The sequence below is a fragment of the Lytechinus pictus genome, chromosome 9, assembly GCF_037042905.1.
Source record: "Lytechinus pictus isolate F3 Inbred chromosome 9, Lp3.0, whole genome shotgun sequence".
Taxonomy (NCBI): domain Eukaryota; kingdom Metazoa; phylum Echinodermata; class Echinoidea; order Temnopleuroida; family Toxopneustidae; genus Lytechinus; species Lytechinus pictus.
The window spans coordinates 6,428,650-6,500,738 of NC_087253.1; the positions used below are offsets into that span (position 1 = coordinate 6,428,650).

At 36.6% G+C, this 72,089-nt stretch overlaps 1 protein-coding gene across 3 annotated transcripts; it reads right to left on the reverse strand.

Moving 5' to 3' along the window:
- Positions 1–11,213: 11,213 nt before the first annotated feature.
- On the reverse strand, positions 11,214–52,064 carry LOC129267854 (uncharacterized). Of its 3 annotated transcripts, XM_064104567.1 has the most exons (10): positions 51,733–52,064; positions 33,265–33,643; positions 32,477–32,910; positions 31,423–31,697; positions 24,536–24,562; positions 21,483–23,092; positions 20,078–20,227; positions 19,434–19,822; positions 16,596–16,689; positions 11,214–12,103 (listed from the first exon to the last, which is right to left on the reverse strand). In XM_064104567.1, the coding sequence occupies exons 2-10, from the start codon at positions 33,598–33,600 to the stop codon at positions 11,861–11,863; spliced, it is 3,558 nt and encodes a 1,185-aa protein (XP_063960637.1). In that variant the 5' UTR covers positions 33,601–33,643; positions 51,733–52,064; the 3' UTR covers positions 11,214–11,860. The 3 variants fall into 3 exon arrangements, with proteins under 3 accessions (XP_063960637.1, XP_063960638.1, XP_063960639.1); XM_064104568.1 differs by lacking the exon at positions 51,733–52,064 and having other exon boundaries at positions 33,265–33,646; XM_064104569.1 differs by lacking the exon at positions 16,596–16,689 and having other exon boundaries at positions 11,975–12,103.
- Positions 52,065–72,089: the final 20,025 nt, after the last annotated feature.

The following is a 72,089-nucleotide window of genomic DNA, read 5'->3' on the forward strand; positions in this document are numbered from 1 at the left end:
TAACCTGAGATGAAGAAGCACGTTCAGCAATCTCTCTGTAGAAACCATCATGAAAGGAACAGTCGGAGATCGTCAGCTCTGTAAGACGAGTGAGTAGAGAGAGAAACCTCCCAAGACAACATGATCCTGATTGCTGATTCTCAACGTCCAAACGTGTACAGTGTACAGTGTGGATCTATTGAAATAAAAATGTATAATAGGTTTGTTGAATCATTGGTCAATGGTCTAGATCCCATTTACATTAGTGGAAGGTTTCCCAATGCTAGACCATATAAAAGATCAAATTCACAGAGGATGTAATACCCGCTTAATATCCCCCTTTGAGTGCTTATGGCATAAATCTGAGCAATAATCAATTACATCCATATACTCTAATTTGAAAATGGTATTCTTTTTTTCCAATTGTTAAGTGATCAACATCCCTCTCATGTTTCATTATCATAATTACACAATCGTGATATTTCATTTTTTTATTCAAATATATTGACACCGTTATTATAAAAAATCATAATAGCATCAACCGATTAATCTTGGTTAGCCAACCAACCACCATTGATATTTATGATCTTGAATATTTACATGTATTGCATGTGTATTCCCATTCGTCTGGCTAAAAAATAATTTTATTTCGCTCATCCACTATTGCTATTCTCTCTTAAATATATTGCCCGAAAAGTAATATCGGCCCAAGTTTTTAGACGAGGGCAATATGGCTATTTTAAGGGAAATATAATTGATGTTCCCCGAAATAAGAGACAGACAACATTCTTTTTATCATCCAAGTCAGATATCTAGAAAAAAAAGTCATGAAAATGGAGATATTTCTTTCAGTGGCGTAACACGGGGGGGGGGGGCAAGTTGCCCCTGTTGCACCCACAAATGTAATAAGATTTTACCCACAAATGTAATAATTTTTGATCGCCCACAAATGTAATAATGACTTTACCCACAAATGTAATAAATTTGAAGGGATTTTTGGCGAATCCGTTCTAAACTAAAATCCTATAGTAATGCGTTCATATAGCACAAAAGTGCAAAGTATTTTTTCCAGACCCGATTAATTCAAAAATTATAATATAATTTAAAGTTTTTTTTCCAGACCCAGTTATTTCAAAAATTATAATATAAGTCCAAAGTCTTTTTTTTCCAGACACGGTTATTGAAAAAAAATATTAAATAAATCCAAACTAAGATACGATAATGATATTCCAGTGGAATGAAAATGAGAATCGAGCTTAGTCTTTTATCCAGACCCAGTTAATTAAAACTGATGGAATTAATGTCTTTGTTGTTGTTTGAACTTACACGGTGCGTATTGTGAATATATGCGCTAAGAGTAAATTGAGAATCAAGCGTAGTCTTTCTTCACACCCGGGTACTTAAAACTAAAAACTAAATCCTTATAGTAATGCGTTCATATAGCAAAAAAATGCAAAGTCTTTTTTCTAGGCCTGGTTAATTAAATATTTATGACATAAGTCTAAATTTAGTTTTTTTCAAGACCCGGTTGTGTCAAAAATTATAATATAAGTCTTAAGTCTTTTTCCAGACTGGTTGTTTCAAACATTACAACATAAGTCCAAAGTCTTTTTTCCAGACCCAGTTATTTCAAAAATTATAATACAAGTCCAAACTAAGATACCATAATGATATTCTAGTGGAACAAAAATAAAAATCGAGCTTAGTCTTTTCTCCAAACCCTGTTATCCTTTCTCCAGACTTGGTTATTATTTGAAAAAAAAAAGATAGTTTTTACAAATATTCTGAAACGAATACCCAATTATCTAATTATTGTGGAATAACATAAAGATCGATTGTAGACTTTCCTCCAGACACAGTTATTTCAAAAATAAAAAAGCAATAAAACCCAACCCCAACAACGAATCTAAGAACCAACAATCCTCCAAATTAAGACCATGTAGAAAAGCACATGTTTAAAGCGTTGTCTTTATTCCAGACCCAGTAATTTAAAAATGATTTTAACAATCTTAAAAACACAAGACTTTGTCAAATTCTTATTCCTGTGGAATAACACGAGAATTATGCTTAGTCTTTCGTCTAGACCCGGTTATTTAAAAAATAAAGAAATATTGAAAAAAAAAAAATAAGACCAAATTTAAAAATTAAGCCCAGTTAAAGTGTTTGGGTTTAGAGTGTTGCCTGTACCCCACACCCAGTTCTCTGAAAAATACAAATTAAGCGAAACTTTAAGCTTTGAACTTACAGTATAATTTTTGAAATAACCGGGTCTGGAAAAAAGACATTGGACTTATAATAATTTTTTAGTTAACCGGGTCTGGAAAAAAAGACTTTGCATAATTGTGCTATACGAACACATTACTATAGGGTTTTAGTTTTTAGTTACTGGGTCTGGAGAAAAGACTATGCTTGATTTTCAATTTACTCTTAGCGCATATATTCACAATATGCGCCGTATTAGTAAAAACAACAACAAAGACATTAATTCCACCAGTTTTAATTAACTGGGTCTGGAAAAAGACTAAGCTTGATTCTCATTATTATTCCACTGGAATATCATTATCATATCTTAGTTTGGACTTATATTATAATTTTTGAAATAACCGGGTCTGGAAAAAAGACTTTGGACTTATATTATAACTTTTTTTAAACAACCGGGTCTTGAAAAAGACTTTGGACTTATATTATAATTTTTTAAACAACCGGGTCTGGAAAAAAAAAGACTTTATAATTTTTTAAACAACCAGGTCTGGAAAAAAGACTTTGAACTTGTATTATAATTTTTGAAACAACCAGGTCTGGAAAAAAAAGACTTTGCACTTTTGTGCTATATGAACATATTACTATAGGATTTCTGTTTAGAACGGATTCGCCAAAAATCCCTTCAAATTTATTACATTTGTGGGTAAAGTCATTATTACATTTGTGGGCAGTCAAAAATATTACATTTGTGGGTAAAGTGTTATTACATTTTTTTGTGGGCGTTATTACATTTGTGGGTAAAGTGTTATTACATTTGTGGGCGTTATTACATTTGTGGGCGATTATTACATTTGTGGGTGTAACAGCCCCCCTGGCGGATTTTACCGGGAAAATAAAACAAAAACGGGAACAAGAAAAAAAAAGGAAAGAGAAATAAAGGGGAAGGAAAGGGGAAAGGAAAGGATGAAAAGAAAAGGAAAAGGGAAAAGTGAAAAGAAAACATTTTTTTACTGGAAGAGGAAGGAAAGCGGGAAAATGTACAAAAGAAAAACATTTGAGAAAGAACAAATCATTCTAAAATAAAGATTATTCGAATAAGCGAATAAGATAGTTTGCGAGAGAAGACAGGTCTTCTCATAAAATTATTGGCAAGCCATACACGGCCCGCGAAAACAAAGCGCGCCCCTGCAATTCCGCGGGAATTCTCCAAGAACACACCCACAGCAACAGGTCTGTGATAGGCTGGGCATGTCATGGGCGGCGCCGTCACACAGCGCACTTGGTGACAGCCAGGCAACGGGGGCACAGCCTCTACGCAAAAAAAAGAACCAATGAAATGCAGTGAAAGAATTCAGGGACGGACCAACAGACTTGCATTGGTTTGTTTGGTGATATTTATTATCATAGGGATCCATGCTCTACAAGCAGGGCTTTTAGCGGATCCCCTCATTTCCAAACAAGTTCTTGTTAATACAATTACACAAATTTTCACAATTTGTCTGCAGTTGATTTGCAATTACAATTGATGTGCACTTGTGTTTATGCATTTGATGCATACTTGATTTGTACCGTATTTTTTAAAATGTTTATGATGTACATGACGGAAGTTCAAAATGAACTTGTTTTATTCGGTTGGATGGGCTGCGCTGGTTGGATGGATGGGCTTGTTATGATTGGTTGGTTGGTGATTATGATCATAAGGATTTACGCTCTCCAAGTAGTTATCTTAGTGGATCCCCTCCTTTCCAACCAAGCTATTAATACTTTTGTACAAATTTTAAAATTTTGTCTGTAGTGGACTGGCAATTACAATTGATATGTATTTGCAATTGATTATGCGCACTAGGGTGCATATTTAATTTGTTTTTGTATTTGGTAAGGATGTACAAGATGAACTTAAACTTGTTTTGTTAGAAGGGCTTCATTTGGTCGGTTGGCTGGGCTTGTTCTGGTTGACTACAATTGCACAAATTTTCATAATTGGCATTTGATTGTAATTATAATTGATGTGTATTGGTGTTAATGCATTTGATGCATATTGATTCGTACCGTCATTTTTGTCTCACCTGCATAGCAGAGTGAGACTATAGGCGCCGCTTTTCCGACGGCGGCGGCGACGGCGACGGCGGCGGCGGCGGCGACGGCGGCGGCGGCGGCGGCGTCAACACCAAATCTTAACCTGAGGTTAAGTTTTTGAAATGACAGCATAACTTAATATGTATATGGACCTAGTTCATGAAACTTGGCCATAAGGTTAATCAAGTATTACTGAACATCCTGCATGAGTTTCACGTCACATGACCAAGGTCAATGGTCATTTAGGGTCAATGAACTTAGACCATGTTGGGGGAATCAACATCAAAATCTTAACCTAAGGTTAAGTTTTTGAAATGTCATCATAACTTAGAAAATATATGGACCTAGTTCATGAAACTTATACATAAGGTTAATCAAGTATCACTGAACATCCTGCATGAGTTTCACGTCACATGACCAAGGTCAATGGTCATTTAGGGTCAATGAACTTTGGCCGAATTGGGGGTATCTGTAGATTTACCATCATAACTTTTAAAGTTTATGGATCTGATTCATGAAACTTGGACATAATAGTAATCAAGTATTACTGAACATCCTGTGCAAGTTTCAGGTCACATGATCAAGGTCAAAGGTCATTTAGGGTCAATGAACTTTGGTCAAATTGGGGTATTTGTTGAATTACCGCCATAACTTTGAAAGTGTGTTGGTCTAGTTCATAAAACTTGGACATAAGAGTAATCAAGTATCACTGAACATCCTTTGCGAGTTTCAGGTCACATGATCAAGGTCAAAGGTCATGTAAGGTCAATGAACTTTGGCCACGTTGGGGGTATTTGTTGAATTACCATCATATCTCTATAAGTGTATGGGTCTAGTTCATAAAACGTAGAAATAAGAGTAACCAAGTATCACTGAACATCTTGTGCGAGTTATAGTAGTTTTCAAAATCAGCACTGCTGCTATATTGAATCGCGTGATGCAGGTGAGACGGCCAGAGGCATTCATCTTGTTTATGATGTACATGACGGAAGTTCAAAATGAAGTTGTTTTGTTTGGTTGGATGGGCTTGCATTGGTTGGATGTTTGGGCTTGTTATGATTGGTTGATTGGTTATGATCATAGGGATCCACACTCTATAAGCAGATCCTTTAGAAAGATCCCCTTATTTTCAACCAAGCTGATAATACTATTGTACAAATATTTAAATTATGTCCGTAGTTGACTTGTAATTACAATTGATATGTATTGTCATTGTTTATGCATCATATGATGTATATTTGATTTATGTTTGTATGTGGTAATGATGTACGAGGTGAACTAGTTAGATAAGCTTTACATGGTTGGTTGGCTGGGCTTGTTCTGGTTGACTAGTTGGGCTTGTTTGGTTGATTGGTTGGGTTGATACGGTTGATTGGTTGGTTGGATGGGCTTGTTAGGGTTGGTTGGTCGGGCTTGTTATGGTTGGTTGGTCGGGCTTGATATGGTTGGTTGGATGGGCTTGTTTTGGCTGGTAGGATGGGCTTGTTTGGTGTTTGGCCTGATTACTGTGTATTTTTTCTGATATCGGTCAAAGTTCAACACCAGGGGGAGGCACTGTATACTAATTATGTCAAGAAAATCGGGACAGGGGAACCCAACTTTCCAAAGTCTCCTGGTTTGGAAGTCCGGCTGGATGTCTTCCGGCAGGTTCCCCTTCCAAGAATTCACGTTCTGGTCTTGAAGCCTCTCCCCCAATTTTATTTCACACATGAGATAATCTTGTATTGAATAGATGATCAATGTAAAGAGGGGAATCCGCACCCCAGGAAATACCTGTCCTGGGTTCCTGTTGGATCTCTTCCTTCTGGGAGGTCACGTGACCCGGTTTCCCCCTTAAAATCTGGTTGATTGTGGCTTGATAAATATTGTTTAGAAACTGTGTACTTGCTAACAAATTGTAAATGTCGTTTTAATGATTCTGGGAAAATCCCCCAGAGGCAATAAAAGTTGAGAAGCGGCAATTTCATGTTCGATCTGTATTTATTCTCGCAATAGGCCTATGTAATGCAATAGCACGGTGGGAAATAAATTAAAAGATGACAAAATGGCAAACAATAGCGGGAAACGAAAGTAGAATATAATTAGTCAAAAGCTAAATTGTAAAACAAAGAAAAGGGACAAGAAAAAAAATAATAACAGTACCGGGCTGCCGATGATTGAAATTAAAGAGCGGGAAGAAAGATGGACTGACTGCATACAACATTGTGCTATAAGCTTGCTAAATGTTATGCGAATAAGCTACCGGGGCTTTGCCCAAGACCCCATGCAGTAGAGGCTCTTCATTTATAACCTTCAAATGGCTCTATAACGCCCCCGTTCAATCACTGGCAAACAGGCGCGTGAGGGGGGGGGGTCTTGGTTCCACACCCATAAGGAAATAAAGGAAATCATAGGAGACATTCTATAAAGAAATGAATTGAAACACTGAAATGTGTTATTTGCTGAATATAATGGAAAAATCTATTACATAATTAGAATTTAATTTCGATAGGCATTTTTTTTCCAGCCCGCTTTGCACGCTGGCAACTTTTTACACTTTTTTACACTTTTTACTTTTTATGTTTTGCCCCCTCAAAATATTTGGTTCATCACGCAACTGGGTTGAAGAAATTTGTTGTGTAAAATCTATATTCTCTGCAGTGCGTATAAAAAAACGGGACAGATTTGAAAAGTCTATAATTTTTTTGTTTCAAATCATGATGTCTATATTTTGGTGACAATAAGTGCTCTAGTGTCTTATCTTTCAAATACCATTAACAAAATTTAGTTTCGTTCATACTTGAGCGAACACGGAATGTTTTTGTCTGGGATGAAAAAGGAGGCTTGCGTCAAAATGGCATATAATGATAAAAATGATGATCGGATTTCCTTCTAATCAGCAGACTTTCTCTTAACCTTTTCATTATCTTTGCCATAATTTTCGAATTATGCGGTCAAAATTCATCTTTAAATCTAATTATTTGCTTGAATTTTTCTGTTGTTCCTTTTTAATATGTTCTCTTTTAGCTTTGAATATTCCTTCTTCAAGCAAAAACTTTTTTTTTCAACCGAAGTATGGGAGAGCGTGTATTTTTTTTCAAATCCTTTCATTGTGTGCTACAAACGTTTTGGTGCCTTTTGAACAGTGCCATACAGATGAGCGGGGGCTCGGGAATGATACCCCCCCCCCCCCTCAATTAAAACAAATCATGACCAATAAAAAAAGTGAAAATGAAATAAAAGGAGAGATAGAAAGTAAAATAGGATATTATTTTCTGAATATCATGTCAAAATCTACCACAAAATTTGATATTGTAATAAAAAAGTGGGAATATTTGCGTGTTCGCTTCGCTCACTCATGACTTTTTAATATATTTTACCCGATCTGCCATATCTAGCTCCTTCAAAACTGACCCAATACACCATTGCCATTGAAAGACATTAATTCCTTCCTGTTTGTCCTGTGGAGCATATAATTAATCTTGGTCAAGGAATCAATAACCCCTTGAAAAATGGATTTCATGTCTTTTAAAGGTACAATAACATAATTTGTTTCAATAATAAAAGGATTTGAATAATTACAAGTTTTCCCAATTAATAATGCAAATCTCCTTTCTTGGGTTGACAAAAAGTCTTCTTTTCTTACTCATTAAGGAAAATTAAAAGGCAAAATAAGTTTAAATGAAACAAAAATAATTCAAGTAAATAAATAAATATGTAAATAAAATTTGACAACATAATTCCAAATTTATGGCACAGATAATGAAAAGGTTAAGATAAAGTCTGCTGATTAGCAAAAAGTCTGATCATCATTTGTATCATTATACGCCATTTTGGCGCAAGCCTCCTTTTTAATCCAAGACAAAAACATTCCGTGTTCGCCCAAGCATGAACAAAACTAAATTTTGTTAATGGCATTTGAACGATAAGACCCTAAAGCACCTATTAACACCAAAATATAGACATCATAATTTTAAACAAAAATTTTATAGACTTTTCAAATAATATGTCCCGTTTTTTTTATACGCACTGTATATGCCCGCGATTTGATTAAAATAGTGGCAATCTGCGAGGTTTAAATGGCTTTGATATCAAGAAGTTCCGGGGGCTCCGCCCCAGATCCCAACCGCACAGCACTGCGTATGGAAGGGTTGGGCCATGGCCCCAACCAGTTCTACTAACAAGAACAAAAAATAGGAGGAAAAAAAAGCAAAGCAAAAGTGTAGGATATGATTTTATTTTCTGAATATAATGTAAAAAAATAGCTCAAAAATAGATTCTCATGAAAAGATGATTTTTGTCTTTCGCTTCGCTCGCACGGGACTAATATACAGCAGCTTTTTAGCACATGTGCTATACTGCGCCCCTCGTTTTTTGTTTGTTTGTTTTACTCTTCACGCTACTGCCGCAAATAATCATGTTTACAGTGGCGGACAGACCACAAAAAAAAATCTAAAGAGAGGAGGGTGAAATACATTATTCTCTGGATATCATATCAAAATCCATCACAAAATTGAATTTTTCTATTAAAAAGGTTAAAAATTTTGCTCGCTCGCTCGCAATTTTTTTTTTAAAGATAAATTCTGCCCGATACGCGATATCTGGCCTTCTCAAAATAGTCGCCTCATTACACCATTACGCCTGTTCATACCATGATATGACCGGGAAATTGTTGGATCTTATTGTTGGAAATATATGGATTTCATGGTATATAACACACGTTAATTCAAGATATTTTAAGGTCATAAAAGGTCGAATTGGGTCACAAATGTAAGTTTTGTACACTATGAAAATTATCGTGTTAGAATACAAAACAAGTCGAACATTATATGCATTTTCTAATGAAAGTTGTAGTTAAGGATGTGTATATTAAGAATCTGATGACTGTTACCTTGTCATCCTGTGTCATTTTTTTTTTACTTACTTTATGAACCCATCCACTTTTCACACAGGTATATCGTTTGAACAGAAAATAATCTGTCTACATGTAATATAGAATAAACAGATCATGTTTGGTATCAAAATTCAATCTAATGAAAGTTTGAATGCAAACATATGGATCATCAGATATTGAAAACATGTACAGGTTATTTGAGGTCTTAAAAGATCAAATTAGCGCCAAAATATAACAACATATAGATCAGAACACGATTGAATCTCTTGTTTTAAATACAGACATTGGTGGTTATCTCTTCTCTTGTATAGAGATGGTTCAGTGTAGGTACCATGTAAAGAGAAACAAATCATCTTAATTCAGCTTATTGGACATCATTAGCAAAATGTTGACGTGGAAACTGTTTCCTATCTTGTAAAGATGTCAACGTAGGAGCACTTGTAAATTCTCACTGTCGACACATGCCTTTATGTTGTTCTGCTTGAATTCTTTTAGGAACTTATATGAACTTTGTACATATTGAAGGGGGTGAATAATTGACATTAAAGACATGAACGAAAGCTAGGAAATGTGTTGGCTGCGCACAGCGAATGCCCTATCGATCAGGTTGTGATACCGTATACTTTGTCCATTCGGCAAGGGAAATATTTTCACATTGTACTTGCTGTTCAGATAAAATAAATCTTTGGAACCTAATGCAGCAGAAGTGAACTGGACAAAAGTATGAATTATATCCTCTCTCATTCATGTACCATGGAAAATAACATGATATCTTACATTGCTTAGCATTTCTTCATATTAGTTAGCACGAAGAAAGATGGCCCAACGATAACAGTTTTCCTCTCAGTCAGCAAAGGAGCATGTCAAAGGGGCTAGTCTTCTGGAGATTTAACTTGAGAACAGCTGATCAGATTTACTCCCCTGCAAGGCTGCAACCACCCTTTCCATGTTTGAATGGAAAGTTCGGGATGTTCCTGTACTTCTTTATTACATGTTGGTTACTCCCAAAGAAGTGATATAACGTGTTCCCTGTAGGAAGTAGGTCATTGTCACCATGTTCTAGGGCTGAATATATTTGGCGATGTGAAAGAGGGGCGTGGCTTAGATGCCATTAAAAAATCCCTTAGGGTGCCAAGGTGGTACCTGTCAGATTCTTAATATACACACCTTCAACTATAAGTTTCATCAATTAATGCATATTATTATTTCTCTTTGAAAAAAAACTGTTCAAATGTTCAGAATTGTATAGTGTGTTATTTAAGACCTTTAAAGACATTAATTGACCTAAAAATTACCTACACATGTATCAAATGTTTGATGATCCGTATATATGCATATGAATTTTCATTCGCTTTAATTTTGATACCAAACATGATATATTTATTCCATATTACATGTAGATAGGTCATTTTCTGTCCAAATGACATGCCCATGTGAAAAGTGGATGGGGTTCATAAAGTAAGAAAATATGAGAAATTGCCCATGGATGACAGAGTAGCACCCATCACATTCTTATTCACCCTCAACTACAACTTTCATGAAAAAATATGCATATAATTCTTGATTCGTTTGCATTTAAAACACGAAATGTTCTGCAATTCGACCTTTGGTGACTTAAATGATCTTTAACTAACCTGGACGAGTCCTATATGCTATGAGATCAGTATAATTACTTTTGAACTTTCTTTCGATTTAATTTGATACCAGATATCATAATTATGCTTATTCTGTAAAATAGAAAAGTCACAATTAGAGGAGTAAGAAAAAATGGGTGTGGCTTATGATGTCGATATAAAACAATTGCCTTTAGAGTGCCAACGAGAATGTGCAGAAGCGGATTCCAAAAGTCTCGGACGCCCTACCCCTCTGAAGATTGATCAAGTTGCCATTCTACGTTGGGATTAGGGGTAAGCTTTGTCGAGGCTTAAGGATATATCCACGAAGTCTTTTACTTTTTTGTTGGCTTCATTGTGATTCTCAGTCCAAATTTGTCAAACATTTGGTAAATTCTCTGTTTGAAAACCCATTCAGCTCAATATAATTATATTTATCATCCCCACTGCTCGGACAGCAAATACGTCACTGATAAGAAAGCTATTGTGTGATTAAATACAGAATACTTGACATATAAGGTTTAGCAATTATTGAGGAAAAATGATGATTGAAAGTTTGGAGATAGAAAACATATATATTTCCCGCGACGTACATACATGAAAGTCTTTATGAGTACCTCGTCCCCGACCCCTTCCCTCTTGAAAGGTCATTGTAATGTAAAATTCATTCAACTACATAGGCCACGGGTAATGAGTCAACCCCTGTAAACCCCTAACCCCAACGTAGAATTGAAACTTGATCAAACTTCAGAGGGGGAGGGGATCCGAGACTTTTAAAGCCCGCTTTTGCACATTCTAAAAAAGAAAAAATAACCACAAAATTATTAGTTTTGGATATAGGGTGAAATAATTCTAAAATGATATCTAAAGAGACGTTCGATGAAACGCAGAGCTAGGTCCTATGTGAACAAAAAGTTATTCAACTTGTATGCAAATTATAAACAAAAGACCAAAAATATCCTATAGTATGAATATATATCAGAGTTCTCTGTAGGCACTTTAATCATAACGTAATCATTTAGTCAGTCTGAAGTTTTCTTATAAGCCCCCCCCCCCCCCCGAAAAAGGGGAAATCATCCTCAGCAATAGGGGTACATGGAGTTTGGGTAAACGACTCCTAGTATAATGTTATATTATTATAAATTATAGATCGATTGCTCCACCTATTTTCCATAGGCGCTCTTAACCTTGGCAATTGCCTTTCATGTATATTGAGGGGCAGTTCACTCACCTTTGAGTCTACCTCTTTGCAATCAAGGTCTCCCCCCGGTCCCATCAGAGCCAACTTACAAACACTCGTTCGGTGACAAAGTGCATCTAGCAAGTCTGTCGATGGCTCAACTTCCAATGTGCTCTGTTCCTGTTGAAATAAACGGAATAATTACATAATATTGACTGGTCTTGAAGTAGAGCAACAACATAACCGTCATGTTGGGTATGACCGCATTTATTTTGCTGGAAGTTGTAGTATAGGGTGTCTACTTCAAGAATCCGACGGGTGCCACCAGGGCATCCTTAGGCATTTTTTTTATTTGGCGTCATATGCCACGCCCACTTTTTCACTTACCTCTTAAATATAATGTTCATATTTTACGAAATTTCTGTGTCATGTTTAGTATTAGATTAAAGGTGATGAAAAATCAAATGCAAATATATGGATAACTGTGCATTTATATTACGCAAAGGTTAGTTAATTTTCATTTAAGGTCATCAATGTATTAAATACAACAAGTTTGTATAATATATATGTAAAATATGCATTTTTTCCCAAAGGTTAAGTTTGAGAGTGTGCATATTAAGAATCCGATGGATGCTACCTTGGCATCTTGAGGAATTTAATTTTTCTGACGTCATTAACCACACCAACGTTCAGTTACATTAAATATGACCCTTCTATTTAGTGAAATAAACATATCATGTTTGAAATCACATTAATCAAAACGCATAATCACATTAATCAAAATGCATAATAACATCCACATAATTATGAATCACTACGCATTTAAAACGTGTCCAGGGCTATTAAAGGTCATTTGAGGTCATACAAGGTCAAACTGGGTCACAAATGTAAGTAATGCAACATATAATGATGAATATATCATGTTTGGAAAACAAACAAGTTGGGCATTATGAATAAAGGTCTATTTGGGGCTGAAAGTTAGGTGAAGGATGTGCAGATTAAGAATATGAAGAAGGCCATTTTGGCAACCTTAAGCAACGTCCTTTTCTGACATTATAAACCACACCATTCTTTTTCACATACATGTAGGTCAATCTCTTAATTATGACTTATCTAGTGTACAAAATAAACATATCATGTTTGGTATTAGATTAAAGCTTATGGAAAATTGAATGTAGATTTAAATGTTAGAAAAAATGAAGAACTTGTGAGGTGACGTTTAGACCATTAACACGCTTGAAGGGTTGATGATCGCGCTAGTTATACAGTCACAAAATGTTTAATATATAATTTTGTATCCAAAAACATCATGTGACTGCAAATAATCTACACCAATTTAACATTTTCCACAATGCCCTGTTATATTCCTCTCACAACTGCCCTCTGTACCATAGCTCTTCGACCAGATGCTCATAGGATTCCCCTTCACCAACAATCTCAACTACATGCCTCTGCCAGAGCTGTCTCACGTCGATTCACACTTGCATTATGAACTATGAAATATATGATTCGTCGGCCGACCAGCAACTGCATTAATCCTTAAAAGTTATAGAACAATGTGACGCTGACTTGTATCGACAAGGAAAGTCTTTTAATTCCTTGGGAATAACCACTCTGTCGTGAATAAGTACGAGTAGGCAAAATGTCCTGTTCAATGTACTATCAGCTATCTTCTGAAGATGTAATGGCAGTAGAAGCACATATAATTTTTCCCTGACACTGACATTTCTGCTCAACCAGTGTTCTCATTTTGGGTTTACACGTCTTTTGCACATTGAAGAAAACGTAATTGACAATAAAGGTATAAGGTATTGACGTTTGGAGGAAAATGCCAGCTTCGCACAGAAAATTCCCTATCAGGCTGTGATACCATCTTGTGTCAATTTTCCACTCTAAACTTGATGCTCGAATAAGATCTTAATCTATAGAGTCTGATGCAGAAGAAGTAGATCAATTTAGGTGTAATAATGATTTATACTTTTCATCTTTCTTAAATAATATAACAAATGTAATGGTCTTTCTAAAATCACTGAGCACTACTTCACACTATTTAGCAAGAAGACAGATGCTTCAACTGGCAAGTCAGCAAAAGAGCATGATTATCAAAGGTGCTCTTCCTCGGGAGCTTGATCAGAATGACTCCCCTGCAACTTGCCTCCCATGTATGGATGGGAAGTATAAGTTAGGAAGACACTCATGTACCTGTTCATAGCACATCAGTTACTCCCAAGGAAATATCAAAACTTGTTTCAAATGGATTTAAATCGGGGCCATCATGCTCTAGGGTAAGCATTTGCCACTTATCGTGTATCATATGTAAATAACATTGTGTCATTCTAAATACAAGGAAAACTGAACATGCAGTTGAAACCAAAGAGGGGAAAATCAGTCTGGAAGATGAATGAGAACACAAAATGTACTGGAGTTAAGATGATGTAAAAAGTCGGATTTGTCTAACTGGATTCTGTTCTTAAAGTGAGTTTGTGTTGTAGAAGTCATTTTCTTGTGTGGCTTCATTATGATTGATCTTAAACCGGAAATTGTGTGTAATGCATCATTTACTGTGTATGACTCTCTCCTTGATTATAGTTGATATATTTTTACAGAAAACTAAAAATAAAAACACTGTGCACTCTTATTTCATGTAGGAAAATGGGTGATATGATAAAAAAAACTTATGTTACATGTTTTGATTAAAGTCTTGTTACATAGCCTGAAATCATTTGAATCTAACCATAGGTTTATTCTATAAAGTATCACATTTTTTTCATAATTACTTATAGGCCTATGTGAAAAGTGAACGTGGTTCGTGACGTCAAAAAAATACAAATTTACAAAGGGTAAGGGGGTAGAATCTGTCACATCCTTAATATACACACCCTAAACCAAACATGAGATAAACCACATTATATGTTGCATTCATTACATTTATGGCCCCGTTTGACCTTTAAATTGGCCTGGAAAATTTTCAAATGCTTTGTGATTCATATATGTTGATTTTATTTTGAATTTGATTTAATTCTTTATCAAACATGATATGTTTATTTCGCTAAATATCTAAGAGTAATGTAAGAAAGCTGTTGTGGTCTATGACGTCATTAAAAATAATCTCCAAGATGCCAAAGTAGCAACGGTCTCAGCTTAACCTTTGCCAATAAATTCACATAAATATCTAACTTGTTTTTATTTAAATCATGATATGCTTCACATTATATTTTTGGCTTGTTACGATCGTCTGCGTTCGCGGAGAACTGAAGCAGAATTCACTAAAAACGAGGTGAGGTACATTTTATACTCGCCCAACTCCTCCAAATACAAAAAAAGTATACAAGAAGTACGTTGCTTTCATATATGTGATTCGGTTCACCTTCTACAACGATTACTTTATCGTTGTGTGGGTGTGACAGAAATAATATTTAAAGGTCAAGTTCAACTCAGAAAGTTTTTGATTTGAATAAATAAAGAAAAAATAAACTTTCATAAAATAAAATTTCAGAAAAATCGGATGTAAAATAAGAACGTTATGACATTTTAAAGTTTCCCTTATTTTTCATCAAAACAGTGATATCCACAACTCAGGGACATAAAAATGAGACAGTCGATGATGTTCCTCCTTCACTCAAAAATCTTTTTTTTTTTTTTTTTTTTGGAATTATACAATATTTCATTTTTTTACAGATTTGGCAATACGGACTAACTTGACTAAACCATATAGTATCAAGCAATGCTAATTCATCATGTTCAGGGAGGAATTAATAGTTGTTTCACTGAACAATCAGGAGAAAATGAGAATATTTCACATTTCATATAATAAAATGCAAAATAAATAGTGATTGGATGACGTCATCAGTCTCCTTATTTGCATACCAACGAGTATGTGCATTTCACTGTTTTGTGAAATTAAGCGAAACTTTAAAATATCATAACTTTCTCTTTTTAAATCCGATTTTGATGAAATTTTCAATGTTTATGCTTGTTAATTTTTTTTCTTTTTGTTGGGGTGGACTTGTCTTTTAAACAAAATAGAACATTTTGATTGCAAATTGCTTGAAATATTCGCACATTTCCGTTTTGCTGATAATACCCGGGAGGCGGTGTACAATAGTCAATAATACAAACATTAGAAATGTTATAAAACGCCATTTGAATTTTGAAATCAAAGCATAATAAAATACTATATTAACCTCAACCAGAGTGAAACACACTCTCTCGAGCCATTTTGTGTTTCTTTTATCCAAGGAGCTGCCGCTCTAATGTTTTCAATTTGATTGAGATGGAATTTCAAATAACATTCCGACTGTAGTTACTTAAGTGTTCTCTTTCACATTGTACAGGTCCATCACACGATTTCTCTTAACGTGCCACAGACACAATGTTGTGTGCATTTGTAATTATTATCTCTACAATCGTAGCATTTCGTTTTCTTTTTAATGCTAGCAGTACAGGCTTTGCAAAAGGACAATACACATTGCACTGTTTTGTAAATGTGTTTTTTAGTCATTCACACGAAGAAAGGCTTTTGCACATGACCATAACATTTTAAAAGAAAATGCACCGTTTTGAAATACAAATCAATGTGGCATGTTAAGAGCCCCTCGTCATTTCGGAACCATCTGCTCATTCTAGATTTCCTTTTGCATCTATCATTGATTAATTTTTATAATGCATTTACCTCGTCATGGTGAAGCGTCACTTTGATCCTGTTCTCGGCATTTATTTGTTCTGCCAGTGGATCTAGTTCGTTATCCGTAAAACAAGCGAAGATACTAGAACGAAATATACATCACATGGGTATACTTTAACATTAATTAACATATCCCTAACAGATTGTAGTCCATCTACATGTATGTTGTTTTTCTTTCAATCATCAAAACTGTAGTTGAGTGAGAAAATTTCCGATAATATGACGGTTTATCACAGGGATTTGAAGACCCCCCCCCCCCGGTCATTTTAGAACTACTTAGTATATGTAAAATTGTTAGCTGCACCCCCTTTCCTATTTCTCGGAGACCCCAGCCCCCACCCAAGATTCCTATTACAGATCCACTACTGATATTTACATCTCCATTTCAAATTGATGAATTTATTTATTTATTTGGTATTATTTATACAGGGTAACCCCATCAGTAGTCAAATAATGTTGTACTTGGGGGCCCTGTATAACATGAAACAAGAACAAAATACAAGCATAATATACAATACGAATGAAAAATACAAATCCTGAACATAAACAGATTGAAATTTTATGTATAAATCTAATAACAGAAAATTGTGTGTGAAATTGAGAACAATAAATCAATCCAGAGCTATAAGTAGAAAGTAATAGGGGAAAGAAACATAGAAGGTAGGGATGAGTTGAGGTAAAAAAAGAACACAGCAGATGAAGAACACAACAAATGCCAAACATCATCTTTTTTTTCTTCATTTTCAGGTCCTGGTATTCTTCCTGCTCAAGCATGAAATAATAAGCAACCAAGAACCTACACTTTCAACGAAATTTACCTGCAATTTTCGTTATACATCCACTTATTTCGGTGATTTCGGTGATTTTGAAAATAGTATATTTTCCCTTTTAACATGTGTTCATTCATGGCATTTTGCCCACAATTCTGTCCATATGTTAATAAACACCACTGACCGGGTCTGACCCAATGTATTTTTTAGAAGAAACGTTTGCTATACAGTGTTAGATAACTGGCTAGTTACCTTCAAAGGTGTTCTTCAATATTTTGCAGAATATCAATGAGACGGGAAATAATAAAAAGAATAACCAAAGATAACTGAACATTTTCATGCATAGGCGACTTTTGATAATTTCGTGACACACCTCCTGAACCCTTGTTACATACAATGTAATTTACACTTGCTCCCTATTAGACAACGGATTATTTTTAAGTTACTTCTTTTTTATACGAATCACTCTATAACCTTGCCCCAAAATATGTGTCTGATTGTTATAAATTTATGTCCCTCTCACAATAAGACAATCCTCAAGAATTGAGTCATTTATGAGGTCCCTTAAACTTTTTTTTTTGTTTTAGGCAACTACCTTCATTTAATATGTCATTCTGATTTTTTGTTTGCATAAATAAGTGAACTGAAATTGTGAGCGCTTTTGGCCATGTGGGAAAAGCACGTTATAAAGATTGAGTATTATTAATAATAATAAACAGTTCTTGTATAGCGCATATCACGATTATGAATAATGTCTCTATGCGCTTCCAAAGGACTTGGATATTATTATCGTTATTATAATTATTATTAATTCTTCTGATGTAAGTTTGGGCCAAACGTATTGATATTTTCTCTCATTTGCATTATTTCAGAATTTTGTGTGATCGCTAACATGGGGATTTTATAAAAATTGACAACAAAAGGGAATCTATGATCGATATAATAAATCAAATGAATTTCAGCCAAAAAAAAAAACACCTAAAACTATAATAAATGATAAGCTTTTCTAAATCCACGTGCTAAAAAAAAAAACATGAACGTGTAATCAAAAGTCATTGACTCATTAAAACATGCTAATTTGTCATAATCATATCAAAATATGTTGATACGATTATAGTTCGTGCACCTGGATATTAGTCCGTTTCTGTTTTGAAGAGTTTAGTTGCAAAAGGGGTTAGGTTCACTTTTGACCATTCCGAGAAAACCACGTTTTTTATTTTCACTTTTTGCAATATTCTCATGCGGAACTAAATTGTCATGATGTACTACCCTATCATGTGAACATAAAATAGCGTACAATAAAATCTACCTGTCTTCATTTTTTTTCTTCTATATATTAAAAAAAATATATATCATTTTAGACCTAACCCCTTTTGCAAGCCAACTGAAATGAATCCAATCTCTTTGGATTCAAAAATTTATTTTTCTTTGCCACCTTCAATCACGTTTTCATTTGAATTCATTTTTTTTTTACATCATCAGAGTGACTAAAATTTTTAGAGGTTTAGAGACAGAAAACAATTAAATTTATGAAAAATGGACCTAACCCCTTCTGACAATAAGTTTTTCAGACGGGTTTGATTGCAAAAGGGGTAAGGTCCACTCCGAGAAAATCTTTTTTTTTTTCAATTCTCCCATATTGCAATATTATCATGCAAAACTGAATTTTCCTGATACCCTACCATGAGAACACACAATTGGGTACGAAAGAAATATACCTGTTTTTCATATTTTTTTTAGATATTCTTTTTCCCCCAAAAAATATATGTGGACGTAACCCCTTTTGGAGCTAAACTGAAATGAATCTTACCCCCCCCCCTCCTTTTAAGTGATTTTTTACAATTTTTGTTCACCTTTTAATAGGAATTTCAATTTTTCTTTGGTATCATCTTATAGAGCTACTAAAAATCTAATCTACTATCCTTATATTGAGACATAAGCATCAAATTTGATGAAAATGGACCTAACCCCTTATGCAAGTGAGCTTTTTATTTGTTTTATATAAATTTCACTTAATATGATGTTTGAATGGAATCAAATAAGATACTTCAATTACCTAATTGTTTTCAAATGCTGGTGCTTCTTTAGACTCTGCAGTATTGATGTAGTGCGTATGTTTCCGATCATGAGCTCTCTGAAGACCAGAGAGGTGAGTTGTGGGAATGAATCTGAGAAAAGCTGTCCTAGTGAAACATGTTCTCCAATTAGAGGAACTGGTCGACGGCTTTGCTCTCTCGGATCAGGTGTGCGCTCGATAAACAACTCCTCTAGACTGGTTTGTGCCAATCGTTTAACTATCACCGGAGAGACAGTGTGAAGAGTCAAAATTCTCAGCCGTTTCAGGTTGGGGAATATGGTTTTGATGGTTGTGTCAGATTTGTGTAGGCCGCCAAGGAACCGATCGTCAATATGGAGTTCCTGAACTACGTTGATCAACCCCCCTCTCTGATGTAAAGCAAACAAAAAATAGTTATGCAAGCTATTTAAAAAATGCAGACGATAGAAGGAATAACGGGGACCAAATAAACCGTATGATTCTTGACACCTTAAATCTGACAATGATAAAAGAATATCCTCAATCGTATTCGGATTTACTTATTTAAACAATATGTTGGTTATTTTGCATACTGTTCTAAAATGTATTTATCAAAATATTATGTCTTATAGCTTGAACTCAAATAATGTTGGAAAAACGAGTACCTTTGAAACATATAATGACACAGAATAGAACTCGTCATCGAGATCCGTTTCCAAAAGCTTCAATGTTGTCAAAGAAGTTGGTGAAGAAAGCAGGTCGGCTATGTCCCGAGATACAGTCGGTCCGCACTTTCTTCTTAACTCCAGCGTTTCCTGACGATCGTAACAAATAAAGTGTACTATTAAAGGGGTGATACAAGAATACATTGAAGGACAGCGTTTTAGGCTATGCTATTAATTATCGCGGATTTCAAAATTCGTGAGATTCTTTTAAAACGTTTAAAAAAATGAAGAACAAATGTTTGAAAGTTTAAATGTTTATTGGAAACTCCATTCAATTTAATTTCAGTTTAATAAAAGATATATACTTATTACTGACCCATTGTCATACAAAAAAAGACGCAGCTGGAAATGTCCCGTTACTAGTGTGTTGTCACAATAACTGGTCCATTGTAATTGCTTTACAAAGCCCATCTAGTTGTTAAGTTAAGTGAAATGCAGACAGGACAATATATGAAAATGTAATTCTATGAGGTCGTTTTAGATATTTATTTTCTCTTCTTCAAGTTCAGTGCTTTGAAATAGTAAAATTTTACTACAGTGATACCTTTCATTTTTTTTTTGGATTACTATTTTTTATCATTATTATACATGCAGATCTTCAGAACACTTTCGGAATCATGTACTTGCGCGTGTATTTCATCTCCGAATCATGAATAAGGCAAATCATTTCAAGTAAGTCAATTGTTTGAAAGTTTGATATTTCAAACATCAGTTTTTCTCTACATATTCGTCCCATTATTGGTTTCCACTATAATTTCTGGTTAAACGTATTATCTTCACGAAATATTGTTTTACGTTTGATGAGGTCATCTTGTAGATCCTTTATTTCTCAGAGACACGAGAACTTTCATGCCTAAAAAACGAAAATACACATAATAATAGATATTCTAGAAGTCTAATTACAAGCCTGTGAGAAAGTAAAAAAACACGGGTTTGATAGATAACTTTTTTTTCAAACTTTACTTATATCTGCACGAATCTTTCTTTCCATGTAACATGTCTGGGGGGTAATTAAAAAAAAATTAATAATTTCACTTCCGCAAAAAAAAAAACAGATCGTAAAACAATCCAAGGTATATATAAATCGCAAGCGAAAAAAAGTTTTTATTTGAAGTAAACCCTCTCTTCATTGGGGGTGTTGGTTTATTAATGACTTGAAATTTCAAGATAAACATTATATAGTTAATTCTCCTAGTAATAATAAATAAACAAAGTATTTCACCCCTCGATTTTGGTACAGAAAAAAACAAATTTCTTGATTTAATTTGTATTCACCATAAGGAGCAGACAATGCAATTTTTTTAATTATATTTTAAAATTCATTTCAATGTATTGTAGGACAAACCACTTTATGCTGTTCCATGATGAACATGTAACCAGACACCGTGTGAGCAGACATGTTTCTATCGATTACAAGCGTTCGTTTCTCTGCAAATATCCGTTGGCAAACTGCCTTCGCTGTATCTTTGTCATAAGCTTCAAAGGTAACATCTACAAGAAAAGTATCATTTATTCCGGCGATGTCCTGCATGAGGGCCGGATCGATTCGATTGCTCCCTTGTAACATCTCAACTATTTCGAGACCAATCTCTTTCACCTGGGCAGCAGTGAAATACAATAGATAGCGGAATTCTTGGACATTAGTTTCCATTACTTTGCCCAATGACCGCCTATACTCATCGCAATCATTCTCATAAAGAGAAGCAAGATGTAGAGCTGCTACATATTCTTGGAATAGTTTGTGAGGAAAGAAAACGTTTGTTTTTGTAGCTTGTAAAGCACTCATAGATCTTTTCTGCCTCGGAACAAGTTTTTGTTCCTTGCTTAAGACTCCGATTCTGCAACAGATTGCCATGGCGTGAGTACACGAGCTGAAGTCATCTACCTGAAAAACCATTTTCCGTTGAAGGAGCCTATCAAAGGCCATTGATCCTATCTGACCAAGAAAAATCTTGATACGTTGCCTCTCATTTTCTTCATCTGAAGCGTCTGCGGCCTTCGATTTTGAAACATAATGGTCAATTAAGAAAATTATCATTTGCTCAAATAATTGAGAAAATGTCTTCAGTTTGCGAATCGTTTCTCGTTTCTCACTGTCTACATTTTCCCACAGGATGCAAAGCATAGCTACGTAAATTGGGAAGGGCGCCATGTTCTCTTTGATTACATCATTCACTGCAATAAAACGAATCAGGTCATTCCCCGCGTATACATCCTTTACAAAGTACTTGCTAATGTAGGTCGAGATATTTTCAGCACTGAACCCTTCAACTGCAATGAAAGCATAAGACCCACCAAATTTTTTATTGCATTTGATCTCGTGTGCCCTCCACGGTCTTGTGGTCACCAGTATCGTGCACTCCTTAAATTTGTCTAATCGCAGAACCTGAGAAATATCTGGCCCGTCATCGGTAGATAGGTCTCCATCATACTCATCGAGTCCATCAAGTACAATCAAAACCTTTGAAGGCTGGCATATAATGTAATTTTCGATCTGTTTTGGGCTTACAATGTTATTTTCTTTAAGATAGTTTTTCATGCAATCTCCAATTGTCTGACCCTTGATGGCGTTACGAAGTGGTAAAACCACAACCCAGTTGAATTGATTGTACTCCTCATACCCTTCGGCCCAGTCCCATGCAATCTTCGAACACAAAGTCGTCTTACCAACACCACCTTCACCTTCAACCAGAAGCCTTTTAGGGAGCACTCCGTCCACCTTTGTGGTAAAGAGGTTCTTGTAATCGAGAGATGATGTGTCTCTTGTTAATCCCCTGTCGTGCCTGAGCAGTACTAGGTTGGTGTAAAGTTTTTCGAATTCGACGATTAGATTGAAATCAAGCGGGTCTGGTTTTATCTTGCACATTCGTTCAAGATAGAAAGACTTGAGGTCTTCCGCGCACTGTGAAACCTGTTCCTCAGTCATGGCCTCTTGAGGGTTACCTTTGCTCGGTACTGAACACCAATAGGAGAGAAAAAAAATAGATATCTAAAATATTGTATTTCATCAAAATAACCTTAAGATACTCCGGTATGTTTGCATGCAACTTGTCCAGGATAGGTGGACCTATTTTAAGTTTAAATCTTATCCAACCTTCAGTAAACCTGATCTCCGAAACCCATTACTGTAAGTTAAATAAGAACACACAGTGCATATGTAACACATGTTTTAACTTATCAAAACTAAAATAGACATGGGTAAGGGATGTTATAATATTAATAGTGCATCATTTTTTAATAATTCATCTTAATTTTTTAAAGATATTCCGAAGTCAGATTTTGCACTTACTATTATACTTTTGGCGTCAAAATTACTAATTTAAAAATTACCTTGGTAAACGATTTTGAACTGACCTTTTTGTATGCTGTGCTTTCTTTATAGCCTACGCAGGGGGGGGGGGCATTTTTATTTCTTCTAAAATACATTTTTTGGCTTGTCAATTTTTTGGTACGAAATAATTACCTAATGACCTTAACTTTTTCGGTGAAGACCTTTTTTTTTTGCTTGTCAACATTTTATCTAGCTCGAAAAACGCCCCTCTTTCCAAAAAACTTGCGTACGCTACTGCTTTACATTATTTTCTGTCCTTACTTACATCGTTTATTCTTTCATACGTTCATAAAATTAGTATTTGTGTTACTGGGCCTATAGTGACGATAGAATATCAATAACTGCTGGTGCGGCACCCTACTGAAAAAAAAGACTAATGAACGAATAGACAATATAGAAAATATCCACGTAATATCTAAGCTTTGACGAAAATAATAATTTCTTACTGAATGTCATGATAAAGTCAAACAAAGAACTAATACATGAATAAATAAGAGGAATTACATTGACATTTCCACCACATACAACAGAACATGTGACGTTGAAACCAATGTTTTATTTCTCGAAATTTGTCTGCCGTGCATATGGGGTCGATATATATATATACCTGCACGTTTATTCATAATGAAAAGCTCTAAAGAAGCCTTATGGAATATTAAAATGAATGGATTAAGTTTATTGAGCTAAAAATGGCATTTAATAAATGAATCTAAATTTCAAGTTATTTTTAGAATGAACACTTCCTACTAATTGTTTCTTCTTTGTTTTTTGTTTTTACCGTAGCTCATACGGCGTGTCTCAATCAGCAGTTAATATTTTCGCCAAAAATCTTATTAACTAAATGACCTTTTTATCATTATTATTATTTTTATTGGGGGGTGGGGGCTCGCTAGTTTCGCACGAGTGCCCCCCCCCCCCAAAAAAAAAAAATACAATTGGAAATGAAAAAGACCTGTCAAAACCATACCATGATACCACTTCACTGCACTATATTGAGTCGATCTTTTTTAAAAGAATGAGGAATGCAGATAATTATATTCTTATTGAAAATAATAAGTTGCACTCACCATTCCTATCAGATTCAAGATATCCTCCTGAAAGAGAACAAACATTTCAAATTGTTTCTTGACATAATTATTTTCATTTATCCACTCCTTTACTACTGCATTGATTTTACTTAATTCTTCTGCGTATGTTTGGGGTCGATCAAATAAAGTCAGTAAGGTTATGGTGCATCTTTATTGTTGGCCTTAAAAGGATGGTCCAGGTTAGAAATATTCGTATCTCGATAAATAGAGTAAAATTCACAGAGCAAAATGCTGAGAATGCGATGAAAATCGGATAACAAATAACTAATGAATATTCATTAGATGGGCCGATTATGTCATATTCCCACTTTTGTATTTTATTATGTGAAATTAGGTCTATTCAAAAGTTGTCTACCAAGAACTAAAAAATTGGATTGACAACTGATTATCTGCATTAGATATTTATTGCCGCAACTTATTTCATCATAATGGAGACACATCATTTACACATGTATGAAAAAATAAAACAATTATTCTTTTATGTGATAACATAAAAAAAGTAAAGTGGGATATGACATCATCGGCCCATTTAATGAATATGCATGACGATGTGCATATAACTGTTTAAAAAAAAAAGATATTGATGAAATTTAAAATTCAATAACTTCGTTATTCGTTATCCGATTTTGATAAATTTTCGGCATTTTACTCTATTTATTTAGATAATTATAAATATTTTCAGCCCTAACCATCCCTATAATGAAATTTACACTTACAATGCAAATACGGATCGAACCCTTGTAATCCAGGAACAAATGAGGTTTGATCCCAAACAAATCGCAATGAAAAGACAATATTCAATAACCTTTTGCATTCTAACCATATTCATTATGATTTAATGATGCAAATTATCAGTTTTTTTATATTCTGAGGTCGGTGATCCTTAAGGTCATTGACATTTAGAGGTCTGCAGAGGTCAAATCTAATTTAAATTCTATTTTAAAATGAAGCTAATTGTCAAATATAGCAGTGGTGAAATTATTCTTGAAAATTCCATTGTCAGATCGTTGTAACAATGATCTTTAAAATTCTCATTATGGTAGCCATTTTTGAATAATGCAAATTGGACGTTTTACCAGCACTTTGATTTTTCTGGAATTTTGGTATATCATTTCGGGGACTTCATAGAAAAACATTGCGGTGAAAAAAAAATATATTGCAATTACGTTGAGGTTAACCCAAAATCTGTTATTTTTCCTGGACTATTGGAAAACAAAACGCTAGGAAATATACCCTTTAAAAAGAGAAACCCACTCCCACCACCCCTTTAAACAAACATCCACAATTTCTGAACTAGGAGTTTTAAACATCTTTTAACATGAGCATTTAGGTAATAGTTTAGAGCTACCCTCTGATTGATTGTTACTGTGATATTTTATGTCATGCTTCAGTGGCTCGATGTGAGAATGGCAGAGACAAGAATGGCAGAGGTAAAATTGGCTACAGGTAAACATAGCAGAGGTAAAAGTGGCAAAGATAAAAATGGTTAAAGGTAAAAATGGCAGAGGTAAAATGGCAGAGGTAAAAATGGCAAAGGTAAAATGGCAGAGGTAAAAATGGAAAATGTATACATTGCAAAGGTGAAACTGGCAGAGGTATAAATGGCAGCACTAGAAAAAGCAGAGGTAAAAATGGCAAAGGTTAAAATGGCAGAGGTATAAATGGCCAGTCTTAAACCCCCATACCCCCAAAAAATCCAAAAGCCCCTCGATGTACAGTAGATTATAGAAGAAAGGTTCTGAGAAGAAAATAAGAATTATGATGTTGGACTAATGGAAAACGTAACCTTTTTAAATCATACTCTTCTGCAAATCGCTCTTCTAATATTCAAATTTGAAGCACACTTTGGATCCCAAGTATTGTACCTAATTCATTAAAGGGGAAATTCACCCTGAAATAAAGTTTATTGTAAAAATAACAGAAAGTTACTAAGATGATATTGGTGAGGGTTTTAGGGAATCCATCGAAGATTTAGAAAGCTATCAGATTTTATTTTTTAATGGTGACGTAATTTGCGAGCACCTTTTCCCGTATATGGTGTAATAAGAAATATTAATGACATGTCATTTCTGAAAAAAAAAGATTTTTTTTTTTTTTTAGTGTACCTCAATTACTGTATATCAGCATACAAATCATTTCACATCCGCTCCTGAAAGATCTTTTTTAGCAATCACGAACAACTTATTAAAAAATTAAAAAGTACACATTTTGGTGCATTAAATACGGGGCAGATGCTCGTACATGTATATGCCGTCACAGATCAAAAACTCAAACTTCTAATAACTTTCTCAATCTTTGACGGGGTTTCCGCAAACCTTCAGTTTTTTCTGCTATCTTTACAGTAAACAACTTGTCAGGGTGAACTTCACATTCAAAACAGGTCGATAGAATGGTACCTAAGAAACACCTATAAATTCATATCTCTGATTCGCTACACTTTTCGAAATTCATGCGGTAACCGTTACCATTGAAACTAGTTCGGGAACCCGACATCCCTTGGACTAGCTGCAGTAATTTGCTCTGAAAAGCTGAACATTAATTGTTATTATTATATCATATACATTAAACTATATACGTATCCTATCAATATCTATTCGGATCCATTATGTTGTTGATATTTAAAAAGACATCCCGAACTTATCTATTTCAGTGTGTTAATGGTAGCGCACATTGGTGTTTACATTAAAATTCGTTTGGTATGTATGCAATGTTGTACTATATGAACTAACCAAGAAAAATCCTTTTATCGCTCACTAATTGAAGAAAATATTGGCGTGAAAATAAAGTATAGACCTAAACTGGTGGAAAAAAAATCAAAATAATATGTAATCAGATTATAATGCTCATTTCGTCGAGTTTGTTCAAGGTCAATATTTATGACTGATATTAACTGGAAAGGCTCGTCTTCTTCTTGTGGATGTAGCATATCATGATCTTTACCTCTGTCATTATTACCTCTGCTATCTTTACCTCTGCCCTTTTTACCTCTGATATTTTTACCTCTGCCATTTTTACCCCTGCAATTTTTACTCCTGTTATTTTTACCTCCGCCATTTTTACCTTTGCCATTATTACTGCTGTCATTTTTACCTTGCTCCGCTTCAGTGATCACCACCAGACGGCAAAATTATCACTTTTCAAAAGTCACAAGCGTAATTTGATGACATTTCTTTTTGGGATGAATAGCTACAACAATATTAATAACAACATGGTTCAATGGACATCTAATGAAAATAAAAACTGTCATGTTCATATTTCCTTGGCAATATTTTTTTTAATTAGTACTCAAATTAACTAATTAACATTTTCTTTTCGGTATGTTCATGCCCAGTGTATATGCTTCAAAACTTCAAATTTGTTTCATTAAACATTCAAGCTTAAATGAACATGTGGAATGTGAAATTTCGTGTTGGAAAACTAAATGCGGTTGCTGACTACGTATATCTGTCAAAATCTTTGTTTACAGTTCATTTGATTTGATTTTTATGAAAATCCCAATGAGTAATTGTTTAGTGAGTACACAATATTTGAAAATTATACAAATGAGAAGAAGCCATGTGCGAAGTTTCATGAAAAAAAATTGGTAGAAGTAAAAAAATAACTATATATATTTTGCTCTGCCATGAGGGGGGGGGGGCTGGATCTGCCTATGCATAAAACAACGGTTCATTGCACTGCTGTTAACATTTCATTTCCTCTCTAATAGACATTGTGTACAATATGAGTGCATATGTTTCAGTGTAAAGCCCCTTTCACAATTGACGTACGACCACTTGCGACCTTTTGGTTGTGTGACAGGCTGCAACAGGCATCAATCGCCAGTCATCTCATAATATCGCACAGAGGCTTTTACAGTTGCAACAGCTGTCGTACAACAAAATCAACCAGTAAAACCCGTTGCACGAGTAAGTCGCTTATGATCCTATTGTGCTCGTGCGATCACATGCGAGTGTTGCACGAGGGATTGCGAGGGGAACGGTCGCACACAACGGTAGTGCAATGTTGTAAGCCGTTGCGATCGGTCTTGCAACAGTCTTATGGCCCATCATATTATCGCACCCAGTCGCAAGATAGGTCTCTGTACATGTAGGTCGCTAGCACATGTGCAAGTGTTGTACGACCTCCAGTCGAGTAAATGCGACTACTTAGTTGTGCCACCTATCGCACCAAGTCGTGCAACGTTGAACAACACTCCCACGATGATCGCCCGACCGATGGTACGACCCCGGATACGAGCTGATGCGAGTGAATCGGTCTTATTTGATCGCGTTCGGATTTTAAACATGTTCAAAGTTCAGATGTGACCAGTCACGACCACCTCGAGTTCGTGCGACCGTCTACAACGACTGCGAGTGCTCGCAAGTCACCAAGAGATCGATCGTGCAACAGCAGGAAAAAACTGTTGCAGGCGGTCGTAAACTGGTCGGATGTCAATTGTGAAAGGGGCTGTACGGTCGCATACATGCGAATGCAACGGTAGTGGAATGTTGTAAGCCGTAATTTCGATCGGTCTTGCAACAGTCTTATATTATCGCAACCAGTCGCAAGACTGGTCTCTGTAGGGATCTAGCGCATGTGCAAGTGTTGTACGACCTCCAGTCGACTAAATGCGACTATACGTAGTTGTGTCACCTCTCGCACCAAGTCGTACAACGTTGAACAACACTCACACGATGATCGCCCGACCGATGGTACGACCTGATGCGAGTAAATCAATCGTATTTGATCGCGTTTGGATTTTGAACATGTTCAAATTCAGATGCGACCAGTCACGACCACCTCCGACTACCTCAAATTCGTGCGTTCGTCTACAACCGCTGCGAGTGCTTGCAATACACCAAGAGATCGATCGTGCAACAACAAGAAAAAACTGTTGCAGGCGGTCGTAAACAGGTCGTACGTCAATTGTGAAAGGGGCTTAAGTAACCCACTAATCAATATGTTGGAACTCAAGCAGTACAGCAGTAATGTTTATCAACCTATGCGCTGAATTCTGAGCAAAAATTAATTTATTTGTTCATTTATGACTGAGTGAGCGCACAGTACAGACATGTCATGGTAGAACGAGCACTCTTGAAAACCTGAGAATGAATACTGTTCATACTCATATATGGATCCTTTAGTAACAATTTCACAGGATCAATTGAATTCATGTACATATTAGTGGTGGATCAATAATGTGAAATGGGGAAGAGGTCCGAAAATGGGAAGCGGGTGATATCAACATTTTCCCCCTTCATGCCCTTCTTTATCACGTTTACGTAGCCCCAAAAATGTGTTCATTCAACCGCGAAGCATCGGGATCAAAATTCTGTGTGGAGTGGTAAAAAAGGGATGTTAAATCAACACAACCACCAAAAAAAGTCACCAGAAATGGATTTCGCCAAACTTTTTTTATTCATATCCGAAAATGACTCTTGTTGTTTTTTAAACATGGTCATTTTGACTTAAATCTTTGATAACCTATGTATGCCTCAAGCCTATAAATCTCTCTTTTTTCACTGAAGTTGCTCAATGAGTGTAAAAAATAATTTGCGAAATTCTATATCTCAAAATTATTCCATTCAAAAGTTATTTTATTTTGATTTAAGGACGTTCCACAGTTAAAGTGAAATCCATGTCATTTTCACCAAACTTTGCACATAGATACTTTAGAACCTTAATATTCGAAATATGCAAAAATTAACATAGGTCCATGTGCTTGATTTTTTGCTATAGAGCTTCAAAGTTCACCTAAATTGATGTTCTTAAGAATTGAGCATTCAAAAGAATTTGGCATTTTTAGACCGCCCAAGATTACTACAATGAGTTTAAACCTCTATTACTCAGTCAAAATACATGAAAAAGTCATCAAACTTCGCAAGAGAGTTAATAATTGTATCGTTGGAATGGAGAACCTATTTGTAGTGCTATTTGTTTGCAATTTTAAGTTTAACAGCACTGTTAGTTCTTAAAAATGGCGTAAAAGATAACAAAATCCCAATCTACAAAATGTAAAATTTCAGTAACAAACTACAAACGTACAATAAATGCTGCACTTTATTCAAAATCCATGTCATTTTCACCAAAATTTGCAGAGCTGTAGAGGAAGGTATACCTAAGAGGTACAAACATTTAAAAAAAAGGGGTTCATGTGCTTGTTTTTAAACTATCAGCATTTTTATTAGAGCAAATGTGCTTTTTAAAACACCAAAAATGCGCCGAATGCTTAGTATCTATGTGAAGAAAAAATCAAAACCACTCTACCATTTATTCAAACTCGGGGTAATATTCGGGATTCTTGGCAGCACTGCAGAGTAAAGTATTTTGAAATTGTAGAGAATATTTTTTTGAATGGTCCATGGAATAATTCAATTTTAGCTTCATGGAATAACGCATCGGATCTGTAGTTAAGGTGCAGAAGATGAGAAAAATCAGCTCATACCCGCAGCTAATTAATCACCTGTTCATCCATTGTGACGTCAGCGCGCTGAGTGTAAACTATGCGCAGATCATAATGCGCACAAACATAACTGTGGAACGTCCTTAAGGGGGACTTACTTTATTTCTTGAGTATAGATATTGCAAAGAAATATTCAAAGAAATTTCCGTTTGTTATTATGGGAAGTAATCCGCATATGATATCCTTTGTTTCCACATGCCCATGTACTGAAACGTTGATTAAAGTGGTACCCCAGGCTGAGTGTTAGTTTTAGAATCAATTATGTATTGTACTGTGTGTATTAAGTCATTTGGTTTATATTAATAAATGATAATAGCAATTGCCAAAAAAGCCACCGCGTAGGACATTCTTCCCATTATGAATAATATATATTAAAAATTCAATGAAGAGCGTTTTGGTCTGAAAAAATAAACATTGTACTAACCTTCTAATAGCTTTGTCTGAAGCGAACCCATGTTGGTCTCTTTAAAAATTCCTCCAAGTACTGCCCTGCAGTCTGTGCCATCTCTCTGCCTGATTTTCCATCGGCAGAACAGTTCGATCAAAGCTCCTGGGATGTCTAGGAGACGTTTCGTAAGAACATTCTGGCCCTCTGTGTAGCTGAAGCCAAGACCGATGCACAACGCATCGTAGAAGTTACCAGGAACCTCTCTTGCAAGTAATATAAGTTCCTTTTCTTGAAGTGCACTATCAATCGAACTGCGGAGTGGGGGGGGGGGGGGGCAATGGACTCATGTTAAGATTTAAAGATCATTGATTAAAATGTATATTTCAGCAACATAGATAAAATCTTAACCTCTGAATGAAGGACTGGGGGAGAGCTAGTGGATGATGGAAAAGGACAAAGGACATACAATAAAACAACACAGTTAACTAGTAGTCGGGTAAAAGTTGTAAAAGGGACACATTGCAATAATTTTTATAATGTGCCATTATTTCATATTTCTTTTTCTAGTTCATTATTTTATGAAGCTAAACCAGTATGTAATTGAGATATCATGATCCCAATAGACAATAAAAGAATTGTGGCTTATACACGTCGTGGTCTGATGGACGCGTCGTGGTCTAGTGGTTCTGACTCTCGCCTTTCAAACCGAGGGTCGTGGGTTCGAATTCTAGCCATGGCGTGTTTTCCTTCAGCAAGAAATTTATCCACACTGTGCTGCACTCGACCCAGGTGAGGTGAATGGGTACCCAGCAGGATTAATTCCTTGAATACACCAAGCGCCTTTAGCAGCTGGAGCTACAGCCGGGGTAATATATAGTGCGCCACTGAATAGGCAACTAGATAGATCGGCGCCTCATAAATGCTATATATTATTATTATTACTCATGATGTCGATGTGATGCGAGAAATAAAGATTTATATTATTCTATCTGTTGAGGGTATGCTTATGTAAAAACTTTAATAAAATTACCCCATACATAACTGTCTTAAGTGGGGGTTTTTCTCCATCTATAATTCTAACTGTATTTACCTTTCACGAGGACCTGGGTTGAGCTCCACATCCCCCGCAGTAACAAGCATTAACTCCTGTAGATTAGGCTGCTGAGGTAACTGTTCATCAACCGCTTCATTCGTGCCAGAGCAGTAGTTTGAGGGAGAGGCAGTGGAGGTGTGACACTCTCCAAAACTTCGCTCCCGTCGAGAAAAGGGAAGCAAAGGGGAGAGAAAAAGTGAAAGTAAAAAGGGAAAGACGATAAGGAAGGAAATAGAAACAGAAAGGGGAACACTGAATCCGGGAGGAAGTGACAGACATAAAGAAGAAAACAATAGGAAAATAGAAGGAAAGCAGCAATACAAGGAAGGAGAAAGAAAGCAAGAGAGAACGAGGCGGGGTAGGCAAAGTCTCGAAGAAACCTTTGAATGTGTCGGTGTACTTAGTGAAGCGGACTCTGTCTGAGACGTAACCTGTTGAGAAAACCAACGATAAATTGTTATGTTACATAAGCGCAGAGCTGTCGAAGAACACCTTATGGCTATGCTGTCATGTCATGCAGGGAAAGAGGGGGGTAGTACAGGCCAGAACATGAAGAGTAAGATAAAAGGAAGAAGAAAAGTTAAGAGCCGGAGGGGAATAATGAAGAACAAAAAAATCTTTCAGGTGTGATATTTTTTTCGCTTGCATTGCATTTTAATTTTAAATATGACCTATGTATTCAATTGTCCTTAAAGTGGCATCTCAGACATGTCATGCTCTTTTAGTTTACCTCCCTCATGGAAATTGTGTTGTTAAGAAATTATCACAAATTTAATGTTACCAACCGTTTGATCAGATAGTTCATGAAGTAAGCTATCATTCCCTACACAACACGGCTGTGGTGAATCTTGACCCATTTTAGTGCATGGTTCGGTATTGCAGTCGCCTTGTTGATTTTCCAACGAAGAATCAGATGAATCCACTTCATCTTGTCTGGCCTCCTGATCTTGCGACCCTCCTTCAGAATCATCCTTCATTGTTTTCAGTCGTTTCCAAAGAACCCTCAGCCTCTGAATACGCTCTTTAAGCAATTCTTCTCTCATCTCTCTGACCACCCATTCTTTTATCCTATGGACAAAAGTTCCGATTCGGACTCTCCACTCGCTTAATGCCACAGGCATGTTGAAGAAATCAGACGACACTTTCAGGATAACAAGCTTTGATCTGGAAGGATAATAATATGTATTTGGATATATTTTAGGACGGGTTGTTTTGTCCTATACAAACTATTTTTTTTTTAACTTCGTATTTATTTTGTGAGTATTATTTCTCTCTCATTTTTTTTTTCTCATTTGATTACATATATCTGTATTTGTATTTTGTTATTTGTTGTGTTATCTATTTTTTTGAGGGGCCCACATTGTACAAGCATTGCTTTTTAGTGGGACCCTCCATTTCCATCTTAATTTAATTTCTATTGAAAAATAGTATACTTATTTAAAACATCCAATGTGTTGCCCAAATTGTCTAAGTGTTTTTTCACAACATATGTATTATTATTTTGGTTTCTTTTCAACGGACACAAATATATTTTTATAATGGTATACAATTTGTTTTTGTTTGATGGAAGTGAAATAAATAAATTTGAATTTGAATTTAAGTTTGATACATTGCATAAAAGTCAAGTCAACCCCAACAAAAAGTGGAATTAAAAGAGAAAAATCCAACATGCACAAAATTGAAAATTTCATCAAAATCGGATGTAAAATAACAAAGTTATGACATTTTTAAGTTTTGCTTAATTTCACAAAATATTTATATTCACATCTTCGTTGGAATGCAAACGATGGAATTGATGACATCACTCACTCACTATTTCTTTTTTATTTTATATTCGAATTTTCGCCTAATTGTTCTGTGAAACAAGTTTTATTTCGCCCTGAACATGTGGATTTACCATTGATTAACTTTTCATGTTTCAGTCAAGTTGGTCACTTGCAAAAGGGGTTAGGTCCATTTTCATCAAATTTGATTTTTTTTTTACTCAATGTATAGATTTTATTAGCTCTATAAGATGATACCAAAGAAAAGTTGAAGTTCTCATTAAAAAGTGATCTAAAACGGCAAAGAAATATCACCTTTTTTCAAAAGTGGTTAGGTCCATTTCAGGTTGGTTGCAAAAGAGGTTAGGTCCACACAGTATTTTTTGGAAAATAATATTTTAACAAATATGAAGACAGGTAGATTTCTTTTATACCCAATTTTATGTTCTCATGGTAGGATATCAGGAAAATTTAGTTTCGCATAAGAATATTGCAAAATGGGAGAATAAAAAAAATGATTCTCTTGGAGTGGACCTAACCCCTTTTGAAAACAAACTATTCTGTAGAGCTATTTGTCAAAAGGGGTTAGGTCCATTGTTCATAAGTTTTATTGTTTTCTGTCTCAAAACCTCAAAATTTTTAGTCATTCTGATGAAAACAACGAAAATTTGAAATTCACATGAAAACGTGAATAAAAGTGGAAAATCACTTTTTAATCAAAATAGATTGGATTGATTTCAGTTTAGTTGCAAAAGGGGTTAGGTCCACGATGCTAATTTTTCAAAAACATATAGAAAAAAATGAAGACAGGTAGATTTCTTTTATACCAAATTTTATGTTCACATGATAGGGTAGTACATCATGACAATTTAGTTTCTCATAAGAGTATTTCATCAAGTGAGAATAAAAAACCTGCTTTTTATTGGAATGGTATAAAATAGACCTAACCCCTCTTGCAACTAAACTCTTCAAATATTGTATAATTCAAACAATAAAAAAATGAATAATGAATGAGGTGACATCATCGATTCTCTCATTTGCATGTGACTTAACTGTGTATATAGCTATTTTGGGAAAAATAAGCGAAAATAAAAAAATGTCATAACTTTCCCCTTTTACATCAGATTTTGATGGAATTTTCACCATTATGCTTGTCTTATTTTTCTATATTAATTCAAATCAACATATTTCTGAGCTGGACTTGAACTTTAAATATTTTCGCCTGAAAGCAGTGCATTAGTATTGTCATCATTTACGGTAGTATGTGTGGTCAGAGGCGTCGATCCTGGGGGGGCAGGGGGGGCGATCGCCCCACCAATGAAAATATTGGGGGGGGGGGCAAACATATCATTTTGCCCCCCCCCCCCAATAATTCCGGATATGCATAAAAAAAACAAGATTGTAATGTTCAGCAAGCGAGAATGAGATACACAACTCGTTTTTTATGTAAAATCGTGCTCAAAATGTCCGCTTTTCAGATTCAAATATAAAAATTTTCAGCTCGCGCTTCGCGCTCGCATTATTTTTGTAGCAAAAACCCATACTTTTCATGATTAAATAGGTGAATGTAAATGTCCCGTTTTCAGTTCTAAGCCTCAAAAGAACTAGCTGCTTCGATTTGCAATCATCTTTTCTTGGATATATATCTTGTTCTTTATCAAAAACGTCCATTAAACTGTCATTTTTTCAGATCGAAATATCAAAATTTTCAGCTCGCGCTTCGCGCTCGCATCTATTCTTCTTTTAGATACAAATCTTAATCATTGGTTAAAAAATATCAAGTTTTCAGGTCAGAATATAATGAAAAAAGTCAGCTCACTCTCGGCACTCGTACTATCTGTATAGTGAGATATCTCCTCATGAGTTACTACAAACAGTACTTAACAGGCACGCTTTTGCTGTCAGTATACTATTTTTAAAAAAATCAGCTCGCGCTTCGCGCTCGCATTAATTTATTGGTGAGATACGTGTCTGTGTCTCATGAGTCATATATATATATATATATATGTGTCTGTGTGGGTGGGTGTTTTGTACGATCGAGCGCCTTTGGAACGTTAATGATTTTGCCCCCCCCCCCCCATCTGAAAAATGGATCGACGCCCCTGTGTGTGGTAGAAGTTTTAGATGAAGGCTAATATAAAGAGTTTGTTTGCAAACGGGGTTAGATCAACATGCACTTTAGACCATTCCGAGAAAACCATGTTTGTTTTAATCTCCTATATTGCAATATTCTTGTGCGAAACTAAATTTTTATGATATACTACCATGTAAACATAAAATTGAATATCAAAGATATTTGCATGTCTTCATATATTTGAAAATATTATATTGGTGGATCTAGCCCCTTTTGCAAACAAACTGAAATGAATCTAAGCCCTTTTGAAAAAAGGGTGATTATTCTTTGTCATTTTTGTTTCCTTTTTAATGGAAATTTCAACTTTCCTTTGGTATCATCTTATAAAACTATTAAAATTTATACATTGACACACATAAAAACGATCAAATTTGATGATAAATGAATCTAACCCCTTATGAAAAATTGAGCGCTTCATACATAGTAGCTGCGGTGGTAGTAAAACGAGTAGAATTGTTAGTGTTGTAGTAGAAGTAGTAGTAGTAGTAGTAGTAGTAGTAGTAGTAGTAGTAATAGTAGTAGTAGTAGTAGTAGTAGTAGTAGTAGTAGTAGTAGTAGTAGTAGTAATAGTAGTAGCAGTAGAAGTAGTAGTAGTAGTAGTAGCAGTAGAAGTAGTAGTAGTAGTAGTAGTAGTATTTGTTGTTGTTGTTGTTGTTGTAGCAAATTGATTATAATAGTAGTAATAATAGTAGTAGTAGTAGTAGTACTAGTAGTACTAGTAGTAGTAGTAGTAGTAGTAGTAGTAGTAGTAGTAGAACTAGAAGTATTAGTAGTAATAGTAGTAGTAGTAGTAGTAGTAGTAGCTAGGAGGGGAATATCACTCGTTATAGATGAAGTAGTTTGGTATCATCTTATAATTTGATGATAAATGAATCTAACCCTTATTAAGAATTGAGCGCTTCATACATAGTAGCTGTGGTGGTAGTAATACGAGTAGTATTGTTAGTGTTGTTGTAGTAGAAGTAGTAATAGAAAAGTAGTAGTAGAAGCAGTAGTAATAGTAGTAGTAGTAGTAGTAGAAGTAGTTGTAGAAAATTAATAATAATAGTAGTAATAGAAAAGTAGTAGTAGTAGTAGTAATAGTAGTAGTAGTAGCAGCAGTAGTAATAGCAGTAGTAGTAGTAGTACTAGTAGTAGTAGTAGTAGTAGTAGTAGTAGTAGTAGTAGTAGTAGTAGTAGTAGAAGAAGAAGTAGAAGAAGTAGTAGTAGTAAGAGTAATGGTAGCTAGGAGGGGAATAGCACTCGTTATAGTTAAAGTAAAATATAGTCAGGCAGCTTATGTCATGATTTACCGGCTACTTCGAAAAATTGGCTAAGTCTGATTTTTCACTTTTATGTGATTGGTGACATCCCAAGGAACAACTTTCAACTTGGTGACAAATTTCTAATGGTCATCTTGACCACGTTCGGGGTCAAAATGGGTCAATATGGGTTAATTTTTGAAATTGCCCCAATCCTGTCGAGGGACACATTAAATTGTTTGTCTTGTCATAATGAACAAGAAAATGTACACAACCATATACTTTTGACCTCCCGTTAAAAAGTTATGACCGGAAATGTCAAAAGGTCAACGAACATTTGGTGCAAATTACACTAAAAGTGTTAGGAAAGCTAATTGGTGAAATAACAATTTTTTGGAGATGTTTAACTGGTTATTGTGGTTATCACTAGCTTAATCTAAATAAATGCTTTAATTTGATATGTCATTGATACATATCCAATCTCGGAGAGCGAAGTTATAGCTGATCTAATATTGTACCAGAGGTTAACTGTAACAGAAAATGAATAATTAATGAACAAATACGTTAAGTTTAAACATCCGTGAGGCATTGCCGATGATCTGTTAATTACGGCGCCACGGTGTGCATTGCACGTAAATCTGGTTGTTTTGGAAGCGGACGGTTCGGAGTCTGGATCCGGCCGGAGCAGACGGGTCGGTCTGAAGCGAATGGTTGCTGGTCTGAAGCAGACGGTCGGAGGTCAGTGGAGCAGACAACGGTGGAAACTACAAGTAGAGCAGAGCCAAGGGGTATGAGAGCCTGACTGCAGAAGGACACATACATATGGTCGAAGAACCAGATGTAGTTTCCGATACTGAACAGACGTGGTTGCAGTACGGACTAAGACGTGGTTGCGGTACTGAACAGACGTTCATGGTTGCTGTACTGAACATACCTGGTTGCAGTACGGAATTCAGACGTGGTGCCCGTGGCGTGTTTGCAGTACGGAGCAGATGTGGTTGCTGTACTGAACTGACGTGGTTACTGGTCTGAAGCAGATTGACGGAAGTCAGGAGCAGACGACGGAGGAAATTACATGTAGAGCAGAGTCCATGGGTCGAGGCTTGTGCAAGTGTCAACTGCGGCAGCATATCTCTGCCAAACGGATCCGCGACTAAAAGTTTGGAAATCGACGTGACAAAAGACACACCAGCGATTCCGTCACAATGTTAGGAATTAGGGTGATAAGTTAGGCTCCAATTGCTCCTAAAATAATTGTAATGTGTGGCGGTTATGCCTGGTGGTGGTACTGGCAGGATCGAGGCTTGTGCAGGTGTCAACTGCGGCAGTATATCTCTGCCAAACGGATCCGCGACTAAATGTGATATATTCTGACCATTACTCGATTTCTGGAGCCAAGAAGGACTACGCATTTCTGGTGCATGTGCTGTTCTGAGCAATTAGGGCAATTATAATTATTTTTCAGTAAAAATTCAATTCTTCATAATTTCCTGCTATGTGGCCGTGGTTTACTTTAATGACATGTGTGATTATTCTTTCTAGAGACATCCAGATAGTTCACCAAGTAGGATAAAACAAGCACGAAAAAAGAACAAAACAAAATCTGCATCTACGCATATCACTATCGTGAGAACTGGTATGAAGTTTAGTTCCACGTTGTATGCTCTGGAAAAGAATTGATAAAATAGTATAAGCCGTGTTAAAGGCAACACATCAGAAATGTGTAGTCCTTCTTGGCTCCAGAGATCGAGTAATGGTCAGAATATATCACATCAACATGATGGACACCTATGACTGACTGCAATGAGCATGCCTGCACGATGTTGCCTCTTTGTCAGAAATGATATAACCGTAACACATTAGAATTAATTAAGGAGCAATTGAGGCCCAACTTATCATATCATCCTCAATCCTAACCTCATTATCTTATTCGTAAGTTAATCCAAATAAGATGTTAGGTTTCTTTTTTAGGAGCTAAGAGCACTGATCTATCAATGTGTTTATTCTGTTAAAATAGTATAACACATATAACAATAATTTCTGTTGATTAAAATATTCTGTACAAAGAAAATGGATGAAATGTTTCTTTACATATCAAAGACTAGTAAATTGAAAATGAATTGAACTTGAATTGAATTCCTAAGTCAAGAAACTCGTCAAGAGCTGGTTGCACTTATAACATCATGAAGATGATACGGTTTTAAGGGCATAAGGGTATTCCTGCAATACTATGATCCCACACTGAATGTATTCGACGTCTATCTCTGTTAATCTATTTTGTTCCTAAGTGAACACATTTGACCCCTTTTTGTCTAATGGATATTGTCTTCTTATATAGAGACTTTTCAAAATAAAGAACCAACTTCTAAGATTCTAACCGTTTTTAGTGTATTTTGGCTACCAATGAAAGTTTGTTGACCTTTCCCTGGCCTTGTCTTGACCCATTATGTTTTCTAGATAAGGAGTTCTGAAGATGAACTCATCAAAATCGAAATTAAAAAAGAACACACATATTAAAGAAATATATATATTAGCTTATAGTCCAGTAAATCTAGTCAGAATAGGGGGGTAACCCACCACTAATTGCAACACGGGATAATCCACTGAAATGCCTTACAGGAAGGTCCCCTAAACAACATACTAAAAGTCCCAAGAAAAACAAGCAGTGAAAATTTATGAAATTTGCATATTAGGCAAATTAGCCATGAAAAATTAGAAAAAGAAGGGAAATAATCCAAAGATTACAAATTAAATGTCCAAAACAATTTAATTTGAATGGAAATTCATGATAAATAACTGAATTCAATGTTTTTAATCAAAAGTGCAAAAAATTCTACCTCATTTGCATATTATGCAAATAAGCATCCTTATATGGAAAGAAATGTCAAGATATTGTGATTTTTCTCATATAGACAGCTTGAAAACATTTCATTAATGTTTACATTAATATGCTACTGCTAGTATATCACTAAGCATGAAAATTAATTTGCATATCATGCAAATTAGCCATTAACAAAATAGAACATTAGGAAATTAATCTAAAGTTTACAAATTAAATATCCACAGCAAGTAATTTTAAACAAAAGTTCATGATGAAGAAATAAATTCAATGTCTTTATTTAAAAAAAGCTAGCAAATCTGCCTCATTTCCATATTATGCAAATAAGTATCCTTATATGGAAAATGTCAAGAAATTTTGCTTTTTATCACATTGACTGCCGTGAAAACATTTCAGTTTTTCAAATTAATATGCTGCTATTGTCGCAGTACAGGGCCAGAGTACAATAATGAAGACCAGAAATACGTGATGAGTGAAGTTCTGTTATTTATTTCATTGCCGTTAGTCTCGGCTGTAGTTGTACGTAGCTCGTAGTATATACAAAGTTGAAAGTGACAATACAAAAAAACCCCAAGGGCTCGAAGACAACACACCCACTGAGCAACCGTCTAAGAGGTACCAATCTCACTGCAGAGCAGAGTCACTGTCTCACTAATACTGCTTTGAATTAAGACACTCAAACTTCGCAAGCGAGTCGCAATCTTGGACATTGGACCGTGCTACGTCTGTTAACGACCTTGGCTCGAACTCGTGTGTCTGTGTCAACGCCCAATGCCACAGCACATCACACGCATTCCACGAGGGCAGTATCTTAATTTACATACACAACTTAATTTGCATGCGTACAAACCAAAATCTCTTTCAGACTAACTAATTTGCATGTGCGGTAACCCAAAATGTCAAAGGCGATAATTAGCATGCTCATTTAGTCAAAAACATGCGCACTTAGCAAATACAGGTACGAACAAATTCAAAGAGCAACAAAATAGTCCATTTTCCTACAATTTCCCCGCTTGGAAACTTTCGTCTCGAAAGTACATAATTCACTTCATCTACCTACAATTATTTTATATATAAAATGTGGAAAAAAGTACATCTGTGCACTAAACTGTACTCAATTACTTTTCTATAATCCAAAACATAAAACATCCAAATAAACATTCATGGAAATGTATGTTTCTCAATTAATGGATAAATTGTTTTGATCCAACTCTTTAAAAACACTTCCAATGACCAAACTTGTCATTTTTTTTTCAAAGAAAAATCTTTTTTTTTTTTTTTAAACGTTTTGTAGGATACCTTCCCCGCTTGTTTCAAAGTTATACAATCAAGATTGAAATGTGATATTCTTTACTAGTTTATGATCACACCAAGATAAAAATGTACAGTGCACTCAGAATTGTATAATGCTATTAAATTCAATGTCTATAGTTAGAAAAGAGATAAAGGAAAAAGGGAAAAGAATAGTAAAACTATGAATTCAAGCTCTGAGTTCAAGTAAAATTAAACAATCACAATTCAGATAGGTAGTCCTGTGACCGCATAAGCCGGTCGACGACCTGGATTTCGATTAATCCCTTTGGTTGTTCTAGCTGATCGTCTAGGCAGAGGTCTTACTTGCTCTACATCATCTGACCGTTCTTTTTGTTGCCTATTCAAGTCTTTCCATGACAATAGATAACCGACCTCTTCCCCATCGTCATCATCATCATCGCTATCGACATCATCGTCGTCATCATAGGGATTCCCGACGGAATCCATGTCATTGTCCCTACATCCTTCTTCGTCTATACAAGGCAGGACATCTCCTAAACCATCGTCCTGTAAGCGGGGGTCAGCTATCAAGCGGCGTCGATTTACCCACTGAGTACGACCACCAAAAGCTGGCCGAATCTGGAACAAGTCTCCTTCCTTATTCTTGGCAATTATAACATAGGGTAAATCGTCAAATTTGTCTTTAAGTTTGTGTCTTCCTGTGAATGCTTCTCTTTTCAACAGGACTCTCTCTCCAACATCCAAGGTAGGTATCTCGCCTCTTACTCTATTTTGCTGTCTTTCTTCTTCTTTTCTTGCTATTTCTCTCTGTCGATCACATACTATCTTGTACGCCTTCTCCACTAGCTTCTGTTGTGTTTGCGTGTAGTCTTCATTCCAGTCTGAATGTAGATTATTCAATAAATGATCTATTGGCAATGTGGGTCGACGACCAAACATCAAGAAATGAGGTGTCACTCTCGTAATTCGATGAGGGGTGGTATTGTATACATACACCATATGGTGAATCAACTCTGGCCATCTCTTCCTGTCTTTTAGGTCTAATGATCTCAAGAGGTTACATAGGGTCTTATTAAACCTTTCGCATTGACCATTTCCTGAGGGATGATAAGCCGTCGTCCTTGATTTCTGTATCTTGTATAGCTTGCACATTTCTGTCACGATAGCATTCTCAAACGACCGTCCCTGGTCGGAATGAATTCTTGAAGGTACTCCATATCGGGTAAACCAGGCATCTCGAAGTACTTTCGCTACTGTTAAAGCACTTTGATCCTTGCATGGTACAGCTTGACAGTACTTGCTAAAGACATCTGTTATGACTAATACATCCTCGAATCCTCCCCTACCTCTATCAAGTTTCAAGAAATCTACTGCAATTATTTCTTGAGGTCTAAAAGCAAGCAAATGTCGTTGTGGGGGATAGATCGTAGGCATAGGCACCTTCGAAGTGATGCATCTAAAACACTTCTTGATATAACTTCGTGCCTCACGTGTCATTCCGGGCCAGAAACATCTTTCTCTCAAAAGATTTAGAGTCCTATCAATTCCTTGATGTCCCCATCTATCATGTGTCAGTTCAAGCATGGTCTCTCTTAATACTCGAGGGACGAGTACTTGTTGAATTTTGCCTAGGGCTGGATCATCGATCTCTCGGTAAAATACACCATGAAACTCTCGAAATTTATTGTACTCCCGTAACCATCCCTGTAGACTTGTTGATTGAGTGTTATTCTCTTTTCCAGACTGACATTCATTTTCCCAACAGTGCCAGACTTCTTTCAAATCTTCGTCTTCCTTCTGTAGTTTAGCCAATTCCTCATAACTATAGGAAGGCATGGTACATGATGCAGTTGCATCAGAAAGTACTCTAACTGCTATCTTCTGATCATCAGGTAACGTCCTATTACTTGATTCCGGTATCTCTACAGAGTCCAATACATTGTTGATAGTTGCAGTAACTTCTTCCTGTGGCATGTCATTGGGTCTCCTACTTAGTGCATCCGCACATTTATTACTCCTTCCAGTCCTGTATCTCACTTCAAAGCTAAAAGGGGCCAACTGTGCAACCCATCTCGACTCCGTAGCACCGAGTTTAGCAGTAGACAAATGGGCTAATGGGTTATGATCAGTCAAAATGATACAGTGTGAACTCATGAGGTAAGGAGCAAACTTTTCTGCACCTGCCCACTTCAGTGCCAATAGCTCTATCTTGAAACTGCTGAAGTCTGGTTCGTTTCTCTCTGATCCTCGTAAACTTCTGCTGGCAAAAGCTATAGGATGTACTTTGCCATCTTCTCCCTTCTGTGATAAACAGGCACCTAAACCTCTCTTGGATGCATCTATCTCAACGATGAATTCTTCATCGAATTTGGGGTATGCTAAGACTGGAGTACAAGTTAGTTGTGACTTCAATATCTCAAAGGCCTCTTCTTGTGCTTGATTCCAAACAAACTTAGTCTTGCTTCCTTTTCCTTTCTCAGCAACTTGATGTAAGGGAGCAGCTATCTTGGAAAACCCATCAATGAAGCGTCTATAATACGATGCTAGACCCAAAAATGAACTCACTTCTTTCCCATTCTGGGGTCGTGGCCATGTTCGAATCTTCTCTACCTTTCCAGGGTCCACTCTTACTCCTTCACTGGTCACGACATGTCCGAGATATTCTACTTCTTGTTGGACAAAGTGACATATTTCTTGCCTTTCACTTTTAGTCCATTCTCTGCCAATCTGGTTAGTACTAGATCCAATCTCTCTAAGTGTTGTTCAAAGGTTGAAGAAAAAACCAGTATGTCGTCTAAGTACAATATGATCTGATTCAAGTTCAGGTCTCCCAAAATATATTCCATTGTTCGTTGGAAAGTACTCGGACTGTTCACCAATCCTTGAGGCATTCTTGTGAATTCGTATAATCCCCAAGGAACTCTGAAAGCAGTCACATCTATGGAAGTTGGATCCATGACGACCTGGAAATAGCCATGTGCTAGATCCATCGAAGTAAAGTAAAGTACTTCGCGCCTCTTAATGCATCAAGTGCTTCTTCGATTCTTGGGAGTGGGAAGGAGTCCTTGATCGTCTGAGCATTGACCTTCCTATAATCGATGCATAGTCTTAGTGATCCGTCCTTCTTGCGAACTAACACTACTGGACTTGCATAAGGACTTTTGGATGGCCTTATGATACCTCTCTCTAACATCTCTTGCAAGGCAATCCTCACTTCCGGTATCAAGGCTGGTGGTATCCTCCTGTATGGAAGCCTAACAGCTGAGTCACCATTTAGTTGGATATGGTGTGGCACTACACTACATTCACCAAGATCGAATGCTCCAGCTGAGAAAACATCCTCATATTTGTGAAGGAGTTCCCGAATTTTCTCCTCCTGTTCTCTGCTCAATCCATCTAACTTTACTCCAGGGGGTAGTATTGGAATAGTTGTCTCAGAAGTTGATCCTTCTTTCCCATCTTTCTGTACTTGACTTTTCTCAGTCACCACATCGCATACAGCTACTCTCAATTTATGATCCTGAAGATCAAGGCGGATCTCTGGCTTTCGTTCCATGATCAAAGCCTCAGCAACATGTAAATCTGGTGGTAGTTGGATCTCTTTTGCTGAATGATCCGTCATCAACAATTCTACTGTATCTCCTTTCACCTCTTGACATCCTTCTGTGGTCGCGACAGACATATGCAGATCGACTTCTCTCACCAAGACTTCAGTACCAGGACTTAATGCTTTACTTTCTACCTGACACACTACTCGACGAATGGTGTGGGGAGGAAGAATTTCCATTTTCCCGGTCTTCACAGGATTGGAGAAGTTTCCATTCTTCCCAGAATTAATAGCATCTCTCAGTACCTGAAAGTGGAGATCTACTTCTTCTCCGAATAAAGATCTATACATCTTGTAAAGAATATTGCTTCCAACAAGTATTGGGTAATCAGACTGGGTATCACTGCAAGCTCTATCTTCTACCACTAAGAATCCTCCTGGCCATGTTCGTCCATTTATCTGAACAGGAACTTCAATAAATCCTTCAATAGGCACTTCTATGCCTCCAATACCAACAACATTAAGGAATACACCTGGTTCTTGCTGAAGTTGGCTCAGATTCTCTTTTAGACGTTCATGGTACACTGAAGAGGGGATAATCGAAGACTCAGCACCAGTGTCAAATATGCATCCCACATCTACACCTGCAATGGTCACTGTACCTTTAGGACATGGAGCAACGAATTTTTCAAGAAACTCTGGGGATATGTGTTGCGAGTCCATAATGCTTCTATTTGCCGCAGGGCGGGGTATAGACGAAGTAGGAGGACACGAGTTCGAGCCAGGGATTGCAGACTGCGGCGTCTCTGAGTTAGATCGTTGAGGACAATTTTTGCTGATATGTCCACGTCCTTTACAAGCAAAACATAGTGTTTCCTCTTGGCACTGATTTCTCTTGTGATCAGTTTTCCCACAGTTGAAACACCTGGTTACCTTCTGAGAAGAGGATGTAGTACCTTTCTGAGAAGAGGATGTAGGACCATTTCTTCTTTCTTTCACCAGAGCTTCAACACTTCTCTGAAGTAGAGCCACATTATCTTTCAAAGACTTTATTTCTCCTTGTAAATCAACATTCACCTTCTTAGTAGTTGCAACATGGATCTCTGTTGTATCAGTAATTGCTTCATGTACAGCAACCTTTCTTGTCTCTTGGCCACGGAAGAACCCCAAAACATCTTCCCTCATTTCTATGAAAGATTTGTTCTTTGCAGTAATTTCTATTCTCCGCAGCTCTCTCTGCATCCATACTTGATTTGTTCCGGTTACAAACCTTTCTTTAAGAGATGAGTCCCGCAACTGTTCAAGGGCTCTTCTCTCTGTTGACGTTGCAGCTTTCTCCATCTTATTATATATGCGCATTAACACCCTACTATAATCAAGTAAACTTTCAGTGCCCAACTGCTTTCTGTTGTGAAATTCTCCTGTGAGTGATTGGACAGTCTCTACTGCTCCAAACAAAGATTTCAAAATTTCAATAAGTTTATCACTATCTTCCCTTACACTTTCATCTCTGCATAATATTTCTTCCTTAGCGGCTCCCGCCAAATGATCAATCAGGGACTGTGCCTTTGCATTTCCTTCCAAACTGTAATGACGTGCATAACTTTCGAAATTGTCAAGCCATTCCTGCAATGAAAGATCACCAGTGACTTGGGGAGTGCCCTTGTACTTGCTAAGTTTCACAGGTGGTGGTGCTTTCTGTATATTCAATCCTTGTAACACAGAAGTAAGTGTTTGCAACATTTCAGTCATTGGTTCTGCCATCGTTACAAAGGCTGTTAAAAAAGTATTACTGGGAGGAAAAAGGTCAGTTACAACTTAGTGTATTCTACAGCAGTACAACATATGTAACAATAAACAATAAACTTTACCATGTTACCATTACCGTTACCAAAATGGTTGGCACCATTTCAACTCAGTTCACAAAATGCTGTAGCTCCTCAAAGTCCAATCACCAAAACAGTCTATAGAGCGAATTCTCATCATGGGTGTTTTCAGTTACCAGTCCAGTCCTATCATGGTGTGGCGTCATTCACAGCACGAGGGGTTTTCGTCGTCACTCTCGTCGCTGCCATCCCATCTGTCATTCCAGCTGTCATCCCATCTGTCTGACATCCCATCCTCGTCGCCATTTGTCGCAGTACAGGGCCAGAGTACAACAATGAAGACCAGAAATACGTGATGAGTGAAGTTCTGTTATTTATTTCATTGCCGTTAGTCTCGGCTGTAGTTGTACGTAGCTCGTAGTATATACAAAGTGACAATACAAAAAAAACCCAAGGGCTCGAAGACAACACACCCACTGAGCAACCGTCTAAGAGGTACCAATCTCACTGCAGAGCAGAGTCACTGTCTCACTAATACTGCTTTGAATTAAGACACTCAAACTTCGCAAGCGAGTCGCAATCTTGGACATTGGACCGTGCTACGTCTGTTAACGACCTTGGCTCGAACTCGTGTGTCTGTGTCAACGCCCAATGCCACAGCACATCACACGCATTCCACGAGGGCAGTATCTTAATTTACATACACAACTTAATTTGCATGCGTACAAACCAAAATCTCTTTCAGACTAACTAATTTGCATGTGCGGTAACCCAAAATGTCAAAGGCGATAATTAGCATGCTCATTTAGTCAAAAACATGCGCACTTAGCAAATACAGGTACGAACAAATTCAAAGAGCAACAAAATAGTCCATTTTCCTACACTATCACTATTAAAGCATTCGAATCTATCTTAATATGATTTATATTCAAGGAAAAATACTGGAAATATATTCTTCGCTTCCTAAGCCGCGTTGTTAGTCTGACAAGATGATGGGATTGGCAAGAACAAAGCACAGTATTTGAATTGGCGTGTAGTTTGTTAGAGTTGACAACCCTTTCTTTTATGGATGGGACTTAGACTTTCTTGAAATTTCGCCGTATAAAGATGATAAAGGGAGGCCAGGAAAAGCAAAGTTATGGCAGGTAAGATCTGATGAGTAGTCTCATTAAGAAGTGTAGCAGAGATTCCGTCTGGCCTAGTAGCTATATGCAGGTTTTTTTTCTTTAAAACTTCTTCAGTAGTCTGGCTACACCTGCTTGACTAAACAATATGTTATTTGGCCATATGTGGGTCAGGACTGGGTCCCAGGACTTTTAGATCAGCGTCATCATCATCATGATCAGTGGTGAATGCTAAGACTCAAAATCTTCGCCTTAATAATGTTATTCCAGTGTAGTCATAGCTATTAATATTAAGGGCTCCCAACATGCTAATTGTTACAGCCTGGATCATTGTCAATCCGGTCAACAAATTATGTATTATAGGCTTGTCTACAAACCCTCTTATGGTCCTCTTTAATGCATTGTAGCGATTCTGAGCTTTACCTCACTGATGCTTTTGGAGCTCCAAAATACAAGCCTTCCTAGACTTTCTCTAAAACTTTTGACATCTTCCGACACAATTTATGTCCATTGTCTCATTGAAGCAACTTGTGTCGGAAGATGTGGTTAACGGTGTGTTCTTGTTAAAGTCCTCTTGATTGGCATTCAGTCTCCTACATGTATGCCCGACTTGTCGGATTTCAGTACAGAGAGTTGTATGATTGTCCAAAGTACATCTGCATGACACTATTAAAGTCAGCATTCCTCCAGAAGAACATCCTTAGTCGTACCATGATTACTAAAAGGTTTATTCCTCTGGATAACCTCACAGTATACCCATGAGTAACACATTGTGGCAAATAAATCCTGGAAGTGGTACACACTGTCTAATCAATGTTGGATGGAATTTGATGGTGATGTTAAGGGTGTTCCATTATGTTGTGTTCTTGTTTGAAAGGCAATAATCAGTCCTCCATCTGGTTTGTTCATTGTCTCACTGGAGAATGTCTGTTTACCATAAATATCAGGAAATTAATATTATTATTTGCATACGACTTACTTAGAAACTATAGCTTTGATATTTGGAGATGGTTGCCATAGGAGATTTATCAAAGAGGAAAGAACATAAATGGATGCTTCATCATGAAGCAGCAACTGGATTAAAAAAGAACGTCTAATCACGATTCCTGTATCTGAGAACGATGCCTATAATGCATTTTAAGCCTTCATCATTAATGTATGAATGGCTTTCATGTCGCTCGTATAGGCAAATGCCCATTGTTACTATTATTAAGCATGCCCAGAGATCTTGTGATCCACGCAATTACTCATATTCACCACCAAGACTAGCGATGATGATGATGATGGTGATGGGTTCCTGTAAAGCGCCGGTATCCACATCAACTGGGCGCTCATGGCGCTTGCTCAAAAATAGGAAATATCTCATAAATTTCAATGTCTTCAAACAGTGCTTAGGATCATCATTCAGTTCAAGTACTGTCCTAGTAATGCTACAATTGAGTTATTCATGGGATAATGTCGGAGTGGGGAACAGAAAGGTCTTCAGGTAAGACTCAAAAGTTCGTTGTCTCTGCTTTCCTGATAAATTGGGGAAGGCTATTCCACAGCTTTGGTCCAGAGATGTAGAGGCTCTGTCACCCCAGGTTGTGTGGCTGAGAGATTCCCTCAGCAATGCTTGATCTGCTGATCTGAGACTGCGTGTTGGTCTATGTTGAGATAAGATCTCTGATATGTAGGGTGGAGATTTATCGTTAAGCGCTTTAAATACAAGGACCCCAAGTTTATAAGCTAAGTGGTGTGCTACAAGGACCAAATATTCGAAGCTAATGGGTATTAATTTGTACGGGTGTGACATCTTGTGCTGATCATTTGGCAATCCAGGAACTTAACTATAGCGTAGACTATACTCGCAAGAAACGCAAAGTCTCTACAAAGTCAAGAAGAGAGCAAGACTTGGATGGAAATAATGAAGCATTCAAGCAGTGGGATCCATGTAGAATGGACTCATCATTGTACAATATGAGTGGGGTAACTGCTCGTGACAATAGTCAACATCAACCAAGCAAGGAGTGTAGGAAAGGTCATCATGGTTAATACACATAATCTACATGGAATTTTAGAGGAAAGTATCACGTATGTGTTTCTTTGAATATTTATAACATGTCGGATGCTTAATTGCATATGTAAATTATACTTCAAATACTAGTACTATATTAAGCTGATTATTTATGTACTGTATTTGCCATTATTAGTGATTACATCATATTGATCAAGATTGAAATGTTTTCATAACTGTTTTTGTGAGAAAAGTCAAAATTTCTGGATTTTTCCCCATATATAATATATATATATAAATATATGCTTATATGTATATGCAAATGAGGTAGATTTATTTACGATTTTTTATTAAAAAAATAAATGATTTGTAAAACTTATCATGGGCTTCAGTTCAATTCGTATTGTTTCCTGCACTTGATGTTCAATATTTGGATTATTTTCCTTATTTGTAATTTATCATGTCTTATTTGCATAAAATGCAAATTTTGTGATTTTCGTATATGCTTGTATATTTAAGGACTTTTAATATGGTGTTTAGGAAACCTTCCTGTATTTGCCACATTCCAATTTCAGTAGATAATCTACTTGCAATTTTTGAGGGATGTATCACCAGTGTGTTTTCTTGAATATTTATATGCTATATTAGATACTTTCATTTGCATAATATACAAATTACACAATAGACTCTAAGCTGAATACAAATGTATTCAACATCCTTAGTAATAGCAGCATGTAAATTTCAACATTAATGAAGTTTTCAAGCAGTTAATGAGAGAAAAATCACAATACCTTGACATTTTCCATATAAGGATGCCTATTTGCCTATTATGCAAATGAGGTAGTTTCTTTTGCACTTTTGACAAAAAACATGGAATACAGTTATTTATCATTAAGTTTCGCTCAAATTAAAATGTTTTGGACACTCAATTTGTAATCTTTGGGCTATTTTTCTAACTTTTCATGGCTAATTTGCATAATATGCACATTTCATAAATTTCCACTGCTTGGATTTCTTGGGACTTTTAGTATGCTGTTTAGGGGACCTTCCTTGAAAGCATTGCAATGGAATATCTTGTGTTGCAATTAGTGGTGGGTCAAACCCTATATTGACTGGACTATTAGGTGTAATTTGCCATTTAACGAAAGTTCATTGACCTTGTGACATTTCCGGTAATATATAACTTCTTAACGGGAGGTCACAGGTATATAATTGTGTACAATTTCTTGTTCAGTGTAACAAGAAAATTTGATGTATGAGTATGACTCGACACGATCGGGGTAATCTTGAAAATTGACCCCATTTTGATCCCTCACATGGTCAAGATGACCATTAAAAATTTGTCACCAAGTTGGAAGTTGATCCTTGTGATGTCACAAATCAATTAAATGTGAAAAATCAGACTAAGCAAATTTGTCGAAGTAGATGACATATGCTGCCTGACTAATACATGTATTGTTGGAACCATAAATGAAGAAGATAGTCTGCATTAATATCATGGCACTTACTTGCAGGGAATTGAGCTTGCCTCTAGTAATCTACATCCGACGTGCAATGTATGAAGGCGCCGTATATACCAAAGACAAACATCTACTCCAAATTAATTTTCGTCAGTCAAATTCACACTTTTCACTGGGTAAGAAACGCGTAGAAAAAAATGGCAATTCCACCAGCATATATCATCGTCAAATAGCGTTTTTACAAATGGAATTTAACGCAGAAGTGAAACCATTTAGCTGTTCACATTGTACATGTTGTACATTGTCACTAAAACCAGCCAAACGTGGTATTCCCCGCTAACAAAGACGCGCCCTGAGAACTATTTCCTGTGTCATAGTGCAAAATGATTTTTAATTGTATTTGACATGCTAATTTATTCGCTCAACCGTCGGAATCAAAGTCCAAGTTCAGTCTGCCTGGTTGGTGATCGGTTAGTATAAAGGACAATGTCATTATGTTGTGGAGTGGGGCAGTTTGTATGGTTGTCTATAGACTACAGTGCGAGACAGTGGCAGTGTCAGGTCCCGGGGGGGGGGTGGCACTTCCATTGACGAGTGGATACCATGCGCGACCATGGGGTCTCGAAAAGCACCCTAAACACGTATTTTCCATTTTCTGAAAATGCACCCCTTAACAAGTATTAGCATGTGAAACCATACCCTTAACAAGTATTGGAAACAAAACGATACTCTTGGCAAGTTCCCTGAATTGACCCCCTAAACAAGTACAGCGATATTTTCATTGTTATGTCACGTAGTGTTGACTCTTGGGGCAAAAGTACATCCTCTATAAAACATTTTAGTCTTATTTTTTTACACCCTCGCAAATTTGACACAAAACACGTAGCTTTCCTGCGAAAAAAGATACCTTTTTTTTCATTATTTTAGTGCTTTTGACACCCTTATCACGTTACGTACGTAATGTGCCCTATCTTGAAAAAGTCATCCTTTTGACGTTTTTTTTTTTTGCTGGTCGCGCATGGTATCCACTCGTCAATGTAAGTGCCCCACAACCCCCCCCCCCCCCCCCCCGTGTCAGGTTCATAGAATGAAGACACTCGAAATGTCATTACACTTCAGCGTCAATCATTTGCGCAATCATATGAGATTCTACCAAATGTAGCATATTGGAGATGAGGGAAGAATGCCTAAAGCTGACATAGCTTGTCTGCGTGCTTATCAAAAATAATCCCTAATGGGACAGGGGCCACGAAAACGGGCGGCTGCGGGTTTCAGCCCCCAATGCGACTTTTTCCCCCAAGCGTGTACAAAAACGTAAAAATGGCTTATGATTGTGATTTGTTTTTACATTGTCAGCCCCCTCCTCACTTTCAAAGCCGGGGGCGGATTAAGTGACAGAGGTCGGGGCAGTGGGGTACAGGGTCCTGAAGTGATTTTTAATAGGGGGTATTGACAGTGGCGTACCTAGGATTTTCGCCAGGGGGGGGGGCAAATTCGTCCCGCCAAAAAATTGACAAGAAAAAAAAGTCTTCAAACCACAAATAAAGGGATTTCGTACCAGAAAAAAATTTGACAAGCAAAAAAAAGGGGGGGAAATGTCTTCAAGTTCAAAGGAGCGGGCCGGAGATCAGTTTTGACTCGTCAGGGGGGGGGGGGCAAGAGCAAAAAATTTCCCGGTCATATCATGCTATGAACAGGCGCAATGGTGTAATTAGGCGACGATTTTGAGAGGGCAAGACAAAAAAGTTGCGAGCGAGCAAAAATTTTGTTATTTTTAATACAAAAATCAAATTTTGTGATAGATTTTTACATGATATCCAGATAATATATTTCACTCTTTTCTCTTTCCATCCCTTTTTTGTGATCTGTACGCCACTGTGAACAGGATTATTTGCAGCAGTAGCGTGCAGAATAATGAAAACAAAAAAACGAGGGTCACAGTATGGCGCATGTGCTAAAAAGCTGCTTAATATAAGTCCCGAGCGAGCGAGAAAAAAATCACCTTTTCATGAGAATCTAACTTTGAGATATTTTTTGACATTATATTCAGTAAATAAAATCATATCCTACACTTTTCCTTTGCTTTTCTTTCCTCCTTTTATACTTGGTAGAACTTTTGGGGACCATGGCCCAACCCTTCCGCACTCATATACGGCAGAGCTATGCGGTTGGGGTCTGGGTCGGAGCCCCCGTAACATCTTGATATCAAAGCCATTAAAACCTCGCAGATTGCTGCTATTTAATCAAATCGCGGGTATACACAGAATATAGCTTTTACACAACACATTTATTTAACCCAGCTGAACCAAATATTTTGAGGGGGCAAAACATAGCAATAAAATATGATATGTGGGGGGAAAAGTCGACAGCGAGCAAAGCGAGCTGGAAAAAAAATTGCCTATTGAAATTAAATTTTAATTGTGTGACAGATTTTTCCATTATATTCAGCAAATAACACATTTCATTATTTCCATTCATTTCATTATACGCTGTCTCCTGTAATTTCTTTTATTTCCTCTTGGGTGTTGAACCAAGACACCCCCCCCCCCCCCCGCCTGTTCGCCAGTGATTGAACGTAAAACTTAATGTAAGAAGGGTCCCTACGGGGGGGGGCGTAATAGAGCCATTTGAAGGTCATAGTCATACATGAAGAGCCCCTACTGCTTGGGGTCTGGGGCAAAGCCCCGGTAGCTCATTTTGCATAAAATTTAGCAAGCTAATAGCACAATGTTGTATGCAGTCCCTCTTTCTTCCCGCTCTTTATTTTCTATCCTCGTCAGCCTAGTCGTGTTATTAAGTTTTTATTTCTTGTCCCTTTTCTTTGTTTTCCAATTTAGCTTTTGACTAATTCCATTCTACCTTCATTTCCCGCTATTGTATGCCATTTTGTCATCTTTTAATTTATTTCCCATCATGCTATTGCACTACATAGGTCTATTTCGGGATGATTTGTTCTTTCTCAAATGTTCTTCTTTCGTTCTTCTTCCCGCTTTCCTTCCTTTTCCATTTAAAAAAATATATTTTTCTTTGTTTTCTTTCCACTTTTCCTTTTCTCATTCCTTTTCCTCCTTTCCTTTCTCACTTTCCTTCCCCTTTCCCTTTCTTTCTCCCTCCCTTTTATTTTCCCCGTTTTTTCCCCAGTGAAATCCGCCAGGGGGGCAGCTTGCCCCCCCCCCCCCCCCCGCCGACTGTTACGCCACTGGCCTCCCCGATCACGTCTCCCTCTCTCGTTCAATTTCCTTCTATTTTCTCTGCTTTTTTTTTCTTTCTATGGTTTACGATATTGTATTGTATTTTTAGCGGATCTGGGACATTCCTGATGATGAGAGAAGATGTCATGACTTTATTCCAAGACACAGATACGGTCCCAAGACCAAGGGTGAGAGAATGTGAAGTAGAGACTGCCAGGGTCGAAGCATCTTCTGAGACAGCTGAGATAAAAACAATGAGGGAGGAAATATATCTTCGCCACTGGCCTCCTCGATCACGTCTCCCTCTCTCGTTCAATTTCCTTCTATTTTCTCTGTTTTTTTTTTTTCTTTCTATGGTTTACGATATTGTATTGTATTTTTAGCGGATCTGGGACATTCCTGATGATGAGAGAAGATGTCATGACTTTATTCCAAGACACAGATACGGTCCCAAGACCAAGGGTGAGAGAATGTGAAGTAGAGACTGCCAGGGTCGAAGCATCTTCTGAGACAGCTGAGATAAAAACAATGAGGGAGGAAATATATCTTCTTAAAGAAGGACTTAGTGAAGTTGTCAAGGAAATTCAGGCCCTACAGCTCCCCCCTCATCTTCGACAAAAGCCAAAGAAGAAAGGAGAGTTACATTGCTTTAACTGCAAACAGAAGGGCCATGTACAGAAATATTGTGTTAAACCAACTAGATGTTATGCCTGTGACAAGCCAGGTCACTTTAAGAAAGATTGTCCAGATATTATGGAAACGGTGAGGAGTAATCCTGGAAATCAACTGAGTGAAGGATCCGCTGAAGTCCTCAAAGTATCCAACTCCTCAAATTATCTTTCATCGCTACTATCAGAAAGTCCAAAAGCCATAGTCAATATAGCTGGAGTAGAGACTGGATGTATTCTAGACACAGGTGCCGAAGCGAGTCTGGTTCCACTTAGTTGTCTACGAGAGATGTTTAGAAGGGATCATTGGGGCTCTCGAAGGCACTGATAGCGGTTTAAGAGTGACTGGCATCTCAGGAGCTGTCCCAATCGTAGGTTACTTCAGGGCACCAGTTACAGCCAATGGGAAGACTGACGAAGAAGGATTTCTCGTGATTAAGGATGTAGTCCCTAGTAAGAGAAAGGAATACCCAGTTTTATTAGGCTCCAATACTCTTTATAGCTTTGTGGGAGATGAGTCCTAGAGTGGAAAAAATGACTGGCAGATGGTTGCGGAGGTCTTAAAGGCATTTCCTAAGCCTGTGTTGAACCAGGAGACTTCAACTGTGCTGAAGACAGGATATAACGATGAGGTGATACCACCGCTCACTGTCAGGAGATTAGAGTGTCACGTGGACAACGCAGCCCAGTGGGATGGTCGAGATGTTCTTGTCCAGGTTGTACACGATGAGTCAGAAGACAGACCAAGACTGATTTCGATTGATCTTTTTGATGGTTGCACTCAGGTGAAGGGAGAAAGACTTCATGTGACAGTAGCCAATCGGAGTGAGCAGCAACTTGTCATTGAGCCCAATACAATACTGGCATCTGCTACAAGGATTGAAAGAAAGAATGAAATAGTACTACAAGAACAAAACAATACAGTGGAAGTCATGGTCACTGATATAAAAGTTGAGTCTGGCGCAGTTAATAATGAGGCTCCAGTGAGTGATGCGATTGACGGACCAGAAACAGATAGCCGAATCTACACTTGCCTGGACGGTCGCAGTCTCAAACTACCTATGGGGGTTAATTAAGATGGACTGGAAGCTGAAAAAGCCGATGTTATTGCTTCGTTCAGCCTCGAAGAACTGAAGATACTCCAAGAGCAGGATGAATCACTTGGGGTAATTTGGGACTGTTATCGGAAAGGATGGCAACCAGGTCAAGTAACCTCTGAGGATAGTAAAGAGGTGCGAAGTTGGCTGAAAGAGTGGATAAGTTTGACTGAGAAGAAAGGAGTACTATATCGGCAGGTCCAAGTGATGGGGAAGAACGTCTTACAATTCTTAGTTCCTGGGAAGCTTCGGAAGACCATTCTCGAATCCGTTCACGACAGATGGGGACACCAAGGAGTGACACGAATCTTGAGTCTATTGCGTGAACGGTGCTTCTGGCCTGGTCTACATGGAGATGTAAGACGTCATGTGAGGAACTGCTTGAATTGTAATGTGGCCAAAGCTCCATCACCAACAGTGAAGCCACCCATGAGATCTCATAGCTTTCAGACCATTGGAAGTGTTGGCCATAGATTTCTTGAAGGTTGATAAGGGGAGAGGAGGATATGAAGATATCCTAGATATATATGCCTAGGCGTATCCCGCCACAAGCCTTAGCTTTTAGGATAAACGCCTTCTTTTGTAAACCTAGCATGTTCATATTGATATTCTTCATAACAAAGTGATATGAATTTACGTTTACGTGAAACTGTAAAATGTAGAACATCGTTAAATGAAAAAAAAAAATAATGTTTTTTGGAATAGAATTGAAAGTAAAAAAACAAAATACCCAAAAAAAAAATGAATGAGGAGAGGTATACAAGTGTGATGACATTTCCTGTTGGTTTAACAATCAAATTATCAACTTTTTGATCGTCAATTTTTTTTCTTCATATTTTATTGCAGGGGCCGCGGAATGGTTTGTGTGCGAGGGGGGGGGGTGGCTGGCTGACCATGGAAAAAATGACAATCAGATGGTCATTTTTTTTTTTCTTTACATTTTTGTACACGGTTTTGGACCCCCTGCATTGCCCTGTTTCCTTTTTAGTTTGTGTTATACCCTTTAACTGGCTTAATGTGCTTCATTCTCCATCAAAAATATGTTTAGTAAACCATAGCATATCAAATATGTACAGATTGCTCGAATTTGTATTTTTCCCGTGTTTGCATCAGATTGGAGCCCCTCCTTTTAACAAAATAACTAATTATTTTTTTTATTTATATTTTTTTTTATTAAGTGCATCCCGGAAGAATGGTTGGTGAGTTTTGACCCTGATATTATTGATGTTCCTGAAACAATTTTACATAAATTGTTAAGTTATAAAAAAAGTCCCTAGAAATTCATACATTTTATTTAGGGCATCACATACACCTGACAAAAGATACTCTTATTGGGATGAATGTTTACCATTTTTTTTTTCAACAAGTGCACACCTAGTTACCAATAATGCATATAGCATTTCCATTTATTTGAAAGTAGGATAAAAAACCATTGTAGATTAAATACCTTGCTCATTGGCATAGGTGCCGCGGCCGGGGATCGAACCAATACCAGTATCTATCGATTGGAAAAAGGTACACTACACATTTTTTTGTTTTGCACCATTGATACAAAATTAAGATCATTCTATTTTAAGATTTTTCATAAAGCCATAGCATTAAATTATTTTTGTATATAAGATTAAATCTAAGGATTCACCCAATTGTGATTTCTGTGATAAAAGTGAGGAAACAATAGTCCACCTGTTTTGCGAATGTGAAAGGGTAATTCCTATTTGGCAATCCCATTTAACGAAAATTTCTCGAAATAATTTTCAAATAAATGGTTCTAATTTTGAAAAAAAATGTTCGGACTCTCAATTGATAAGTTCATTCAGTACCTTTTTTTACTTTTGAAGTATTATATTCATACATGTAAATTTAAGAATAATCCTCCAAGTTTTGCTCTTTTTAAAACATTTGTTAAAAAACAACAGAACTTGCAATATTTGATAGCTAAGAAAAAAAATAAGTTGCGCGCTCATTTTAAGAAGTGGCGATTCACCTTATAATTTGGTTTTCAAAAATGTCAGCAGGTTACATGATAACTAACAATATATATTTTGTATAACAGGCTTAGTGCCCCATTTTTTTTTTTATAATACTGCACTGTACTGGTTATATGGTTGTAGACATCAGATCCCATTTTTTCATGCAACTTATATCTCAGTTTCTTTGATATACTTGTTCGTTTAAAAACCTCCATAATTATGTTCGTCTTGGATAACCAGTTGTGTTTTTTTTTAATCCTATCAATAGTTGTTGGGAAACCACTTCATAATCATAGTTTCTATATTTTGTTTTGTCTACTTTATTTACCAAATCTCCTATCTTTGTTCAGATAACACTGATAGTAAGTCATCACTTTGCCACATTCCTATTTTTTAGGGGGGGTGGGGGAGGGTAAGTGGGTAGGGTTTTGGCGTTTTTTTTATTATTATGGTTATTTTGTCTTTTTGTGTAACTAACTTGTGTTTATGTGATTTGCAATCACCTAATAATCATTTGTAAATGTTGTGATTTATTTTAATTTGCTATAATAAAAACGGATATAAAAAAATAACTAATTTAGATAAAATATGAAGTAAACGATAATAATAACAAAAGCAACATTGATGATTATGTTAATAATAATAACAATAACAATAGTATTAAAAAATTGTGCCGATATAGCGCATGATCGAGTTGTAATTTTGAAGAAAAGGTGTATTGATGAATTTTTCAGGTGTTAATTTTTAAAGGACAAGTCCACTCCAACCAAAAGTTGATTTGAATAAAAAGAGAAAAATCCAACGAGCACAACACTGAAAATTTCATCAAAATCGGATGGAAAATAAGAAAGTTATGAAATTTTTAAGTTTCGCTTAATTTCACAAAATAGTTATATTCACATCCTGGTCAGTATGCAAAGGAGGGAACTGATGATATCACACACTCAATATTTCTTTTGTATTCTATTATATGAAATACGAAATATTCTGATTTTCTCCTCATTGTCCTGTAAACAAAGTTTAATTTCGCCCTGAACATGTGGAATTACCATTGTTTAACATTATTATGTTTGAGTAAAGTTAGTCTTTATTGTCAAATATGTAAAAAGTGAAATATTGTATGATTCAAACAGTAAAAAACAAAATAAAATAGTGAGGGACCTCATCGATTCTCTAATTTGCATGTGACTTTGTGCATGTAACTATTTTTTGAAAAATAAGCGAAACTTTAAAATGTCATAACTTTCTTATTTTACATCCGACTTTGAGGAAATCTTCAGCATAATGCTTGTCTGATTTTACTCTATTGATTCAAATCAACATTTTTCTGAGGTGGACTTGACCTTTAAACATTCTGAATTGTTGTATTGGTTGTTCAAATAGTGGCTTTTCCCTTGTACTAACGTAAGAGCAGCATCAGCAGTAGGAGGAGTAGTAGTATATTGTCCTTATTCCGAAGTTGTATATGACTTAATTGAACAGGTTTTGTTGTTCACTATGATAATTCCCCAAGCCGCTTATCGAATATTACTTGGATCATGGACCTGCTTGAATCAATGTTCTTCCCCTCCCAAAATAATAAGCCTGTTCACGGTTGTAAACTGCGCACGAGCAGAAAAAGGTCATTGGAGACAACCATGAAGGTGGCTTTCAAATTCACTGACATAGGCATTTGTGATTTGATGATTATTCATGTATTCCTTTCAAAATATTTATCACGTCCAAGCTGAAGAGTAATAAATAGAGCACACATAATCACTGGTATTTGACAGTAGCCTAAACAATAGTCAAATGTGCCAAAGGCAGACAATAAAACAGATTTCCAAACTTTATCCCTGATGTATACTATTCTAGTCACCTGGTCTATACAATGCCTTTTGTTCTTAGAATTTGAATACTCGACTGGTTAAGCTTACGCAACATCTACATTTGAAATCGATAGTGCTTATCGTTATGAAAAATCAAAAAGGTCATTTGAGAAAAGTTGATCATGAGCTAACCGTGAACTGGCTTATTGGTTGATTGCGTCACAGCCACGAATAAAATGCACTTTAGGATAGGCCCTATACTATCTAACGCGAAAATAACAATTTTTAATTTCCTGTTTTTATTTTATTTTTTTTTTAGTTCCGTGATTTGATTATTACTTTGGGTGCTAGGCCCAATGGAAATTATATAATCGATTACAATTCTGGCAAGCTCCCATTTAGCACTGTTGCTAGATAAAAAAAATTTAAACAAAACCGTTATCAATAACAATCAATAATATGCAAAATTATATTAACTGGTGTATCATTTATATAATTTTTGGCTCATAATTAACTTAGATAACAAGAAAATGTTGGATTTGACATTACCTGGTTTAAAGAAATTATTTAGAGTTGATATATTGCATTTGTTGAAAACAAAAGTTTCATACAAACATAATGTAATGTCTCATTGTTTTGGCAGGTTTTTTTCTGGCAGATCTTTTTGGCAGAAGCAGGTCAAACGATATTCCAAAGTTATAAGTAAGCAACACTTAAAGTGATTGGTTAACATTGGTTTGACTTTTTAAAAATCTGAGCTAGAAGGTCACACTTGTCACCTGTGTCTGTGATATGTTACAAAAATGAAGCCCAGAAAAAATTGCGTTCGAAAATAATTATTTAGTGCTTCAAAAATTGAAATATAAAGTGACCGAAAACACCATCTTAATTTCATCCCATAAACTTATGTGTACTATTTAGGCGTCTATAAGACGCCTATTTACAAAATCGGGGTTTGCCTTGTAGTTTTAGCTTTTCATTCTCAATAATGGTTGTTTTCAGGGTTTATTAGTTCTAATACATGCACTTGTACACATGTTTCATCTTGGTTTGAGAATTTTTTTAATCGGCTGCTCACAAAGTTAAACAATACCTTTAAAGGTCAAGTCCACCTCAGAAAAATGTTGATTTGAATCTTTAGATCAATAAAGAAAAATCGGACAAGCACAATGCTGAAAATTTCATCAAAATCGGATGTAAAATAAAGTTATATATGACATTTCAAAGTTTCGCATATTTTTAACAAAATAGTTATATGAACGAGCCGGTTACATCCAAAATTAATGATAGAGTCGATGATGTCACTCACACACTATTTATTTTGTTTTTTATTGTTTGAATTATACAATAGTTCAATTTTTACGAACTTAACAATTAGGACCTCCTTGTCTGAAGCACAAAATGTTAAAATAATGGAATTCCACGTGTTCAGGGAGGAATGAAACTTCATTTCACATGACTACGACGAGAAAAAAAAAAATTTCATATTTCATATAATAAAATACAAAAGAAATAGTGAGTGGATGACGTCATCTGTTTTCTCATTTGCATACCGACCGAGATGTGCATATAACTGTTTTGTGAAATGAAGCGAAACTTAAAATGCCATAACTTTCTTATTTTCCATCCGATTTTGATGAAATTTTCAGTGTTATGCTTGTTGAATTTTTCTCTTTTTATTCAAATCAAGTTTTTGTTGGGGTGGACTTGTCCTTTAAACTATTTTATAAGGTTAGGTAATGAGTCATACATTTGGATCTATTTTGAGTATCGTTTAACATTCCATCCTTAGAAATGTGTGGCCATTTATTAGAGAGTTTTATTGAAAAAAAATGAAGCGCAGTAATTGGATCCTTATATGATAAATCGATTACCCATGGGTCAAAGATAGAGAAACTTATATATTGTAAGATTGCATCAAAAATAAAAGTGTAGGAAAAACTTTTTCATTTTCATGTGTCGTACAAGACACTGCCAAAAAATAGGTTCGGAAAATTAGGGCCCCCGGGGGGGGGGGGCACTCAGTATATAATGCATAGTGGGTTAGCGTACCGTGGGTCACGGCATTGGGGGGGGCACCAGCAAAAATTTTGAGTCGCTCAGTGAGCGCGCAAGGCGCGCTCAATTACCAGGTATAGACCTATTGACCTTATATAGAGACATTTTAAGGACTGTGCCATTAAACGGATATGTAATGTATCTCACTGATCAAATGATGCGAGCGCGAAGCGCGAGCTGAAAATTTTTGAAATTCATATCTAAAAAGGGTAAAAATAAGCTATTAAAAAAAAAAAAAAATACGTATCTGTCTCGCTAAACAAACAATGCGAGCGCGAAGCGCGAGCTGAAATTTTTGTATTTATTGACCCCAAACAGAGACAGTTTAAGGACTATTTTTTAGAAATCAAATAAGAGAATACATATCTCACCATACTCATCTAATTTGAGTGCCAAGCGCTTGCTGATTTTGTTAGAAAACATGAAACACCTTTTGTAGTCATTGTAATCATGATTAAAATACGCATCTCACTAATCAAATATTGCGAGCGCGAAGCGCGAGCTAAAAATTTAGGAAATTCAGACCTGAAGAGAAGCATTCTAAAGCTTGTTTGTAGGAATTTACGAAGACCATACGTACTTCACGTACAAAATGATGCGAGCGCGAAGCGCGAGCTGAAAATTTTGTATATATTGACCCCAAACAGGGACATTTTAAGGACTATTTCTTTTTTTGAATCCATTAAGAGTATACATATCTCACCATAGTCATCCAATGCGAGTGCCAAGCGATTGCTGATTTTGTTAGAATCACATTTAAACACATGAAGAGCTTTTTGTAGTCATAGTAATCATGATTATCATACGCATCTCAGTAGCGCAAAGTGCGAGCTGAAAATTAGGAAATTTAGATCTGAAGAGGGGCATTCTAAGGCTTGTTTGTAGGAATCTACTATGACCATACGTATTTCCAGGGGCGGATCCAGCTTTTTATAAAGGGGGGGTTGGGGTGGTATGCGAGGGAGCGTAGCGACCGAGTCCAAGCGAGCGGAGCGAGCGAGGGGGGAGGGTGATTTTCAAAAATTTTCCCTACTGTGGGAGGGGGGACACCCCCCTCCCACAGTAGGGAAAATTTTTGAAAATCTGTGTGTGAAAATGGCGTTTTCTTGCATTACAAGTTTAAAAAAAAAGATAAGATTTTAAAAAATGGTCCCCCTCTAGATCCGCCTCTGATTTCACTAAACAAATGATGCGAGCGCGAAGCGCGAGCTGAAAATTTTTGATATTTACATTAGAAAAAGAAACATTTTAAGGACCGATTTCAGGAATTCATGAAGAGCAGACAAATCTCATCAATCCACTAATTCGAACGTAAGCACGAACACGAACAAGGATTTTTTTTATATACAGACCTTAAAATGGGGCTATCACTTTAAGTAGTCATGAAAAGAAGCATATGTCACTACATAAAACAATAATAACTCGAAGTGCGATGATATATATTTGGTGCATATTGACTTGAAAACAGGACGTTTTGGTACAACATGATTGTACATGTATATCTCGTTAAACAGACAATGCTAGTACCAGGAATTATGAACAAATAGGACCTGAGCACATTATGTTTCATAAAGTTATGAAAAAAAAAAATTATTCTTATGTAATATAACACAACATATAATATAATATAACATTATAATGTACAATAAATTCTTCTTTCCCACTACGTTTCTTTCTTCTCCCTTTTCTCCCGTTTTTTTTTTTTTTTTTTTTTTTTTTTTTGCCAGCCGATTGGGGGGCACGTGCCCCCCCATGCCCCCCCCCCGTAGTTACGCCACTGTGGTTATGTGCCGCGGAGGGGACCCCAATTTTTACACTCAAATTTCCGTTCCAAGGCATATCATTTTTGTCTTATTGAGGAAAAGAACAAAGAAAGCCGCTCCAAAGCATAGCATTTTCTTCTTATCGAGAAAAAAAAAGAAGAAAGAAATCCGCTCCAAAGCTTCGCATATTTTTCGTTACGCCGCTCCGATCGCATTGATCTGCGACAATGAGCTGCAATTTTGATGAAAAGCGGCCGCAGAGCGCTGTCCTATACCATCGCCTCAGCTCTGCGCGAACGCACCCGGCGGAGGCCGCGCTAGCTGCATCATGCACGCATGACCGTTCCATATTGCATACGCACTCACACGCTGGCGATCCGTTCCAAGGACCCCCGTTTTCACAAACATTTGTAGTTCCGAAGCCCGTTCCGAGGACCCTCCTTTTTACAATAAGCCCGCTCCAAGGCCCCCGTTTTTTGTCTCGCCCGCGGCACACCCCCACCATTTTTTGGGGTCGAGTGCCCCCCCCCCCGGATTAGGGCTGCCCCAACTGTGGATCATGAAAATATTGTAGGTATTATTTGGAACTACCAATGATGCATTATTCCATTGGTATTATCAATCTTCTCGTGCTTTGCCAATAATAGTTCCAGGCTGTGTATGTACTATTTTATCAGCAAAATTATTGAAAATTGAAAATTCCCTTCCCCCCCCCAAAAAAAAAATAAAAAAAAATATGTATATATCTAACTTCACTTTTGGTTATAACTCATAATTTTCATAAAATTTAGGTATCATAGTTAAATATTACACGACTTCTTGAAATAGAAACATGTTGAAATTTATGATATTTTTGAAGTTCTCGTGTGGAATCGCCCAGATCACATTTCTACAAAGCTCTTTCTGCTCTTTAATTTGATACATCAATCAGAGAAAACCCGGGTCAATAACTAACAAAGTTCTGTTTATTTTTAAGGAGGGTTAAATTTCAATAATTTAATTTTAAAAAATAAATGACTGCGAACGCCAAGCCCCGGGCGCCAAGCACGAACTGTTCTTAGCACGATCGAAAAGGGACTTGTTAAGGAATGGGAGCGCGAAGCGCGAGCTCAACTTTTTTGACATTCCGACCTAATAAGTGGTCATTCTAAGCACCTTTTGTAATCATAAATGGGATAGCTATTTTGGGCGAGCGCGAGGTGAAGAAAATTGAGAGTTTAGACTTAAATGTGGATGTAAATCATGTAGGATTTGGTTAATTGGGTATCATAAATAATGATGTGATCGTGAAGCGTGAGCAGACAATTATTGATATTCTGATCTGAAACTGGAGAACATGCAGGCTATCGAACAGGCAATTTTGGCGCTAATCGCAAGCGAAATGTTTATACCGGTAGTAACATGAAATATTTTTATTTTGGTTTTTTTTTTACAAGTCTTCCCCTCGCATTATTTTATGTACTCGTCTTAATTCATCTTATTTCCTCTTCGTTTTTCCTTCTGTCTTTCTCCTTCTTTTTCTCCTCTTCTTTCTCCTTTTTTTTGACTCCTCCAATTTTTTTTCAGGGGAGGGTGGCACCTGGGGGGGGGGGGGGGAGGCACAGCAAATCTCGGGGGGGGGAGCACGTGCGCGGCAGCCCCCCCCCCCCCCGGAGCTACGCCACTGACGATCAGCCATGCATTAAATCCTTTTTCTTGTTATTAACATGCAATAGCTTCTGTGTGAAACCGGTAAAATACGTTTGTTTAATCATTATAGATATTGGAAATACAAGAATTGTTTCGAAGTTCTATCTACACCATTTTTGCGATTGAGGTATCAAATCAGAGCAGATATTGAACTTTTTTAGACATGTAATTTCCTTTATGAAATTCAGATACCCCCGCCAAATAAATTTTTGTCATCCCTTCTTCAATTTGTTTTTACTCACTCATGTGTGAATTAGAAATATTCTGTGTTGTTCCAGATGCCAAAGGAGACTACAAGCTTTACAATGATAGGTCATTTGTCTATCATCACTAAATCTCGGTTTCGTTTTTGTGTGTAGTATATACATGTATTTATTTATTCTGCCATAAAACACCGGATTATGAAAGAAAAGGGGGACGTAATATTTTTTCCCATTTTAAGGTAAAATTTCAGAGTATGGAGCCAGAGGAAAGCGAATCTCGTATATTTCTTGGAATATTCTCAATAGGCCTATGTCAATCCTACGGTCAGGTCTCAAAAACAATATTGAACAATTTAGATTGATGTGCAGATTAATATGATCTTTGTTATGTTTATTTTTTCCTTCGCATTAAAAAGGGAAACAACATTTATTGTTAGGCCCTATGTTTTAATTTCCTTCCCTTCTAGAGGGTCTTTTATTCCTATCTTTCTTCTTTATTTCTTCACATCATTTCCCTCTTTTTTTATTCTTATTCATATACCATCAAGATCCCCGGGTAACGATCATGTTTTCAAAGAGACAAATTATAACAATTCCTGATTATCTTCAGCTATAGAAATAATTGTCCGTGGTTTCACCCAACGAATATTTTTATTCAATTCACCCTCCGATTTCTTCTTGTTTTTCACCAATAGATGGCGTCCGGTATTACGCGGCGATGTTTTTTTAGTTTCAAATACAATCAAAAAGAGGAACGCGTTCAGGGGCCTGTTGCATGAAAGGGTCTTTCGTAGAACCATTCTACGTAAGAACGAGATATCGCTCAACTGTTTCACAAAGCCGGTTTGGGCGATACGAAGAATGGTCCTTGGAAAGACACCTCCAGACATGTCCTACGTAGGCATGATCTTCTTTGCACACCGCCCGCCACCGTCGGCATTGAGAGAAAATGCGTTTACGGCAAGCCACACTGACATATCACCTTTAAACATTTTTTGGTGCTGCACACTGATGCATTTTATCTGTGGCGCCAAGTTATTTTTTTATATGGGGGCTAGTTGTCATCAATTTCAGGTCGTCTTTTTGCACGGCAAGACGACCAAAAACGAATGTCATTTGAACTTCTCCGGGGGTAATGTAGGCCCAAATATTTTTTTAATATGTTTTCATTTATTCTCCCTCCGTCCTATCCCCACACCATTTCCATTAATTTTTTTAAAATATCAAAATGGGCGGCACTATCTCTATGACCCCTCATGCTTTCTCATACTTAAACAACATGAAAACATTTTCTTTGAAAGAAATTATGTAAAACAAAAAACTTATTTATAACGTTCAGCAAAAAAAAAACATGATACGAAACTTAAATGTTAAACATGGTAAATCAATTATTTATTTTTATTTCATTTTCATTGTAATTATTATTTTTGTGCTGAGATTAATTTTAATAAATGAAAATTAATTGTCGGATTTGGGCTAACTAGTGAGATGTGAAAAAGTGAAACAAAACAAAAAATCTGCAGTAACAAAATATCTAATTGAATTTAAGATACAGATTAGGCCTATATCTTACGAATCCATCACAATCATTACAAGTGAAGATAAGTTCATTAAAGAAAAGATTATGGAAAGTCCATACGAAGAGGCGCATTTTATATCGTAGGGTATGCCCCTTTCGGCCCCTTTCGGCCCCTATGTAATGTTTAAGCAATAATGTAGTCTCTACTCCTCAACTTTGAAATGTTGAACATATATATTTTTTATATTCTTACACCTTATATTCTTATATTAGCTTCCAGTGATCAACTTTAAAGATGACCTTTATGATCATTGTAATTTTTAGCATTATTTCTGTAATTAGTATTTTTCCATTCGGAATGCACACCTTTTTCTATGTTTTAATTATTATTGGAAAGCACTACTTTATCCACTTGGACATGTTTGCAGCAATTTTCATATTTTCCTTGTCTTCGGTTATTCATCATGCAACTGAGGTATGTACTCTAAACACTCACATTTGTATTTCTTGCGTTATATCTGACAAATAAAATAAATAAATTAGATTTTTCACAGGCAGCCTCTCATATTTTCCTTTTTAGTCTCATGCAATCAGACACTGTTGATTTTGTTTACTCCATTCAAACCCTATTTTTACCTCAACAGATAACATATTAACGCATAATTTGCAAAATCATCATTATATATATGTATTCTATAAAAATACAGAATATTGAACTAATCAAATGTCGAAATTACTTAGTTAAATCAATTTTATGTCGGACAAGGGTCTCTTTCGTTGAAATATCAATGAAAGGTGTCTCTAAAAGGACACCGTGTTCTAAATAAGGGAAATACTGAAAATTTCGATTTTATCCAGTTATGTTTGTGAATCTTGATTTTTTTTTCTCTTTTTACCTCATAAAGTAAGCTCCATACATCAATTCTACAATCAGTAATAAATAAAAAAATATTTGATCCCCTTTTATTGAAATATATGATTTTATGAAAAGTCGTCATTCCGAAATAAAAGGTTCAGGTGACGATGAAGACTAAATATTTTTCCGATACTATCGATATCAAACGATGTCGCGGACTTGAAAGACAAAATTGCCTTCGTGAAACGGAAAGCGCTGATTTGTCGCCAATCAACGAACGTAGAGGGCAGCAACACACAAGCGTGTTGCTCTAAGGAAGGTCAACTCGATACGCGCATGCAGCTGAGCTGCGCGCGTATTTTATTGTTCATGCCAACGAAATCAAATGCCGATCCAATACAACAACAAATTAGTAGCGATCAAAAAACGAATATGAAAGAATATGACTACAACAATATCAAAGATAACTTAAAAAATATGTTGAGGAATATACATACATATAAAAACATACTTTGATATTTAAAACTTTACAAATATAAGTTTCAGGAAACTAAAATCATTACCAAATCGGTGATTGTTGTTATCAGCGATTTCACCAGACGGCTGTATTAGGTGATTTGCGTCGAGACGATTTTGTGACCACTCGCAAAGCATTTCGGGATTGAATATAACCACCTTATTTTCTCTGAGCTCTTCGCTGAACCCATCATCACATTGCAGCTGCAGCGCAGCGCGCAGCCAATGCAATGCATCCGATGCATGGGTTGTTTTTTCGCCGTCCATGCCATGGTCTCGGACTCAGAGTTGAAATTTAGACCCGGATTTCGGGGATACAGCGCCTTTATTTCAGATTTATAGACTTAAAAGTCAAATGACATTTAAAATTTGAAATCTAACCTTGAACAATCATCGTTGATAAACATCAGCCCTGAAGCCATTACACTTCAAATCAGGCCAGGCAAATTAGACGTCATTGGGATAAGTTGCTAGATCTATGACGAGTCGCCTGAAGCCCCAGCGCATCATCAACGTCACTAGCTAGCTGCGCGACCGGCCCAGACTCGGCGCACCCAGGCCAGAAAAATGACCTCGATTATTACGGTGGTTGTCTATGCATTTATTAGTGGTGCAGCGAAATTCAGCAGAAGAAAATAAGAGATATGAGGTATCCTCGTTACAGACTTGATATTCCAAAATTAGGAAAAATGTCAAAATCATGATTATTTAAGCTAAATATTTTCTTTAAAAATAAAAGTAATATTTTTAATATTTATACCCAGAATATCCGATCTAATAATTGTTCATTAAAAAATATTTGAAATTAACAAATGAAAAAAAATCAACTCGACAAATTTCCCAAAACCCCACCTTATTTTTTAAAGTGGTCACAAAATTCGAGCGGAGTTGACCTTCCTTAGAGCAACACGCTTGTGTGTTGCTGCCCTCTACGTTCGTTGTCGCCAATCTTCCTATCTCGGAAGAATGGTCCTAGGACGTTCCTACGTATCGCTCATCTCGTCATGCAACAGGCCCCAGGGCCTTAAATCTAGTATTGTTCACTTGTTCGTTGACATGTCAACACAGCTACAGGTTCGTCTTCATCTTCAATTGATCTTTACATTCATATTTTTGTTCCGAATTCTGCGCCTGCAATAAAACTTTAAAAAGTGAGGTGGGAAATGGAACCAGCACGGTCGAATTGCAGACTCTAAATCCATCTCGCTCGGCGCACATCATCTTGTACAGTGTGAGCTGCTGCTGCTAGCGCTACCGGTACCGTACTACCGTACGTACCGGACGTCGCGTCACTAGTGTCATCTGAAATTGAGACAACGGTTGACAACGATGGAAAACATTATCCACTTTCAAGAGAGAATCTATTTTCTTGACTGGTCTAGTTTTCGATCCTGCCTCATCATCTTGTAGCAACAATCATGACGTCGAGGAGCGAATCAATTGAATTTTGCGGCCGACTGGAATCACAAGTTCTCTCAACATGGATGTTGATATTTTTATGTCTGGCACTGGCAGGAATGGCTGCTTGTACGGTAGGCCAGCAGTCGTCTACCCCGGAGCTTGGGGCATCCAGCCTCACAGGCACAGCGGTGACAACGGTCTCCGAGCAGCTGAATTCATCTGGTAAGAAAACATGTAACAAAAAGTCAGATTTTGTCCTTAAACAAGTTTGAATCGGTGTGTAGACTTTGCTCAGAAGATAACCATGATTGCAACTGTAGATATCGAGGTGATAGGGGGGGGGTGGGGATGCCGGGTTGGGAATCGGGACTCACGGGAGGGTGGTCTCAAAATGAGTTAAACTTTCTTTGACTTGTCCATTGTTTGAGGAATTTTATTTTCTATTTTTTTAGCCCTGGTGGATAAAATAACATAGAGTCAAATAAAAAAGATTATCTTCCAGTTTGGTACGTATAGTACAGAGTAGACTACATGAACATGCAGTCAACTGGCAATGATATCATAATTCATATAAAAATACATTGATTGTGTAGACTCTAAATCTAATTAAGTTTGTCAAGTGTTTAGTGTCTGGTGCTTTGAAATACAAATACAATCGATTCACTCGCATCAGATCATACCATCAGTGGGGCGATCATCGCGTGAGTGTTGTTTAACGTTGTACGACTTGATGCGAGAGGTGGCACAACTATTAAAATCGCATTTAGTCGACTGGAGGTCATACAACACTTGCACATGTGGTAGCGACCCATAGAGACCAGTCTTGCGACTGGGTGTGATAATGTATAGGCCATAAGACTGTTGCAACTTGCAAGACTGATCGCAACACGGCTTTAACATTGCACTATCGTTGCTTTTGAATGTATGCGACCGTTCCTTGGTTTTACAAAATAGGAGTTAAGAATATGCAAGAGAGAGGGCAAAAAATATATTAAAAGGGAAAATTGTAATGTAGGCCTAAACTGCACAAAATTAAAAGGGCAGAATTAGTATTTTTTTCTTTTAAAACACAAATCAAACTTTTTAAAATAAAACCAAGAGAAAATAGGGTAAAGGGCATTCCTCCCGTAACAAATAGGCCTATGGATATACTGAATTTGGGTTTAAATTATTTTAAACTCTTCTAAAGGTTTTGGTTTAATTATGGATTGCTAATTGTTACATAAGTCTGTGTGGTGTAGGTTTAATTAATTAGCTCATGAAATCAAACAAAAGGTGTACATGTGCGCGCACCTAGCTCATTGCAGATCTTATGAGATGAATAGCGAAAGGTTGCAAATGATCGTACGTCAGTTGTGAAAGGGGCTTTAGGAATATGCTCATGAGCCTCATATGAGACTTCGTCTGGCTCTGCGGCATCCCCTCCGTCAATAGACCGCTGACGGCAATTGGGCTCGTAGTGGTGAAGCTCCACCGACGCCTTAACGTCTATGGAGAAAATGGTGCAATTTGGCACCTTCCTCAATTACTTCTAAATTTTGCTTTTTGACAGGGAAAATGGAAGAATTTATAACAAATTTTAATATTAAATATACATAGGAAATGACATACAGAATAAGCGAAGGATTCATTCAATGTCCTCATTTTAGGAACTGAGTTTTCCTTC

Coding starts and splice junctions, on each gene's coding strand:
- LOC129267854 (XM_064104567.1), bottom strand. CDS start 33,600: ATGCCTGTGGCATTAAGCGAGTGGAGAGTCCGAATCGGAACTTTTGTC. Junction 32,911..33,264: donor ATGAACTATCTGATCAAACG/GTTGGTAACATT, acceptor TTTTCTCAACAG/GTTACGTCTCAGACAGAGTC. Junction 19,823..20,077: donor TGTCATTATATGTTTCAAAG/GTACTCGTTTTT, acceptor GCTTTACATCAG/AGAGGGGGGTTGATCAACGT.